This window comes from Loxodonta africana, chromosome 3 (genome assembly GCF_030014295.1).
Source record: "Loxodonta africana isolate mLoxAfr1 chromosome 3, mLoxAfr1.hap2, whole genome shotgun sequence".
Classification (NCBI taxonomy): Eukaryota; Metazoa; Chordata; class Mammalia; order Proboscidea; family Elephantidae; genus Loxodonta; species Loxodonta africana.
The window spans coordinates 194,056,712-194,127,877 of record NC_087344.1 but is presented as its reverse complement, the minus strand read 5'-3'; the positions used below and the strand labels follow the sequence as shown (position 1 = coordinate 194,127,877).

At 45.5% G+C, this 71,166-nt stretch overlaps 2 protein-coding genes and 1 non-coding gene across 4 annotated transcripts; all 3 read right to left on the bottom strand.

Annotated features, from left to right (window-relative positions):
- Positions 1-6,456: 6,456 nt before the first annotated feature.
- On the bottom strand, positions 6,457-6,529 carry TRNAR-CCU (transfer RNA arginine (anticodon CCU)). The gene has a single exon. It is a non-coding gene; the product is annotated as a tRNA-Arg (tRNA).
- Positions 6,530-25,357: 18,828 nt separating this feature from the next.
- Positions 25,358-30,052, bottom strand: ACKR1 (atypical chemokine receptor 1 (Duffy blood group)). Its single transcript, XM_064282781.1, has 2 exons — positions 26,883-30,052; positions 25,358-26,378 (listed from the first exon to the last, which is right to left on the bottom strand). Exons 1-2 carry the CDS (start codon positions 26,901-26,903, stop codon positions 25,404-25,406), a joined length of 996 nt encoding a protein of 331 aa, XP_064138851.1. The 5' UTR covers positions 26,904-30,052; the 3' UTR covers positions 25,358-25,403.
- Positions 30,053-30,081: 29 nt separating this feature from the next.
- On the bottom strand, positions 30,082-61,562 carry CADM3 (cell adhesion molecule 3). Of its 2 annotated transcripts, XM_064282780.1 has the most exons (10): positions 61,349-61,562; positions 42,877-42,978; positions 40,535-40,675; positions 39,875-40,027; positions 39,055-39,192; positions 38,551-38,721; positions 34,828-34,918; positions 34,223-34,392; positions 31,431-31,556; positions 30,082-30,372 (listed from the first exon to the last, which is right to left on the bottom strand). In XM_064282780.1, the coding sequence occupies exons 1-10, from the start codon at positions 61,428-61,430 to the stop codon at positions 30,254-30,256; spliced, it is 1,293 nt and encodes a 430-aa protein (XP_064138850.1). In that variant the 5' UTR covers positions 61,431-61,562; the 3' UTR covers positions 30,082-30,253. The 2 variants fall into 2 exon arrangements, with proteins under 2 accessions (XP_064138850.1, XP_064138849.1); XM_064282779.1 differs by lacking the exon at positions 42,877-42,978 and having other exon boundaries at positions 30,085-30,372; positions 61,349-61,561.
- Between the last annotated feature and the right edge of the window lie 9,604 nt (positions 61,563-71,166).

Here is a 71,166-nt window from a genome sequence, read left to right as displayed (position 1 = left end):
TTGCCTTCGAGTAGGCTCCGACTCATAGTTCACAGTGACCTCAGAGTTAATCCTGGCCCCCCAAAAGATAAGGCTTCCCTTTTGTCCAAACTCAGAAGCTCCTTGAGAATATACAATGTAATATGTATAAATCCTGAAGCCCTATGCTACCCAGTCATGTCTCCAAGTTGTATTTAAAGACACTATGAAACAGAAAACAATTAAAGTAAGTCTGATCTTTATTTGACTCACAAAGAACGTTTAAGGAGATCCCATTCAGAACCCACATTCCTGACACAGATCAAGTACTTCCATAAGCGGCAGCTTTAGTTATGTTTTTATTACTTTTCGTTCATTATTGTTTTATTTCACAACCCCCTCCCCAAGTTCCCATCTTTATAGGGGCTCTTTCCAGGCATCCCAAATTCCTTTTGTAAAAGCTCCTGTTGAAGCACACATCTTATCTCAATCACACAGAAAGCAATTATCAGCCAGGCACAGAACTTAAATTAGTTTATCAGATTGGCTTCAGTCACTTAACAGAGACCAAAGTAACGGAACCTCAGAACTCAGTAAATAGGGGTTTCCTGGCCCCCAAAGTGAAGAACACTCAAAGAAGCATTGGTAGGAGGCTCAAATTCCCGAGTCTAACAGGAAAAAATCCCTCTAATGACCGTAACGGGAAATCAACAATCCACCCATAGTGGACCAAGTTTCTTCTTATACACTTGGAAAAGCAGTCAGTTTTAAATGTAGTGAGTGCAAAATAAGATAAATTATTAGACTTTCTAAGCCATCAGTCAAGTGATATAATACAAATAGATCCATGAGGCTCCACTTTAAGCTATCTTCTACAGGAAGTATTACAAATGGTGTGTGTCTTAAACATTAACGTAGAGAAGAAGCAGTTCAGTTGTTAAGAAACATGCCTTGAAAGTGAAAGTGGAATTCATCAGTCAACAGAAACTTCATAACATTTGCTTTGGAGAACATCCTCCTCATTTAATTCTAAACTTTATAATCACCAAATCACCAAATAGTCTTGTTATCTACTTTGCCAACTGTGTAGCCTTAGTCAAGTCACTTAAACTTCCAGGGCATATCTTTAGCTGTAAAATAAAAAGTCTGTACTTTATAATTACTAATTGTCATTCAAGTGCTAAGAGTTTGGGTAAATTATATCACTTATAATTTTATCTCCTGAGCAGAGTAGCCCACCAAGAAGCTAGTGGTAAGATGATTGGTCCCAATACTTCATGTAATTTTCACCTTTTCTGGCTTAACTGTTACTTACTGCCTCTTTTTTAAGTTTGCACTGACTGGTATACTTCATTAGAATAATATCATCATTCACACTGAATAGCACATTACAATTTACAAAGTGCTGTCATGCTAGAAGGAGCCCTGGTGGCACGATGGTTAAGCACTAGGCTGTCACCAGAAGGTTGGCAGTTCGAACCCACCAGCCACTCCTTGGGAGAAATATGTGTCTGCTGCCGTCGGATTTACAGCTTGGAAACCTTATGAGACAGTTCTACTTTGCCCTACAGTGTCACTATGAGTTGGAATTAACTGGACAGCAGTGTGGTTTTTGTTGTTTGGCTGTGCTAGAAGAGGCGACAGAGTACAATGATTAGAACAGTGTGGTTCTGGAGCCCAACTGCCTGGATTTGATACCTTCTCCACTACTTCTTAGTCATATGACCTTGGGCAAGTTCCTGGTTGCCTGTCATTAACTACAAAAAGGGGATATAAGAGTACCTACTCCAGAGGTTTAGAGTGAAGATTAAGTGAATTAATATATTAAAGTGCTTTGGACAGTTGCATAGCCCCTAGCCTACACCCGGTGACCACTAGATACAACAGTAATTACTATCTTCGTCTGCACTGATCTTCACAAGGCTGAAAAAGAATTTCCGATGACCCTTCAGATGAAAAAACTGGAGGATAAGACAAGTTGGGCTGATTATCAAAGGTCACCCAGTTCAGAAGTGTCGAGTGCTGAGGGTAAACCCCAGGTATTCTAATTTCAAGTCTAGAGATCTTTCTACACACTGTGCTTGCCTTGTAAAGTCAGGGCCTGGAGTTTGACCATGGACTTGTTTGATAAGCATCACTCCAGCAGAGCTCTGCCCCAGATGGGAGCACATTTCTGACCCCAGTCAGTCTTCTCCAAGTCCTCCCCTGCAAACACGGCACATAACAAAAAACCCAGTGCCATCGAGTCGATTCTGACTCATAGCGACCCTATAGCTACATAATTTTCTGGTGAGGCGCAAACCAGCACCAGCATAGCACCTCCCAAATACAGCTGCCCTTAGTTTCCATTCTCTGGAAGTAATTACTCTTTTCTGTTAACAATCACTGCACTTTATCTGTACCTCTCCCATACCAGGAAACCCTGGTGGCGTAGTGGGTAAGTGCTATGGCTGCTAACCAAGAGGCTGGCAGTTCGAATCCGCCAGACGCTCTTTGGAAGCTCTACTGGGCAGTTCTACTCTGTCCTACAGGGTCACTATGAGTTGGAATTGACTCGACGGCAGTGGGTTTGGTTGGGTTTCTCTCATAACATCATTCACTTCTCAGCACATATTATTATAGCTTCCTGCACACCTATCTTCTCTGCTCTGCTACACTGTTCGCTCCTTCAGTAACCGGATGTTGTCTCGTTCATTTTTATTCTGTACTCTATGAGTATTTGTTGACTGAATGGATGGATGAATGAATGTATACTTGAAGTATTTGGGATCAGAATCAAGCCCCTGCAGAGAAACACAATTTAATCCAACTCAAGCAAATTTTGAGCAGCTAAAACTTACCTGGTGCTTTGCCAGATATTACAGGAAATCCAAAAAACATATTATGGTCTCTTAAAAATTTTGAACACATAAAGCTTGTATCTGTGAAGAAATTATACCCAAGGGGGAGAAAGAATATGATGTAAGAGAGAAATGGCAGTCCTTAATTTGGAGGAATTAGAATGTTGCTCCAAAAGTTCATTTTAAGTTAGTTGTTTGAAATTTGAAGCACATTTACCTATAGACATATAAGTAAATTATGATCTTTTTCCAATATTGGTCCGTAAAAGACCATAGTGTTTTGCCAGACAAGTCATAGATGGAAAGGACTTTAGAAGGTATCTGGTCAACCCCTCCCATTTTGTAGAAGATACAGAAAATTCAACATTCCCAAGATCGCACAGTGAGTGAGCTGAGACTAGACTCCAAACCTCTTGACTTCCTATTAAATGCTCATGGTAGTAACATTCACTACTTGTGATGGAGAAAGTAATCCTAACAACAGTAAATTGTGTTTATATAAATATTTGTTAAACATCATTATGGGGCAGACATTGTGCAAATGCTACAAACCCAGGTGTTGTCCTTGACTGCTCTGTCTCCTTCCTTTGCCTCCCCTCCCGTCATGTTCTGCTGATTTTACTACCTTAGATATTCTCCCAGATTCATTCTCTTCTCCCCATCCCTACTGTCATTTTCCTACTTCAGGTCACCCTCATCTCCCACCTGGCTGATCACAGCAGCTTCCTAATTTGCTTCCTCAGACCATTTTGTCTCTACAACCTCTAAAGGGATTGATCTAAAATATAAACAAAAACAAAACCTAATCACCTGGTTTCTCTGTGTTTCAATGAGTCCACCTTACCTACTGGATCAAATTCATGTCCCTAACTTGTTCTACAAAAAAACTAACAGGTTTAAAAAAAAAAAAGAAACAGTTGCTGTTGAGTTGATTCCGACTCAAATCCCACTAACATTTTGATTAGTAGTCCAGGACTTGACCGTTTGTACCAACAGGGACTCCTTTATCTAAAAAGCCTTCCATGATCTGACTCTTCCCCACCTCTCCTGCCTTGCCTCCCACTTAGGCTATGGCAGTGCATAGCTGTTTGCCATTCTCTACTCAGACCATGATGTCTTTCCTCCCTGTGCTGCTCAGATTCTCCCCGCTGCCTTGAGTTCCACCTCTCCTCTCCTCTCACCTGACTAGTTTCTATTTATCCTTTGACAGCAAACCAAAAGAATAAACCCATTGCCCTCAAATCGACTCTGACTCATAGCAACCCTATAGAGCCTGGTAGATCGGCCCCAGGGTTTCCAAGGAGCAGCTGGTGAATTCAAACTGCCAACCTTTTGGTTAGCAGCCATAGCTCTTAACCACAAAGGTATACATTTCCTTCCATCCCCATCCCCTGAATGTAGTTTCTTGATCCCCCCTTACCCACTGAATGTTGATAGAAGAAAATTCAAAGCCGGGGTTTTATAAAGCTTTTGGAGTGTCCGGGGATATTTCTTAGGTGAGCCACACCAGAGAATCCATCACGCTGGTGGGCCCATTGCATTGACTGGAGAATTGTTGATGAGGTCTCTGACGTGGAGATCAGATTCCATTCAGTGACTCTAAGTTCCCAAAGAACAATAATGGTCAGAGTTCCAGATGTGGACTGGTCGATTGCCCTTCTGGGAGAACTGTCCTCAGCAGGCCTGCTAGGATAATCCTCTAGTGCAGGCACTACTTCTGGTCGCTCTCCTGCTGCCTTCTGCCTGTTGTCTTTACAACCAACCCTGTCTTTACCAAGTGTCCTGCCTGGCTGTGTCAGTGGCTCCATCAGGGACTTGGGACTCTGACTTTTTTTTTTTTTTCTCTCCTGGGCTTTCCTCAGGTCTTCCCACTTATTCTCTCAGGCTCTCCCCATCGGGGGCTGATTCCACCCTCCATTCATAATAGGATGTTCTGTTGGGACCCAGGCATTTGTTCAAAGGCCTATTTACAGCTTATCTTCAGGGATGGCTACAGCTACCTGGGAATTTCCCCTTTCCCTTTCCTTAAAACCCAAAGAGTGATCATTTTCCCAACAAGGGTAAGAAAGAGCTCATTTTGTGCCTCAGTAGTATCTCTCTAATAAAAAAGAAACCAGATGACATTTATTTACAACAGCGTGTTTGCTAAGCTTTAAGACTTAGTTCAGCATCACTGCTGACTGGAAGCCTCTCTGACAAGCAAGATTTCTCCATTCCCTCCAGCTGGGCTGGGTGCCTCTCCTTGGTGCCCTATCATAGGCAGATCATCATCTCCATCACTGTACTCACCATACTGTGCTGCAATGAACTATTTATATTCCTATATTCTATGAGTTTTCTTAAGGTGGGGGCTGGATCTTCATCGCCTTTGTGTTCTTTATCTCAACAGCAGTGTCTGACACATAGATGCTCAATAAAAGTTTGTTGTTGTTTTACTGAAGTTCACTGACTTCCTTTGATGTCTGTAATAAACCAGAGGGTTGACCCCTGCCCTCAAAGAACTTATATCTAATTTAACCTACATGACTGCTACTGCTAATAGTGACCCATTTCTGATGTGAAAGTTAGTTGAGACACCATGCAGATAGAGGGCACAGGAAATGTAGTTAGCAAACCAACAACCAACAGCTCAGATCAGCTAAGTGGCCAGCCAGAACTGTGATGATTCAGCATCAGTCAGAGGCCTATGCTAAGAAGCCCACCAGGATCCCAAGAATTTTACGTTCTTCCCAGTGGTCCAGATAATGGGTATATTTTGTGGAAGTGAAGCAGGTAGTCTGACTCACAAAGCACAGGGTCAGATACAAAAGGGGTCTTTAACAGATACTTTTTTCAAAGTACCTTCATGTCAAGGAATAGTTCCAAAATCTAGAAACAGTTGATTAAAAAAAAATCTAGCAGAGTCTTAGGCATCTGAGAAGGGTGTTTAGAGCAAGGAGCCTTCTGAGAACTTTCATTCTTACAGAGGAGATGAGATGGACCTATGTACAATTGGCACATAGATATCTCACTCATCTCTTTTCTCTGAATTGTAAAAATTGGCAGAGAGGCAAGATCTAGTGGTGATGAGGGACTTCACCTAGCGGGACATCTGCTGGAAGTCTCATGCAGAACATCTGATGAATTCTTGCCTTGCTGACAACCTCATCTCTCAGTAGGTAGTAAAAGCAAAGAGGAGAAACTCCTACTCAGGATTTCATTATTATCAGTAAGGAAGACCCAGATAGTAATCTGTATGGGATAGGAAACTGGGAAGAAAAGGACTATGGCATTTTCAAAACCATAATAATACACAATAGGGTGACACCTTCTTATAATCAAATGTAAGACCATCTCAAATTCTTTTTAGAAACAGTCAGTGTAAACCAAAAACCCAAACCAAATCCGTTGCCATCGAGTCAGTTCTGACTCACAGCGACCCTATAGGACAGAGTAGAACTGCCCCGTAAGGTTTCCAAGGAGCACCTGGTGGATTCAAACTGCCAACCTTTTGCTTAGCAGATATAGCTCTTAACCACTATGCCACCAGAATTTCCTTTTGAGTAGAACTGCTGCCTAGGGTTTCCAAGGAGCAGCTGGTGGATTCAAACTGCCAATCTTTTGGTTGGCAGATGAGGTCTTAACCACTACGCCACCAGGGCTTTCATTAAAATGCAAGTACCCCAGATGGGACTCGAACCCACAATCCCTGGCTTAGGAGGCCAATGCCTTATCCATTAGGCCACTGGGGCTTCTTTAGGCCACTGGAATCCAGAGTAGGAATCCATTAATTTATTCTGATCAGTGTACCTCAGACACTCGGACAGCTGGTCTCTACAAATTCAGAGCAGAGGATTATGATCTTGTGACCCCTGATGCAAAATAACTGATCTCCACTCTCTAATGGGATAAGCACTTCTAAGAAATGAAATTCAAATAAAATAATCATGAGTCATCCTGATAAAAAAAAAGGAGAAGGCAGCTAACAAACCCCATGAGGCTGTGTAAAGAGCTCTTTGATGATCTTAGATTGTATAAACACTTGCTCGAAAGATACAAGGAGGAGAGCAAAACTCAGAACAAATTCAAAAGTTCACATGGCCCTGAAAGGACAATAATAATAATATTAATGTTATGTGAGAGAAGTACCTCCCAGACCTGTTTTGGGTCTGGGAGGTACTTTTCTCATATATTTTTACATATACTTACATTATGAAATAGGTGCAATATTTATCTTCTTTTTACAGGTAAAGGATCTTAAAAACAAAGTGATTAAGGTACTGGCCCAGGGTCAAACCATCAATAAATAGCAGAGTTGGGATTTGAATCTAAGAAAGCTGGCTCCAGAGTGAACACTCTTAACCTCAGTGCTGTACTTCTACATATGTCACTAGCCTTCTCAGGACATTATGAGGCTGGTTAAAGGGCAGAATGCATAGGTCTTTGACAAAATAACCGTCTCAAATGGCTTTTAAAGGAATATTCCATGTAAGAGAAAAAAAAAAGAAATAATGGGTTTAATGGAGATGATAAAATGTAACAGATGTCAAAGGAAATGAAGTCCTATCAAAATCTTATTTTGTTGTCATTTTCTCCAAAGAGAAGGTTTTTAGGTTGGGAAAGGTAGATTAACGTTACTGTAGTTGTGAAGTCAAAATAGATAAGGGAAAAGCTTCTAGTTGCTCTAAAATATTAGCTTTCCTGGGATTTGGGAGATGTTAGCCAGCCAGAAAGGAGACAAGACCCCCACCTGTGCTGTGATTGTAGCATCAAAGTAGAGTGCTTAGGTCAGGAGATATGGTAGCCACAAAGCCCGAGACTCTATAGACCATCTAGTCCAGCTCTTCATTTCACTCTATTCCATATAATTGACTTGCATCCAGTTCTGGGCACAGTATTTTATGAAGAACGTTGATGAACCACTCCAGATCCAGAGAAGTAAGAACTGAGGGTATTGTACGAAGATCTTATGATGGAAATGGGGCTATCCTATAACTATAGAACCAACATTTGCATAGCACATCATCAGCTACAAGACACTTATTTTTACACACACATTACCTTCCTTGATCCTTTCAACTTTCTTCAGTGGTAGGTGCTCTTAGCCTAGTTAACAGAAGTTTAGAGGACTAACTCACATGTTAGCAGAAGTGGAATTTATTTTAAACCAAAGGCCCTTCCCACTATACCAGGCCCCTCATAGTTGCTGTCTTCAAAAATCTGAAAGGAGGTTGTGCTGAGGAGGAATTCAGTTGGTTCTGTTATCTCTATCTAGCATCTAAGGAGAAGGAAATTTCCCAGCACCTTGGCCCTAGAAGTATTCAAGAGAAGCCAGAGACCTAATCCTGCAAAGAGGCCATTTATGCAACAGAAGCTGAGACTCAGAGAAATTCTGTGATTTATCCCAAGTCACACAGCTGATAATTGAAATTGAGTCCCTTATTTCAGTGCCTTTGCTTCCTCTAATACAACATGTCAAAGTGTTTTTTTATAAACTGAGTTCCTAGATGGCAGGACCTATACATTTTCAATTTCTGAATTCCACGATAGTAGTTTGCACAGTACCTCTACTACATTCAACACAGTTAGCAAGTATTTACCGAATTCCTACTATGTGTGAGATACTGAGGTCTGGGCTTACTGAGGCACACAAAAGGTATTTGTTGATTAGCTGATCAGCATATTCATATAGGAGAAAGTTGAATCTAGGAATTTGATAACACAATACTCTCATTTATATGCTACCTGAGTATTCAAACTCACCAGAACCATCAGCCAGGAGTCTTTTCTCTGACTTAGTGATCCAAAGAAGAGAAGTGCTGGTGTCCTGTTGCTCCTGAGATCCTCCTCAGTGCTGGGGAGCACAGCTAGGACAGTGTCCCTCCTTTGTTCCCTGTGTTCTCCAGACACCCAGCCATTCTGCTGACTGTCTGGCAGCCTGAAAGACCAAATAGGCTCCCCTCTGGGTCTTTTTGAGCCTCTGTACCATTAAAAGGCTGTTGGGAACAGCCCACTGTGAGGCAAATAGTACGAAATGCTGGTTCTATGAAAAAAAGTAAGATGACCTGGGGAAGTATAGTCATAAGGAAAAGATTCTAAAGAGACTGAGAGCCTGGCATTTGATTTCAGAGCTTATATTCATATAGTGCTCGTCATCTGCTCACTGGCCAGGGTGCCAGAGGGGATTTTTGTATTGCACTGCCACCTTAACAGTGAAAAGGGTATAACTTGCTGAGAACTTCCAATCAGTGTAGCTGTTATCTCAGCATGGACACAGCAGATGTGACTGAGCAGCTGCCCCCAGAGTGTTTCAAGGATTAGGGGCTAGAGGTGTCCTTGCTGCTTCCTCTTGCTGCCAGATCACAGGGCAGGGTGTTCCTGTACCTCCTGTAAGCGCTGCCCTTCCTCATCACTCACCAGCACTCCTCCATCCAGTGTCCAGCTCAAGGACTCTGGGTGGGTGAGAAGGAAAGTGAGAAGAGCAGAAATCTATCCATGACAACCTGAAGTTGACAATAATCACATTTAACTCGAAAATTGCTTGAGAATGAGCTACATATCTTTGCGGTGGCTAAGCAAGACATATGCAAATGTATATAAATGTGCGTGACCCTCTTAACTATTTTCTCCATCTGATGTGGCCCCTAGAGGTGTGTGAGGCCAGAAGGAAGCTCTAAGTGATAGATGCCATAGTTCTTGCTTTGGGCTGAGGGGACTGACTGCTGGAGAAACGAGTCCTGTGTTCTGGTTATATTTCTCCTATAGCTGGAGATTTGGGAGGAGGTTAGAACATCTGGGTACATTTATAGTTAAAAAAATATTGTCGTTTAGTAGATTCCTACTCATAGAGACCCAATGTATTACAGAGCAGAACTGCTCCCTAGGGTTTTCTTGGCTGTAACCTTTACAGAAAGGTTTGTTTTTTGTTTTTAACCTCTACAGAAGCAGATCACCAGGTCTTTCTTCCACAGTGCTGCTAGGGAGGTGGGTTCAAACTGCAAACTATTTGCACCACCCAGAGACTTAGATTCGTGGTTAATAAATACATGCAGTTTTGATTCAGTTTGGTGTGGTCTGAAGAAGGCAGGCTGAGGACTTTCTGATCCTTGTCCCCTTCCTCATCCCCCAGCCCCTCCAGTCCCAGTCTGGGCCAGATAGTAAGACAACATTACCATGATGTGATAGTGAGAAAACACTACTGTGCTGCCCTGAGCATCACAATGAAGTAGGAATCTGTCACGACTCTGAGTCTCAGCTTCATCATCTGTAAAACAAGAAGGCTGAACTTGATTCTCTTTGAGGTCCCTCCCAGAAGATCAGATCTGAATATCTGGATCTATGATGAAAAATATAGCAACAGGGTTGTGCTGCTGTGACTCACCTTCTGCTGGGCATAAGAGAGGGGAAGGAGCAGGGCTTTGAGGTCACTCTTGAACAGAGACCTGGGTTCAAATCTTAGATTTTCTGATTCCTAACAGTTTATTCTTGGACAAGTTGTGTAAGTTCTCTGAGCCCTATTTTCCACTTCTGTCAAAAGAGTACATTAAAGCCTCCCAAGTTTTTTGTGCTTAACTTCTATCCTCAAGACTTTCATTAATACACACACACACACACAAAAAAAAAAACAAAAAAACATTTAAAACACATACTATGTGTCCAGCACTAGGCTAGGTTCTAAAAATTGGCGGATAACCAAGCCACAGTCTCTGCCCTTAAGAAGACTGCTTCAGTCAAGGCAACACACATGGACAGAGGTTTAGTAACAAAGGCTGTTAAGTATTATGCCCAAGATGCTGAGGAGCACAGGGCAGGAGGACAAACATACCAACCTAGGCGACAGGGATGCTGAGAATGGTTGCAGATCAGGGCACATCTGAACTGAGTCTTGAGAGGCCAAGCTGGCATTGTCCAGACAAAGGGGAGGTGCTGACAGGTTTCCAGGCTGAAGGAGCAGCTTGTGCAAAGGGACAGAGGCCTGAGAGAAGGCCTCTTCTCTCTGTCTATCTGGGAGGCCCATCAGAAGGCTGGAAACGCTGGTTGCCTTCTTCCACCTACCCCAGAAGAGCCGGTTCTGTGCAATCCAACTGACATTCAACAGAGCTGCTCCTGGGCACAGTGGTGAGGCAGGTGAAGTCTGGTTTTGCTTCCCCATCTCTGCTCCTCCTTCTGTGTGGCTCCTTGCTATTTCTCAGCTGCCCAAGTTTCTCAAGCTGCCCTTGACCCTCTTTGTGACAACATTTCTGACAAATTAGCTTGTCGGTGATGACAGATCGATAGATAGATACACACATACATACATATACATAGCTACCTTTGAGTTGACTCTGACTCCTGGCTACCTTATGTACAACAGAATGAAATTTGCCTGGTTCTGTGTCATCCTCAAGATCACCAGTGTCTTCTAGTCCATCCTTATGGTTATTGTGCCAGTCCATCTCACCAAGGGTCTCTTTCACCCTTGCTGGCCCAGCTTGTACATTGTGTTCACTGTTTAGTTAATTTCCCCTCCTAGAGGAATTTTTACGTTAAGAGAATGAAGCACACAGGGAGGGGGCAACGTTTACCAATGAGAGAGAAGTCTTATATAGCAGTGTTCCAGGGGTCTGTGTAGTATGTGTGTAGTGGGGACTGGGCTATAAGGCTGTCCCACCGTCTCCCAATCAGATCACACAGTAGAGGTTGACTCCTGCTCTCCTAAACAGGCCAGTGTGAAGACAGCCAGCTGGAGTTAGGCAAATGTCTGTGTACCCAACGACAAGGCTTGGCCACTGGGAATGGGATGGCACAGCCACTGCCTGAAGAACAAGGTGCACAGAGACAGAGTCTAGAAGCAGAATGTTGGTGTATGTCTGTGTACATGTGTGTGTGTATGCATGTCTTAGTCATCTAGTGCTAAAAAAAAAAAAAACTGTAACAGAAATACCACAAATGAACGGCTTTCACAAACAGAAGTTTATTCTTTCACAGTCTAGTAGTCTAATAGGCTATAATACCGAATTCCGGGACCCAGCTCCAGGGGAAGGCTTTCTCTCTCTGTCAGCTGTGGGGGAAGGTCATTATCATGTATTTTCCCTGGTCTAGGAGCTTCTCAAAGCAAGGACCTCGGGTTCAAAGACACACTCTGCTTCAGGCACTACTTTCTTGGTGGTATGAGGCTCCCTTCGGGCCCGATAGGTGCTGGTGGCTTTGGTGACTCTGGATAGCATTGGACCAATCACACATCCCTCATGTGCACTTCTGCCCTATCAACTTTCGATAGTAGTTGCCATACCTACCATGGTGAACACCGGTGATGGGAAATCAGGGTTCATTCCAGAAAGGGAGCATAAGAAACAGCTACCACATCCAAGGAAGGCAGCAGGCATGCAAATTACCCCACTCCCGGTATCAAATATCTTAGGCTGGGTTCTCTAGAGAAAGCAAAACCAATAAAGGGTATAAATATATAGAGATTTATATCAAGGAAATGGCTTCACACAGTTGTAGAGACTGGAATGTTCCAATTTCTCACTCTGGATCCTACAACTGGCCCCTGTTCTTCTGACTTCTGGTTCTTGGGACTTGAGCTAGCAGCTTACCTGCCACCTTGCCTGTCCATCTTGGAACTTGTTGATCTTCACAGCCTGTGAGCAAGAGCCCTGCTGTCTGATCTGCTCATCTTGGGTTCACCAGCCCCTGCAGCTACATGAATCAGAAGAAGGCTCTATCCTGACCACGGACTTGGGATGTTCCAGCCTCTACAACAGTGTGAGCCATTTCCTTGATATAAATCTCTCTGTATATTATTATATTTATACACTTTACTGGTTTTGCTTCTTTAGCGAACCCAGCCTAAGTCAGTGCACCTGTGCATATAAGCATGCATGTTCATAATATGAGACCCTGTGTGAGGTGTGACCCTACGTGGGCCTCTACTACCTCTGCTTTTCCCTCCTGTCACTGGTGGCCAGCTCCTCAACACCCCCTCAAAATCAGCAAGATCTGCTCCTGCTCTCATCTCACATCCAATTGACTGATCGTCTCCTTTTCAAGAGATCTCTTCTACCCAGAGTAGAAGAGTGAAGGGTAGAAAAGTTGTATTCCCCATTGTGGCACAGCCTTTAGACTCGTGCCATTTGAGGGGGAGATTTGAGCAAGGTCTACATTTCTAGGGCAGAGGGAACCTGGGAAGGAATGGAGATGGGGCTTTTTGTCATTTCGTTTAGAGCATAGTAAGTGTTTGTGCAGGGCTTGCCGCCAATACACAGTGATTCCTAAATTTTGAAGTAGAGTCTGGAGGGCAGGGATACTGAAGAAGAGGAGGTTCAGGGAGCCAGAGCCTTCCATCTGCTGGAGGTGGTGTGGCAGAGGAAGGGGAACCCTTGATGAAGACAGAGCCCATGTTTGAACGTCCAACAAAGTGTACCCAAAAACCCAAAACTAAACCCACTGTTGTCAAGTTGATTCCTACTCACAGTGACTCCATAGAGTTTCCAAGGCTGTAAATCTCTACAGAAGCTGACTGCCACATCTTACTGTTGTGGAGCTGCTGGTGGTTTCGAATCGCCAACCTTTCAGTTAGTAGTCAATTGCTTTAACCACTACACCACCAGGGCTCCTTACAAAGTATACAGTGCTTCTCAAAATTCATTGTGCACGTAAATCACCTGAGAGTCTTTACAGAGTGCACGTTCTGCCTCAGCAGGTCTGGGTGGGGACCAAGAGTCTGCATTTCTAACAAGCTCCCAGGTGTTATTGATGGTGATACATAGCCCACACTTTGAGTAGCAAGGCTATAGAGGATGTGGCATTAGTCTACTTCTAAAGAATTAGGGGAACCTCAGTGACAGCTTTGCAGACGTTCTCCCCACTACTCCACCCTCCCACAATAAGAAGCCTCCAACAGGCTCCATATTCCAGGGAGCAAAAATCATAGGAGAGAATGTGTGAGAAGAGCTGGAATCTGGTCGTTTTTGGATTTATGGAGCAAGTTTGGTTTGCTAAATGGTATTGCAGAGGTACCACTGCTTTTTGGCTATTCAAGAGCACTTCCTGCTCTGCTTTGCATAATACTGCAATGCAGCAAATGCCAGCCAGGATACCAGCCAAATGCCCACCTACAGTCCCCATCACCATCACTGACTTCAATCCCACCATACCGGCCCCTCTTGCGTGTGTGTATGTTATTGTGGTAAATACGTGTGTAGCCAAACATTGGCTATTTCAGCATTCTTGAGATGTACAATTTGGAAATGGTGGTGTAGTAGTTAAGTGCTATGGCTGCTGACTAAAAGGTCCACAGTTCTACCCTATGGGGCAGTTCTACTCTGTCCTATAGGGTTGCCATGAGTCAAAATCAACTTGACAGCAATGGGTTTGGGTTTTTTAGGGATACATACGATTTAGCGGCATTCATTCATTCATCATGTTGTGCAACCATTGTCACCATCCTTTTCCAACATTTTCCGTCACCTTGAACAGAGGCTCCGTGACTCCTTTAAAGGAACACTTCATGAGAGCTTCCTATTAGACACTATCTCTTGGCAGATTGTGTTAGCCAGGTGGTCACAGGGACTAAGTGGAGACACAGTGAGAGAGGTGGAGGGGTGACTCCCTGCAGTCCATCAGTCCATCCCTGTGCACTGCTGCCTTTGTAAGAACTAAGGTTCAGGTGGAATGGCCCCAGAGGAAAATGGACATTTCCCCAATGCCTGTGTTCAAATGCTTCTTTAGTACTAATTGCAGAATATTTTCCCACAGCTGTAACTACTTTTATAGCTTCCACATCTGTCAACTCATTTAATCCTTACATCAGGTCTGTGAGCTCACCAGGGCAGGTGTCATTACCTACTTTTTCTCAAGTAAGAAAATAAAAGCTCAGAAATCTGTTAAGTGCACAGAACCAAGTCTGTGCCAAGAATGCCAGGAATCATGTCTCCGAACTCACCCTAATGCTCAATTCCACCACCCAACTCTGATATGTGTTGTAGTTTCCCAGGGAATGGAAATGGCCTTGGGATTCCTAACTGATGGCCTGGTATCCTGGGAAGTTGTATGCCCTGCTTTGTAAAGGTTGTATCTCCCTCAATCCTCTTCTTCTTCTAATTTTAGACCATCCAAACCATGGCGATGAAAGGCTGGGAGGATTTGGCATGCAGTTCTTGAGTTCTGCCACCTCGATTTCTTAATGTTAATTCTAGAGAAGATCTTTCTATATTATGCATTTGCCCGCCCCCTCCCCCACCCCCCCCACCCCCACCCCCACCCCCACCCTACCCCGCCACCCCCAATAAGACCCTTTCATCCTTTGAGTTGTTATCAGCAAACAAGTTTCTGTCCAAACCTGTCTGGAAAACAAGTGAGAACCAAAGTGACAGCTTCTGACCACTAGAGGGACCCCAGGCACCAGCTACAGTTTTTCTACAGCAACTTGTGCCTGAAATGACACCCATTGGTTGGAAAAAATCAGGTCAGGTGCATACCTGGCTAGGAATCCCTTTATTGTCCTACAAGCCCGTCTGTTGCCGTCAAGTCAATTCCAACTCATAGCGACCCTATAGGACTGAGTAGAACAGCCCATAGTGTTTCCAGGGAGCATCTGGTGGGTTCGAACTGCTGACTTGTTGGTTAGCAGCCGTAGCTCTTAACCAGTATGCCATCAGGGCTTCCTATTTGTCTACACACCAGGTCCTAAAGAGACTAAAGCATCCCAGTTCTGTTCCAGAGAAACCTAATTCTGGGATCCAAGCAAAGAGATTGAAATCATCACAAGTAGGAGCCAGACACCAGAGTCAAGAGCACACATTTAGTCTTGGGCTTTCAATTGAGATATTATCGTAGGGCTTTCAGAGTCTCCTAGTTGCAAATATTCTGACTCAGAGTATCTTGCATTGGATCGAAGACTATTAAAAATCGCTTCCCTGGTGATTCTGATGCACTGCCCATTTGGGGAAAGTCACTGGACTGGTGTGGGGTCTCTCCCAATAAAGAAATCCTTCTACCACATTTTCATAATTAATTTGTTATTGCCCAACCTCAGCTTGAATCCTTTCTGGAACTGTGGGCTCATTTGTCATTCCCTCTTATTCTCTTTTATGGCACCTGTTCTTTTCTCTCATAACAGTGTTGCTAATTATATGCTTATCTGTGTGTTGTAGGTGTACAATGTGTGCCTTTCATTTTAGTCCCTAAACTCCTAAAAGGCAAGACCCACCCACAATTGATATGTTCACCAATGTAAAACAAGAATACGGAGCAGTGTAACCTGTCATCATTGAGTGGATTCCAACTTATAGCAACTCTATAGGATAGAGTAGAACTGCCCAACAGGGTTTCCAAGGCTATAAATCTTTATGGAAGCAGACTGCCACATCTTTCTCCTGTGGAACAGCTGGTGGGTTCAAACCTCTGACCTTTTGGTTAACAGCTGAGTGCTTAACCACCGTGCCACTAGGGCTCCTTCCAGAGCAGAGAACATAAAAACCAGTTGCCAGGCTGCTTATGTACAACCAAACACCTTATGGGATTTGGTTCCTTAGTTTGGAGGTTTGGGGTTATGGTTTCATCCCAGTTGTTGTTGTTAGGTGCCGTTGAGTTGGTTCCGACTCACAGCGACCCTATGCACAACAGAATAAAACACTGCCTGGTCCTGTGCCATCCTTTCAGTTGTTGCTATGCTTGTGCCCATTGTTGCAGCCACTGTGTTAATCCACCTCGTTGAGGGTCTTCCTCCTTTTCGTTGACCATGTACTTTACTAAGCCTGATGTCCTTCTCCAGGGACTGATCTCTCCTGACAAAATGTCTAAAGTATGTAAGATGCAGTCTTGCCATCCTTGCCTCTAAGGAGCATTCTGGTCGTACTTCCTCCAAGACAGATTTGTTCGTTCTTTTGGCAGTCTCCGGTATATTCAATATTCTTCACCAACCCACAATTCAAAGGTGTCGATTCTTCTTCTGTCTTCCTTATTCATTGTCCAGCTCTCGCATGCATATGATGCTATTGAAAATACCATGGCTTGGGTCAGTGTGCGCCTTAGACTTCAACGTGACATCTTTGCTTTTTAACACTTTAAAGAGGCCCTTTGCAGCAGATTTGCCCATTGCAATGCGTCTTTTGGCTTCTTGATTGCTGCTTCCATGGGTGTTAATTGTGGATCCAAGTAAAATGAAATCCTTGACAAATTCAGTCTTTTCTCCATTTGTCATGATGTTTATTGACCCAGTTGTGAGGATTTTTGTTTTCTTTATTTTGAAACACAATCCATACTGAAGGCTGTGGTCTTTGATCTTCATTAGTAAGTGCTTCAAGCTCTCTTCACTTTCACCAGGTAAGGCTGTGTCATCTGCATATTGCAGGTTGTTAATGAATCTTCCTCCAATCCTGATGCCCCTTTCTTCTTCATACAGTCCAACTTAATTTGCCTAATACCCTGTTTAGTGCTTCTTTTCTACCCACTAGTTCATTGTGTGGAGCCCTGGTGGTACAGTGGTTAAGAGTTCAGCCGCTAACCAAAAGGTCAGCAGTTTGAATTCACCAGCAGCTTCTTAGAAACCCTATACTCTGTCCTATTGGGTTGTTATGAGTCAGAATCCACTTGATGGCAATGGGTTTGGTTTTTGTGGTTTTTATTTCATTGTGTAGTCTTAAAAACTTAAAAGCCATCCAAGGTACAACAATTCATCTATATTCATCTGGAGCAACAGAGGAAGAAGGAGAGTCAGGAATAGGAGGAGGAAACTGAATGCATGTCTAATTGCCTCCATGAACAACTGCCTCCTCTGCCATGAGTCCAGAAGAGCTGGATGGTGCTCAGCTACCATTACTGAAGGTTTTGATCCAAGATTCTATAGAAGAATCCTGATCAAATTGGGAAAAATGCAGGACAGAATTTCAAATTCTCATGGAATCCAGATTTTCTGGAGCTGTGGAGGCTGGATGAACTGGAAATTTTAAATAAAAAATATTCCATATATATATATACATTATATATATATCCCCTTGTATATGTATGTATGCACATATATATAGCTCAGAGTATATGTATGCACATATATTTATATAAATATGTTCATATATTTTAATTTAAAAGACTTCCACAGCCCATCCACGTTGCACAGCTTCAATTTCTGAACATTCAGCCAAACTCAGTCTCCTCGTTATTTCTTCCCGTCTAGTGTTCCTAGATCTGAAGCTACACAAATGTTCAATGCTTCTTTCACAGGACAGCTCTTCAGTTATTTAAAGACAGCTGGTTGTTTTCTACGGATCTCTGGTGGCTCAATGGTTAACTGTTTGGCTGCTAACCAAAAGGTCAGTGGTTTGAACCCACTAGCTGCTCTGTGGGAGAAGGCCTGGTGATCAGCTCCCATAAATAATACAATCTAGGAAGCACTATAGAGCAGCTCTACTCTGTCACATACAGTTGCTACGAGTCAGAATCAACTCGACGGCACACAACAACATGTTTTCTAAGGAGCTTTCGTGGCACAAATGATTAAGTGCTCAGCCACTAACTGAAAGGTTGGCAGTTAGAACCCACCCAGTGGGGCTATAGGAGAAAGAGCTTGCGATCCGCTTCAGTAAAGGTTACAGCTTAGAAAACCCTACGGAGCAATTCTACTCTGTCACATGGGGTCACTATAGGTCAAAAACAGACTCGAGGGCACCTAACAAGAACATGTTTTCTACAGTTTTTCAGTGCAGCTTCCTGCCCACCACGCAGCTCCTTCAGTCCCTCCTCTTACAAGTGGCACGGCTTCTGGCTTGCCATGATTTTGGCCAGTGCTCTAATTTGTTAGTGGCCTTTTCAACATATGGTAGCCAGAGCTGAGCCCTGTTATCCGAGTATGGCCTGTCCAGGGCAGGGGGAAGTGTGGTGCCCTCCCTTATCCTGTACACTGCGTCCTTTAATGCAGCTTGAGTCCGCATTAGCTTTTTGGCAGCCATACACACTATTGAATCATCTTTAGCCTGTGGCCAAGTGAAACCTCTAAGTCTTTTTTTTGTACAAGAACTTCTGTTGAGCCAGGTCTCTTCCATCCTGTTTTATGAAATTGATTTTTGGAAGTGCAGGTTTTGCACTCATCTCTATGAAATTTTCTTTAATTTCGGCAATTTTTACTATTCCAGCGATCTTCCTCCCCTTGCTCCTTACACACTTCCCCAAGCTTTCCACAGATCTCTGTCTACCAAGCACGAGTGTAAAATAGGCAGCCCTGTTCAGGGGCTTGATGGAGAGAAGACGCGTGGTCATACTTTTGGAAGCTTCTAGGCCGATAGGAGAGTCTGCTTCTCCCTCACCTCTTTCTCAGGTCACAGACAAAAAAGAGCCAGCTAATTTGTAAAAAGCTCTCTACTCCAGTCCTCCACACCCATTACCTCTCCTCTGAATGAAATTGGCGTTCAGCGTGCTGGCTTCCCGGATCCACTACACCCACCTTGGAAGAGCATAGAAGGACAAATTCCTTTCACTCTGGTGTCTTCCCTGTGCATCTGCACATAAAGAACCTTCCTGACATGACAGGGAGGCAGAACCATTCACTTACTAGGGGCTTTGTCATTTGTTCAGGGTCTTTGGCTGTGAGCTAGAGGCCTGAACTGAAAAGTCTAAGTGGCTGAGGGCTTTGTGCATTTTTTTTGTGTGGCTTGGGATGCAAAATTATTCAGAATTGTTGAGAAAAGGTTTGAGACATCCCAAGGACCAAATAAAGAAAGGAGACAGGAGGGACACACTGATATCTACAACTGTGTCTGATTTCTCTGTCTGCCAGTACTTCTCACAGTGTCTTGAACTTAGTAGGTGATCAATAAACACCTTAAATGAGATAAATTGTACATTCCAAAGTGTCTTAAAAGGAGCCCTGGTGGTGCAGTGGTTAAGCGCTCAGCTGCTAACAAAAAGGCTGGGGGTTCAAACCCACCAGCAGCTCTGTGGGATAAAGATGTGGCAATATGCTTCCATAAAGATTTACAGCCTTGGAAACCCTATAGGGCTATTCTACTCTGTCCCATTGGGTCGCTATGACTTGGAATTGACTTAATGGTAACAAGTAGGTACCTTAAAAATGTCTCTGAATGTTATAAATGGTTACTTTGTTTGGCTGCTAACTGAAAGGTTGAAGGTTCAAGTCCCTCCAGAGGTGCCTTGGAAAAAAGATCTGAAGATCTATTTCTGAAAAAAAATCTCCCAACAACCCTATACAGTACAGCTCTACTCTGACCTCCATGGGGTTGCCATGAATCTGGGTTGCCAGGAGTTGGGGTTCATTGGACAGCAACTGGTTTAAGTGCCTTAAAGAGTTAACTGGTTCAAATACCCAGAAATGCAAAGAGATAAATTGCCACAGGGGGGCAGAAGAAGCCAGAAGGTGAAAGAAAAAATCAGAACTTAGAAATCAGGAAGGGGTGAGGGGGGAGGAAGCTTTAACTGGGCCTAAAGAGGAGGAGGAAGGGTAACTGGAAATAAATAACCGGGACACAGGGATGACTCTTAGATGTCTGAGTGTGATGAAATCTGAGGAGGTGGCTGGACTCCAGATTTGATTCTGAGCCAACGGAAGCCTTTGGCTCCTAGAACTCCGGAGTAGGGGGAGGGTGGGAGGGGTCCCCTGTGACTCATTTTTCCTCAAGTAAAGATGAAAAAATGACAGCCCTTCCCAGCTTTCCCCTGCTGTCCAAAGTCTAGCAGTACCCTGAAGGGGGGCAAAAAAACTTTTCCCTCTAACTCAGGAACTGTGGCAAAGTCCCCCAGCTCCAGTCAGCTTTAAGTTGACACAGAAAATAGGTTCACAGGCCAAAATCTTGTGCTAACTAATAGTCATCCAGTCTCCTCAGCCCGCGAGTGGTTGAATTGCATGGGAGGGCCTAGGGAGAGGACAAAGCCCAGAGGTAAGTGATCTGACGGTTTCACTGCAGTAATTATTTGCTTACTTACTCCTCTTCCCCAGTGGAAGGTGAACCCTGCAGAGTAGGGAGCCACGCTTTATTCATAAGGAATTAATTAATTAACTTGTGTATTTAACGAACATTTACTGAGCTCTGACTATGTGCCAGTCACAAAAAGAAACATTTCTTGCATTCTTGGAGTTTATTTTCTGGCAATGGAAAGAGGCAGTGGACAAACAATATGCTAGCAAGCAAGGCAATTTGAGTGTGTGATAAATGCTACCATGGAGACATCACAGGAAAATTGGCAGAGAATAAATGGGTGCATAGGGTGGCTAGGGTGCTGCATCCCATTGGCTAGTCATCGGGCAGGTAATATTTGCATTGACACCCAAAAGATGAAAGGGCACCAAACCAAAAACCAAACCAAACCCAGAGCCGTCGAGCCGATTGCAACTTATAGCAACTTTTATAGGACAGAGTAGAACTGTCCCATAGAGTTTCCAAGGAGCGCCTAGCAGATTAAAACTGCTGACACTTTGGTTAGCAGCCGTAGCACTTAACCACTATGCCACCAGGGTTTCCGACAGGGCACCAGTCACATCAATAATACAGGAAAGAGCCTTCCAGTTAGAGGGGATGACAAGTGCAGAGGCCCTGGAGTGGAAAAGAGACTTGCTCATTCGAGGAACAGAAAAGTTGCCACTGAGGCTACAGCTTAGTGGGCATGGGAGAGACATAGGAAGTCCAATCAGGCAATTAAGTCCAGTTAGGCAGTGTGAATGCATTTGGATTTAACTCTAAGTTCAACTGGGAGGAACTAAATGCCAAATTTGTGGTGTAATATTATATTGTCCTAAAGACACACTCCATAACTTTCATCAGATTTCCAAGAGGCCAATGAGCCTCGCTCCCCCCCCCCCCCAAAAAACTTAATAATACCTGTTTTAGAGGGAGAAGACAAATGCCATTCCCTTTAGAAAGACACGGTTTGGAGCTACATACGTAGTATTCTTCCAGGACACGGAGAACTACCCAAGAAAAAAGTACGAACAATTCTTCTTGGTGGGCAAAGGGTGGGACTTGTGATTTTATCTGGGAACTCTTGGGGGATAGGCAACTTTAAAGATCCCTGGGAAGTGCAAACTATTTGCACTCAACTACTAACCTAAAGGTTGGTGGTTCGAACCCACCCAGCATCTCTGCAGAAAAAGGGCCTGACGATCTGCTTCTTTAAAAATTATAGCCAAGAAAACCCTGTGGAGCAGTTCTGCTCTGTAGCACTTGAGGACACCATAAGTTGGAATCAGCTTGATGGCAGTGGGTTTGGTCTTGGTTTTAGGCAATTTTAAAGAGACTGAAGAGTCCCCAAATGTGGTAGGAACATGTAAGGGAAGGTGGAGAGAAGTGGGAAAGTTGGGTCTTTTATGCTAGAGAGCAGGTTTGCGAACAACCAGACAATGAATTAGAAGTATTTGCAAATTACAGGGACTTTGTCCTTTCATTTACACAACTGTGTCTAAAAAGTTTTGTAAATCCAACTGTGACATAAAGATACCGATATATCCCCCTAAAGCAATGTCCGCAAAGTCCTCGACACCAACTTTCCAGAGGCCTGTCACCTGGAGACTTCCTCTTCCCTTTACCAGATAGTTACAGAAAAGATGACAGCTAGCATGCATTTTTGCTGAGAAAAGTTTGCATTTTCTCAATCCTCCCATTCCCCTGCACCCTTCCTGCCCAAATCACCTAGAAGACGTTTAGAGACGATTTGGAGGGACTTGGACTTGTTAATTAACCTAAACAGTCACATTCGTCTGCAAGGTGCATTATTGTTAATTAAAACTGCGATTCTCCTTGTGCCCAGACGGCGGGCTGCGGTTGTCAGAACAATTAGATAGCATACGATGGTTTTCATGCAAATCCCTGGCAATTAGAGTTGGCAATGAGTTGGGTTTGAAATCCCAGTGAAGTTCTCAATCAGAATTCCTCTGAGGGTGGCTGCAGGAGGAAAGTGATGATGGGGTTGGGGAAAAGGGAGATGAGGGGCAGATAAAAGGGTGTAGGGGCCAGGTATTTGTTTTTTAAACCCTCCCGGAGTTTCAATCTGATATTCAAGGTTTCCTCCAGAAATAAGTCTCTCTCCTAAAAGATGCAATGCAAATTGACTTTCCCCAGGGCTTCCTGTGCTACCAAGTGCTTGCCTTACTGGTTCTCATCTTTCTGAGAGGCTTTTTTTCTTTAGCCAAGAGGTCCAGTAACTCATACACAGCTAAGTCCCTGCCAGCCCTCAGATTAAATTCTCAAGGGTTCTAAGGAAACAAGATTTGTATTCCCGAGAGATTGCAGAAAAGATGCCAGATTCAGGCCAGTTTTGGAGCGGTTAGTGGCATGTAGTGGATTCAATGGACAAGGGTGACGGTACCCCGAGAAAGCCTTGGAGAAATGGCTGAGATCAAGATTAGAAGAAAGGAAGATCTATCCAACTACAGTGCAGATAATGACAGGGAAAAGCAGACCCTTGAAGGGATAGGGCAAAGCCCGTGGGGGTGGGAATAAGGAGGAGATAACTGGGGTAAGACTGTTTCCAACTCACCCCTGCCTGACCTCTTATCAGCTGCTGACTTCTGCCCCCTCTTTTCCTTTGTGAAGGATGTGATAACTGTTGGGTTATTACCCAGGAGCCTGGGTTTTCTCTAACTCAACTGAGTGAGGAGGGATTTCTATCTGGAAGTGCAGGACAGGAAGTAGATAAAATGACCCCAGTAGTCTGAAATTAAGCCTGGCCTGTGGCAGGTTGATGCTGAAAGATTCAGAAAGGAGAAAACACTCTCTCCTCCCCCTCAACTAGGTCAGCCAGGATTTTGTAAGGGAGGAGGGCAACATCTGGTAGGATTGAGAAAGTCATCAGCGGCTGGAGGGGGAATTTTGAGAAGAGGCTGAAGAGGGAATAGAAGAAAAAGAAGACGTGGGGACCCATTCATGAACTGTGGTTGGAGGCTTTATCATAATTTTGGGTTGTAAATTGTTTCCTTTTTTCTCATTTTCCCCACTTTCCACTTCAGAATGTCTTCCTCATCTCCATCGGTCTCTAGCCCTGCCTTTCAATTTATGGTGCACCAATCAGCATCCAACCTGGTTGTTGCTAAGAAACAGGAGGTGGGGGATTTAGAGGTTTTGTCACAGCACCCACCCAGGAAAATTCTCTGAACCTTTCATACCCCTTTTCTGGGATACCCTAACTCATCTCTGCTCCTCTCCTGGACTCTCCTGTTTATCCCCAAGCCCAAAGAGTTGAGCAGGGGCATCTTAGGGGAGAAACCAGGTAAAGCACGTCTTTGACAAATGGAAAGATCGAATGTGGATTCAGATAGATAATGGGAAGCAGTCTCTCAAGTTTCCTCAGCCTTTAACTGGATTTGAGGGAGGAACGTGTGTGTGCGTGTGTGTGAGTGAGTGTGAGTGTGTGTGTGTATGGCATTGTGAGGAGAGGGTGCACTTTTTGGTGGTAGTAGAAGTTGTTCCCTGTATGAGGAGGGGCTTCCTCATTGCCCTTCCAGTCATCACTTAACCTCAGCTGTGTAGGGTTGAGAAAAACCTCCAAGGTCATGATTAAGCAGCCAGAGAATCAGGGGGTCTTGGGGAAAGGAATGCACAGGATGTAGGGGTGCAGCATGCAAAGTAGAAGGAAAGATTTGTGCATTCCCAATCTGCATTAGTTTATTTCAAGAGCTGAAGTTGAAGGAGAAAATGGGGTGATTCCAAGCAGAAGATGAATCAAAACAGCACCCTCCCCCCACTTTTCTCCACCTTTTTCAAATTTTTATATTTTCTTCCCTCTACACATCCTACACAGAAAAGACTAAGCAAATAGATCAGGGAAAAGAGAACTCGCTTGGGTAAGAAGTGAGTCATAAATGCTGATTCCTTATCCTGAGTACAGGGATGGGGTGCAGAATAAAGGGAGGGCAGGGGCTGGGAGAGGTCACAGCACAGACACGGGTATATGCAGTTCAAAAACTGACAGAGATGCAGGCACACACGAAGACCTACATTATTACATACGTGCATCTAACATGAATATAGGTTCTAACAGATCAAGATGTGCGCACACACACACACACACATACTCACACATGGAAATTAGGGCAATGGTGAGGAATAAGCCTTGGAGAGATGACTCCTCGGAAGTGGCTTTTAGAATTCTCTTGATACATTCCCTGGACTAAGTAAAATTTCCGGAATGATTCTCCTCAGCTTCCCTGCCACCACTTTGATCTCTACACAAGCCAACAGATGTCTGTCAGGGAAATAGAAGGCAGAGAGGAAGGCTGGGCAGGCCGTCCAGGGGAGGGGAAATTGTGCTCTGAACTTCATCTTCACTCTTCTTCTTGCTCCAGTTTCTATCCCTATTCCACTTGCTCCCTGTAGCTTCTCTTCTTTCTTTACCTGCTAAGCCATCTCTTCTAGTTTCTTAGGTTTAGTTGTTACCTTGATGCCCTAGTCCCTGTTCTATTCCCTCTTGAGATGGCAGTAACCTCACACCTCAAGAGAACATCTGTGCACCCTGAGGGTGTTAGTACCTCACTCACTTTCTCCCCAAGCCAGCCAGAGAAACAGACTCTGACAGGAAGTCTGGTGTGAAATGTCTCTCTTTCCCCCATTCTCCATCCTCTCTTCTTCATCCCCAGAAAAAAAGAGAAACCATCCACTTCATAAAAGCAACATACACTTTAATTCAGGTTGACAGGAGGAGTGAGAGCTAGGATTTGCTTCCAAGGGTGCCCACATGAGAAGACTGTCTTCCATGGAGGGGCAGGGAGAGAAAGGAAGTGTGGACAGTCCTGTGGCAGAAAAAGGCCAGGAGCAGGGGTGTAGCCACACAGTGCAAGGTGGCCAGGGCTTCTGCCAGTTGCAGCAGCAAGTCCAGGATCTGCTGGGCTAAACATGTTTGCAAGGGCAAGGTCCCGGACCTCACCAGGGTGTCAAATCCCAGAATCACCCCATGAGGCCACCAAAAACTGAACCATACCCACAGAATATCAACCCAGGGGCCTGGCCCCCTGCCGAATACCTTTTTCAGCCCCTTGGCTCCTACCAAACCCAGTGGTAACAAGAAGAAGATGGCAAAACAGACTGCAGAATGTATGCACTGCAAAGTCCCCAGCCCCCTGCTGTATGCCAGGGTGCAGAGTCCTTGGGAAGTGTCGCTGGCCAAAGTGATTGGCAGTGCCAACAGGGCAGCCGTGCCCCAAAGTCCCACAGTGAGCACCAGGGTGTGGCTTGAGACCTGGCTTGCATCCAGCTTGGGGCCCAGGCAGGCCCGGCATCCTATCAGCAGAGCCTGGGCAAAGGCTGATCCATACCAGACTGAGTGGCCCAGGCGGCACAAGGCAGTGCTGTGGGAGCTGCTGATCCCTGGTGCCAGAATGGGCACCACTACACTGAAGAGGGCACTGCCCACAGCCAACTGTACCAAGATAGGCCGACCACGGCAGAGCTCCCAGTGGAAAAGGGGTCTGAGAAATGCAAGGAGGGCAGTCCCACTAGCTAGGATCCCCAGGATGCTGGCCATGATGAAGAAGGGCAGTGAGGAGTCGTCGAGCAGGTTACAGGAGTGGCAGGGAGCAGCTGCTTGCAGGCTGGGGTCGTTGTAGTCCAATGAGTCATAAGTCATATTCCACTCATAGTTTTCAAAGGAAAACTTACTTGAGTTATCATCGACGGAGGAGGTAACCTGGAGAACATACCCAGAGGGGCAATCAGAGCATCCAGACACCCAGCTTACCCTCCGAAGGGTCTCCTGGGATCTGAGCGGAAGGTGGGAGTAGAGGACAGAGGGGAAGCTGGGGTTGGGAGAACATGGAGCTGGAGAAGTTTGCACAGTTGAGCTGGCAGAAGAGGGCAAAGCAGAGAGACTCAGGACCAGAAGAACAAAGAGATACAGAAAGGCCAGGGAAGGGGTTGTGAATAGGCCTGGAAAAGCAGGGGAAGATCAGAGAGGAAGGATAATGAGGGGATTGGGTGGGCATGGATGAAAGGGCAATGAAGACAATAATAGGTGACCTAAGAGACTGAGACAAGATGAAGAGAAGGAAAAAGATTCTTAAAAGTGGGAGAACAATGGGGGAAGGAATAAGAAACAAGAGAAAAGGGAAGAGGTATAAAGACCTGAGGGATAAACAGTCAGGGAATGGAGGGCAAGGAGGTAGGTGTTTGTTGGGCTGTCCCCTACACTCACCGGGTGCAGACAGTTCCCCATGGCACTGCTAGGCTCAGGGCAGGCAGAGAGAAGGGCTGGGACTGCACTGTCCGTGGCTGTGTTTCCAAGATAAGTGCCAAGGACTAATGAGGACCATCAGGTTCTGGGCAGGGCCAAGAGGTGGGTGGTGGGGGGGAGCATTCAGGAAGCCTTAACTCCACACCCACAGCCTTGCCTGCCTAAGCCTCATTCCTACATGGGGCACTGGCCCCGAGTTTCCTGTTTTCAGGTTGGAATCTACTGGTTGAAACCTGCACTCAGGAAAGGAAAAAGGTGGGGACTAGAAAGTGGGTATGTTCCCAAAGGTGGAGAGGGTAGAAAGAGCTGGAAGGGGATGCTGAAAAGCCACGGGGCTTTCCAGCAGGAAGGGATTTTTCAAGCACAAGGAAGGAAGAGGAGGTCAGGGGTGAAGAATGAGACAGGGGTAAGAGAGGTGCTGGGAAGTTGGAGTGAAAGGGCAGCTGATGACTCTCACTGCTCCTCCATGCCCTTGAAGTTGATACAAGGAAAGGCAGATGATTCAACAACTATGTGTTTTGGGACGGTATCAGTGGGCACTTGTGGTTGGATCCATATGATGCTGACAACCTGAGATGTATATGGGTGGGTGTAAGCTCTCTGTGTGTATCAGTTTGGGTATAAGAATGTATGTGTATGTGTGTGTGTTTGTGTGTGTGTGTGTGTGTGTGTTGTTCATTTGTCCAAGAAAGCATGGAATGTTTTAATCCCGATTCTGCCAAAGAGTTTCAGTCCCATGCCTGGAGCTAGGGTAGGGAGTGACAAGTGAGCCTGAGAGCAAAGAACCACAGATCCAGGTGCAAAAATTACCTGAGAGATGTGTTTCCCTTTTCTCCCAGGACATTAGCTCAAGTTTTAGGTTCAACCTGAGGGAGATTAGAGAGTGAGGTTGCGGAGAATCTGGTGAAGTTTTCCAGGAGTGGTTCCCACTTCCGTCTCAACCTTCTTCAACCTTGCCTGGCAGAGGACTGGGGGGGGGGTGGAGGCAGTCAGGTGCCCCATGCCCAGTCACTCTCTGGGAAGCAAGGGCCTAGTGAAAGGTAGGCGGGGTAGGGAGACTAGATATTCTCTCCCACAAGAGTTATATTTTTCCCACACAGAGATACCCTTGGGTGGGTGGCATGGCGAAGGACACGTCGCCCCTTGAGGTATCAGGTGCAGGGCACACCAGGGGAACAGCAGTCGTGAGAGCAGCAAAAAGGAGGCAGCCAAACGACACGGATAATCCAGATATATTGAGGGTGGCCCCTCTGAGATTAGCACAGGAGAGTTAGAAAGATTATAAAGATACACGATCCCCTCCCTGCTCCCTTCCCCCCACCCACCCACAGACAGACACACACAGCACAAAGGCCCCTCGCTCCCCCGCCCCCCGTACAAATATGGCTTCTGTGTAATATGGACAGAGTGGTTCAGCTTGAAGAGGAAAAGTTGTTTTCCCAAAAGCAGGTGCTGGGAGACAGGGAGCTCAACAGGCCTGGGTCCCAGGCTCCCTTGCTGCTGTTAGAGGAGGGGGCCCTGGCTCGGGTAAGGGGCTGCCTATGGCGCCCAGGGCCCTAACCAGTGGCTGGAAGATTCACAGCGGTATTACCTGAACTGAGGGGGTGGGCAGATCTGCTGGAGTGCAGCTGCCCCTGTTTTGCACGCCCATTTGTCAGAGCAAGGAGGACACGCTGGAGGATGGTGAGAGCAATGCCAAGGGGCATCCTGGGTCTGAGGGGGGCAGGCCGGCTGGGACAGGGAGGGGGAGCAACCTCATCTCCACGGCAACCAGCTCCAGGCCAGGAAGGGAAGACAGAAAATCAAAAGCAGGGGTGGGGATGGGAAGGAGACAGGGGGTTTCACTCCCAGCCCTCAACTCACTGGGTAGAGAGTATGGGAAATTTCAGGGTCAGTGCCAGGGAGAGGCCTGGGGGTGCATAGAAGAGGCTGTGGCACTGACTCCATGGTTCGGAGATGGGAAAATGAGGGAGGGGTTGAGTGCTCTGTGTTTGGGGGAGAGGTGGGATGGAAAATTGACCAGAAACACATCCTGGGACTCCTTTCTCCAAGACAAATGGGCAGTGGGAGTAGCATGGAATATACCAGGTTAGAGCAACATCCCAGGTGAGGTACCTGACTAGGAATTCTCCACGCCTGAAGCCCTCTTTCATCTGTCCCCACAGCCCCAGCCACCTGCCCAGGACCCAGACTCTTGTCCCTCCTCCTCAGTCTCTGTCGCAAACACACACACACACACGCACACACACACTTTCAGACACTCATAGAGTTCACATTATTTCCTTAGTTTGGGCCGGAAACAGCTCAGTGCAGTGAAGCTCCTTTTAGTATTCTTTGTTGTTATATCTGCCTGGCTTCTGAGGGAGGAAGAGCTAAGGGCTGGCTTAGGGGGTGCAGGGTGGCACAGATGGGGAGGAGGAGTTGCCGAGCAATGCCATGAGAAGAGTGGTTGCCGTGCAACAATCCAGGGCCTGGGAAAGAGTGAGGGGCCCTTGGCAGGGAAGCATATGCAGTCCGGGCCCCAGAGCAGCACCTCTCCACAGCTGATGTAGAAGGAACTGCAGCCACGCTCTGCTCTCCCCCAAGGGCAGTTCCTGGGAAGAGCGCCTGTCACCCATCCATTGTGGGGTGAGGGGCCAGCAGGTCAGTCTCTGCCATCCTTCCACTACCCCTTCTTGCAGGGGCCTGGATCCTCTCCGTGCCCAAGCTCTGGGTGCCTGCATGGCTACAGGTCACATCTCCATTCACCTTCCCCTGATGGTGAAGCAGAGTGTTGGGTGGCCCGTACCTCCGTGTTCATAGCTCACCGTTTGTGACTATCAAAAGAAATGCCACCTCTGGCTCCTGCTCACAACCCTCCGGCTCCCGGGGAAGTCTGGGGCAGCTGCACCCTTATAGAGGGTGGAGGGCTGGCAAAAGCCCCTCCCCCCCCCCCCACCAAACGAGCCTGTTCCTTTACCTTTCCTAACCCATCCACCTTCACTCTCCCCGTAACACTACAGTTTTTTTCCTTCCTCACCCCAGGGCCCCTGCCCCTCCAGCCTGGAGACAGATTTGATTTGGGATTGTTACAAAAATAATAATAACCCAAACGCAGAGAAGCCACGGAAAGGGCCGAGGGCAGCCCTCCCCTCCCCCCCGCCCTCCTCCCTCCCCATTCCAAACCTAGTACAAAACCGCACCCAAAGCAGACATTCTGTACAGGGGGTGGGTGGGCCGGGGAGCAAGCGGGAGGGGCGGCCCTGGGGTCGCTCTGTACAAGTCCGGGTTGGTGACGGCCCCAGCAGTCCCCATGGGGCCCCTGGGGGGGCACAGGAAGTAGGCGGGCACCCCTAGATGAAATATTCCTTCTTGTCATCCCCGCCCGATTGCCCGCCTTCTGCGTTGATGATGGCCGTGTCTGCATCCGGGGCATCGTCAGAGCCTTTCGCCTCGTGTGTCAGGTAGGTTCCTGGATAGAGATAGAGGCTGCTCTTTTCAGGAGCAGCTTCCAAACCTTTGAAGCCCACCCTACCCACTTTCCTGCCCTCCCACCACCCACACAGTGCTCAAGCATCCTGTCTATAGCTTAGTGCTTTCTTCCGCCCTACCTTGCCTAATTTGCATTTTGTTTCTCTTCCTTCATCTGACCACACCCTAATGAATTAATGAATCTTGCCCTGAACCAGAATCTCATCTAAAATACAGGCAAAAATGAAAAAACGGTGTGTGTGTGAGCGTATATGGGTGAGTGTGTATGTGTGTGACTGTGAGAATGTATGTATATGTGAGCGTGTGAGAAAGTGTGTTGTAAGTGTATGTCTGTGTGTGTTGTGTATGTGTGAGTGTGTGAGAGCATGTGTGTGTATGTGAGAAAATGGGTGAGTGTGTATGTGTGAGTGTGTATGAGTCTGTGAATGCACATAAGGTGTGAAAGGGAAACTGCTATGTCAAGCTTCATAAGCAATGCAACTGAGATCCAGCTAGCATTTGACCAGCCCATGCAATCAGGCTCCTGGCTGGAGTAATAACAGGGAAGTCTGAGAGAAAGGAATGTGGAGAGAGGGGATATGGCATACAGACAGGCAGGTAAAAAGAGAGGAAAGAAAAGAGATGGGTGTGGGGACAGGGGTGAGACCCAAGTGGAAGGAAAACAAGGCTAAATGGATAGAAACGAAGAAGGTGCTGGGAGGAATGGGATGGAGCTGCAGAGTTGCAGGGAGCTTTCAGCCTTACGGCGGGAGACCCTGGACTCAGAGCAGCATGGAGCAGCAGCTGACTTGAGTGGGATGGCTGATTTCACTTGGATGATCACCAAGTGACCAAGCTTTACTGCGGGGCTGTTGGTGCTCAGTTGTTATCAGGTTAGCAAGAGTGGGGTTGACTGCATTCTTGACTCTTTCTCAAACATTCCGAGGAGTTGACCGAATCTCCAAAGTCCCTGATTGCACCCTACTCCCTCCTGCCTGCCCCTGATTGACCTTCCTACCAGCTCCCGAGCCCCACTCATCATTCTCTCATGCCTCTGACCTTTGTGCCGGATCAAGTAGTGGCCGAGGAAGATGAGCAGGATGAGCAGCAGGAAGACAATGAAAGCCACGATCCCGCCAATGATGGCATGGTAGGTGCTGGAGGACGAGGGCACCGGACTGGGGTCTGCAGGGGGGGGATGCACACAGTCAGATCTGGGAGAACCCTTATAGCATTTCTGACCTGGCCATGGAGAGTCATACTCAGCAGAGAATGTAGACTAACATTAGGGAAATGGAGCGACACCATTCAGCAATTTCTTGCACAGTACCTGGAACACAGTAAATGTTGGAAAAAAATTGATATATTCATGAATAAATGAATAAATCTGCTCACACCAACTCTCTAAGTTGAGTTCTTAGCACTGAAGGTTGCCCTTGGTCAAAAACCATCACTTTCACGCCTGTCATCTCTTTTCCTTCTTTCCTTCCTTCCTTTTTTTCTTCTTATATTTCTGGATTACCAGAGCATTCCTTCTCTACACTGCATGCCTTCTTACTCACCTGTCTGCTTGCTATTCTGAGCTGGTTTCTCTAGGCGGCTTCTCAGGCTATTCACCCACTGCCCTGGGATCAGGTAGAGAAGCAAAGGGAAAAACCGATGGGGCCAAGAATTAAGCACTTTAACAGAGCTTACGAAAGAAGATACACTGTGCCCACCTGTATAAATCACAGTGTTCCTTCTTGATTGGGGAGTTCAGAGTTCCAACAAAAACCCAGTCCATTAACCTGTCCTAATAAGGTGGTCTGAGGCTCCATTTTCACTTCCATACCATCGAAAGGTTCGTGGGAAGGACAAAGACTGAACTGCTTCTTCCCAGGACTGGGCCATGTGTGGCAACGATAGCACTGCCAGCTAAAGTCAGAGTCCCAAATATCTGAGGACACAGTGCAAAGGCCCAGGACATAGTTCTGACGTGTCAAAAATTGTATTAGCCATAGATATAGTCCTTCCACACATATGAGAGCTACCGTTTTTCTGTAGACTCAGCTTGAGTCTTGATGCCTCATTGACTCCTTATATATTTTGTCTGTCCTACCTTATGTCTCCTCGGGCTTCACTGGGCCAGCTTTTTAGTTCTTTGCCTGTCTACTACGCCTTATTTGAAAAGAAAACATTTATGCTCTGGTTCTTTATGCTTTACTTGAGAGGAAAGGAGAGGATGAAGTTTGGGGCTTGATGACATGATGGGGTGGGTGTGATGGTATAACTTGGAAGGAGCAGGATGAGTTTATTCATGATCTCTGTCCCAGGGAGTATGTAAGACACACACACACACAAACAAAAAAACTAAACCCATTGCTGTCGAGTCGATTCTGACTCCTAGTGACCCTACAGGACAGAGTAGAACTGCCCCATAGAGTTTCCAAGGGGCGCCTGGTGTATCCAAACTGCCCACCTTTTGGTTAGCAGCTATAACACTTAACTGCTACACCACCAGGGTTTCCACTGTTCTTATTGAAAAATAATCGTAGATAATTATTCAAGAGCTTATAGAAATGGAAATTCCTTAGTAAGACACAGATTTCCTTGGCTAGAAAGACCTCTGGGGTCATCAATTACAGGTCCTTGTCTCTGAATGAACTACATTTAATTTCATTCCAGGTAGGTGGGAGTAAATATTACTTAGGATATTCCTGGAAGAAGATGCAGCAACCCACTCCACCACCAGGCGTCAGCACAGGAAGCAGATGAAGTCAAACAGGATGCACTGGGCTCTTTACCACAGGGCAGAGGAGGCCTCAGTAAGACGCCAGCCACAAGGGCATGAGAACTTTGAGGAGCTGTGGAAATTTCTCTCACTGCAAATTATTGCCAGAGTTGGTCTGAAGAGATTCAGGAGCAGAGACCAGACCCCAGTGCATTGTCCTGGCTCCTGGGGTCCTACAATAGCCTTGTTCCTTGTGCTAACGCAGCCCTACCTGCTGAGGTTGGCCCCTGGAGTTGGAATTACTCATCCAGATACCCTGTTCCCAAGAACCTCAGGCCTCTTACCCTGGAAGCCCTGGCTGATATCTCCCCTACTGCTTTAATAGGTGTTCCAGGCAAGGAAATCTCTGATGTACCTCTAACAATGTAGCTCCTTTACTCTGAGAAGAGGCTTCTAGGACTTTCTGGCAGGACCCCACTTCTAATGAGATCTAAAAAAAACCCTCTGCCAATGCTCCATAAAGGAGGGTCTGTGTTAACCTGTCACTTCTCCTGAAGTTGGATTTTGTGGTCACATTTTGGAAAGAATTTCAGAGAAGGTGCGTCATCTGGTCCCTCCAGAAGACACAGCATCTGTGAAAAGATTCTGACTATTTGTGAGCATAGTACAGCTTATCTCCATTTTCTGCCTGGACCCACTATAGTGTCTAAGGTCTGCAGAAAAGGAAATGACAGGAGTAGCATGCATCCCAAACCTCCTCGCAGGAGAAGCAACTCTGAGAACAGCTCACTGAATAGGAAAATGCATCTTTACCTGCACTTGAGAGGCTATGGGGCCTCTGAACACAGCATTATTATTCTTGCTGTCAGGTGAGTGCAGGGCTTGGAGGATAGTGCCACTTGGGCCACTGCTGTTGAACAAAGGCAGATGGGAGTCCACCCTCCTATTGATTTTTCCTCATTACACATTCCAGAGTGGACCGTGAGCCTAATTCCTCACTAGTGGGCTGCTTCTGATTTTCCCTTACTCCACTCTCAATCACAGTGAGGGATGCTATCAGGAGGTGGACAGAAGAGAGTGTAAGATGGACAGAGAAGGTGAGAAGGGCAGACCTGGAGGAGGAGAACTGGAGACGGCTCACCGTTAACATTGAGAGTGTAGTAGGCTTTGTGACTGCCCATGTTGCTGGTGGCTGTGCAGCCATAGGTGCCACTGTCACTCTTGTTGAGGAAGGGGAAGATCAGGGCTCTCTCCTGTGTCATCTTCAAGGGGGGCACGCTGCCTTCCTTCTCCCATAGGTACTGCTTGGGGCTGTTAAGGCAAAGAAATCGGACATGTTCAGGAGAGAGTAGGTCGGGAGCTAAAAGACGAAAACAAATAACTGGGAGCAAGAGAAATCAAGGAATTCTTGATGAGGAGTCAAGAAGTTATGGGGCACACAGACACTGAGCTGCTCAGAAGCAGGAGAGGGTGATCTCTTGGGGTACATTTTGGGAAATGTGGAGATTCCTAACTTGTATCTTGCTGTAACTTGGCTCCCATGGGAATCTCAGGGGCTAAGCCAGGGAAAGCCCCCTCCCCACTTCTGTAGCCTTTACAAGAGAAATAACGAGAGGATGAACATTGTTAGACAGGGTCAGGGAAAACGGGAGGCTTAGACAGTCCAGGGAAGACAGGAAAACTTAAGTGAAGATAACAATCTGAGGCTCTGAGGTGCATTAGAGGACAGGAAATGGATCTTCTTACACAGGATTGCCATGACCCTCACAGTGTAGCAATAGCTTCTGGCCCTCCCGAGGATGTGGAGGGTCTGGCCGAATCATTGCCGTTGGTGTGTCTGTGGAGAAGGAAATGGTGTCAACAAAAACTCCTCACATCATTTAGGAGGCCATCTGCCCTGACATGTATCCTGAAATCACCCAGTAATGCATATACCTTCTCAAATCCCTCAAGAGCCCAAGAGGCTATGAACAAAGACCCTCTTCTCCCCTCAACTGCTGGTGAGCAAAGGAACTTCTTATATTGCAACCTTGCAGTGTGATTGGATTCTGGGAGATCTTTCCTCGGTGGGTACCTGAGGGACATCTTTTTTTTTTTTTATTGCACTTTAAATGAAAGTTTACAAATCAAGTCAGTCTCTCCTACAAAAAATTTATACACACATTGCTATGTACTCCTAGTTGCTCTCCCCCTAAAAAAATTTTTTTTTTTTTTTAATGAGACAGCGCACTCCTCTTTACCACCCTGTATTCCCCATGTCCATTCAGCCAGCTCCTGTCCCCCTCTGCCTTCTCATCTCCCCTCTACACAGGAGCTGCCCACATAGTCTTATGTGTCTACTTGAGCCAAGAAGCTCACTCCTCACCAGTATCATTTCCTATCTTATAGTCCAGTCCAATTCCTGTCTGAAGAGTTGGCTTTGGGAATGGTTCCTGTCTTGGACTAACAGAAGGTCTGGAGACCATGACCTCTGGGGTCCTTCTAGTCTCAGTCAGACCATTAAGTCTGGTCTTTTTATGGGAATTTGAGGTCTGCATCCCACTGCTCTCCTGCTCCATTAGAGATTTTCTGTTGTACTCCCTGTCAGGGCAGTCATCGGTTGTAGCCAGGCACCATCTAGTTCTTCTGGTCTCAGGCTGATGTAGTCTCTGATTTATGTGGCCCTTTCTGTCTCTCGGGCTCACAATTACCTTATGTCTTTGGTGTTCTTCATTCTCCTTTGATCCAGGTGAGTTGAGACCAATTGATCCACCTTAGATGGCTGCTTGCTAGCGTTTAAGACCCCAGATGCCACTCACGAAAGTGGGATGCAGAATGTTTTCTCAATACATTTTATTATGCCAATAGGCCTAGATATCCCCTGAAACCATGGTACCCAGACTCCTTCCCGTGCTACTCTGGCCTTCGAAGCATTTGGTTTATTCAAGAAACTTCTTTGCTTTTGGTTTAGTCCAGTTGTGCTGACCTTGCCTCTACTGTGTGTTGTCTTTCCCCTGAAGGACATCATAACAAAGATCTGAGGAGAGGCAGAAATGGCTCATCTGTACCTAGCACATAATCACTTGCCATTGAGTCAATTCTGACTCACAGTGACCACGTGAGCTCCATAGGGTTTTCAACGGCTGATTTTTCAGAAGTAGATTCCCAGGGATTTCTTCTGAGGCACCTCTGGGTGGACTCCAAACTTCAGCCTTTTGGTTAGAAAAAAATGCACATTAACTGCTTGTACCACCCAGGACTCTGTCCACCAGGTAGATGGAACTTTCTTCTCATTTTTTGACAAAACAAATAAACCTGAACTTGATCACTTATCAAGCTCAGAACCATTCAGTCCTCTCTGTTCTGCAAGGGAGCTCAGAACTGGAAGGAACCCTTGAATATAAAATATCATTTTTAATGGTCAGTCCAAAAATGAAGTGAGCTTTGAAACAGCAAGATATGGGGGTCATATTTTGCCTGCAAAAAGGTACTGAGACACAATATAGATGCAGAGGAATAATGGCATCTGCCACTGACGCCAAAGGGCTGCTTAGGAGGCTATGTCCAGATGGCCGCTTAGAACAATACAACCAGATGCTGGTTTAGAACAACAGATAAAGAGGCCGAGCTTCCCCTAAGGATAGAGCCAACCTTAACAACGAGTTTAATGAACATGCTTCCTTCAAATCAAACAGGACAAAGAGAAATAGGCCAGGTGAGAGAATGGGTGTGCTGGGGCCCAGCAGCCATAGAAATCTCTAGCACAGTGCCTGAGTGCAGCATTTGTTGACTGACTTCTGATCACAGTTGGGCCAAAAGAGGTCTCTGGAGATTAACTGCCAGATGGTCTGGTACCTAACAGATGAGTCTTTGGGGCTCAGACATGAGAAGGCCTTCCCTATCTCTGGCCAGGGACCAGGGCTGATGGAAGAACCCAAGGCCAGGGGCTTCACACTCAGGACCAACAGTTAGAGAAATACCTCATTAACAATATAGAACATTGAAGTTTAAAAAGTTCTTGTATATCTATTGTTTCATTTATTCTCACAATAGCTCACTGTGAAGGGTCGCAAACAGATTAAATGTTTTGGCTAAAGTAAGACAGCTTGTAAGTGACAAATCAGTGGCTAGAATCCAGGTCCTGTGCCTCCAGATTGAGAGTCTACTAAATGGAACACGATACTATCTCAAACCTATCTCTTGTTAAAGTTTGACGGGTGGGTTTAGCAACTGATTTAAATAGCATTAAAATTAGGAAAAGTCATCAGGCCTGGATCTCATAGAAAAAAGAGATTCAGGGCTTTAGTTACTTTAGAAAAACACCCAGCCTTTGGCTATGTTAGGACAAGAAATGCATGATTTTACGACTCTATATCTTCTGCTTTCATTTTGTGTTCATTGTTCCTTGGATTCCTCTACCCAGTCAAGGTCTTTTCTGAAAAAAAAAAAAAAAAAAAAATCCATATTTCCTCAGATGAGGGCAAATGTTTCCTGTTCATACTCAAGGCAGACTCCAAAGAGGGACAAGGGTCCTTGGAAGGCTGGGAATAGTGATCGTGATATGGCCATTTCGGGTCAGAATTCGAGAACAATTACGGAGCTGGAGAAGATAGGAGAGTACGCAGTTGGGAGTAGGTCTGGGAATAATGATGCTAGAGAGACTGTGTTTTCCTATCATTCATATTTTCCGGAACCATAGAATGCTAGACCAGGAAGGAGCCTTAATGATCCTCGTGTTTATCTCTTTCATTTAGCAAATAAGGAATCAAGCCAGTGGGGTAAATTAAGTTTCTTAATTTCACACAGCTAGTAAGTGGTGGAGCACAGGCTAGAAGCTATGTCTTTTGACTCATTTGCCACATTCACCACTGTAATTTGCAACCCAGCTGCATAACAGTGGCAGTCCAGGGGATGATAATCTTGGCCCATGAGCCAACTTCTGCAGGGCAAATCCTGCTGGCTGCATGCTTTTGTAAAGGAAGTTTTATTGGAACACATCCATGTTCATTTGTTTACATATTGTCTATGGCTGCTTTTGCACAATAACAGCAGAAGTAAGTAGCTGACACAGAGACCATATGCCCCTGGAAATCTGAAATATTTGCCATTGGGCCCTTTACGAAAAAGGTTACCAATCCCTTGTGGTGAACCTGGTGGTTCAAGTGGTTTGTGATTGGCTGGTAACTGAAAGGTTGGCAGTTCATAACTCAGCCAGAGGCTCTGCAGAAGGAAAGGCCTGGTGATCTACTTCCATAAAGATTACAGTCAAGAAAACCCTGTGGAGCAGTTCTACTCTGTCACACATGGTGTCACCATGAGTCAGGGGCTGACTCGACAGCCACTAACAAGTGGTGCCTAGGCCTGCCACCTCTTGACTCCTTTTTTTTTTCAACCTACTGCTTATTGCTTCATGCACAGTCACTTGCACTTTCCTTATTTCCACTTCCCATCTTAGACCTGATCCTTTTCAATGCCCAGCCCATGACATACATAAAACTTCGATGCGTTGGGAGGCGGATCTCTCAGCTCCCTGTAGCGATTCATGGTTCACAGAGCATACGATGTTCACCCCGTCATCCTCCCGGGTAACCTGGAAGGTCACTGAGCTGCTCACAGTGAAGGTTTTACCATTGGGATCTTCCTGTGCTCGAGTTGGTTCTCCTAGAGTGCAGAAACAGACACATAGACTCATACACATAGACACAGAGTGAGCCCTAACATACATATATAGTGTGGGCCCTGCTGTAGACATACAGATGGTGAGTCTCAACTTAGACAAACTTAGAAAGTTGTGAAATGGATATGTATACACAGAGAGAATGTAGGCCCTAACACATATACATATACAGATATGAGTGCTCACAAAATATCTGTCATTCCCCTTTTCTCCTTGAACACCATGACTTGTGAGCACATACTGAGGCATATACTTTTGCTCTCTCCTCCCCCTTACCCCTCACCTCTTGCTGTCATCCCAAGGCAGGAGGTACTCACCGTGGAGCTCTTGGTCACCCTTCCTCCAGCTGAGCTTGGCTGCAGGTTTGCTTCCAGAAGACCGACAGTTTAGAGTAGTTTGATCGTTTTCCCGTAACGGTGACTTGTAGCCAGAGATTATGGGCTTCTGTGGGATTCCTGTCATGGATAGGGGATGGCCAGGATAGGAAGAAGAGGCACATGAGGTCACACCTTAGCTCTTCCTGCTGAGATGGCCTCTCTGGCAGTCAGGATACTTGGGTCCTATTTTGGTTTTGGATGGGTAGGAGAAAACTAGAGAAATCACCTTTGTCTTTGTAGCTCCACCCTGAAGGCAGGAGGGAAGACCTGGGGGAGGTATGGTAGTAGGGAGATACCATACCTGAGACATGTGACAATGCTCAACATCACACAGCACAACTGGGTGGTCACAGAAATCATGTGAGACTCAGGAAAGAAAAGAATGAAATGGAAATATAGAGCGAAGGCGAGAGCACGTAAGCAAGTAGAAATTAGAATTTCACATGCATGCACACCTCATCTTTCCTTCATGACAGTCTTAAGAGGTAGGTAGGATAGACATAATTATCCCTCTTTTATAAGTTAGAAAATTCAGGCCCAAAGAGAATAAGAGACTTGGCCCAGATCAGAGAGTAAGTGGAGGAGAAAGAGTGAGAACCCAGCATATTTTGCATTTTATCCCATTGCAGGGGAAATACAGGCTGAACTTAGGCCAACATGTTTGAAGACTTGCCTGGCTCCAGCCTGCTTCAGGGGCCAGCCTAGAGAGGCTTGTTTGCAAGGAAGCATGCTGTGGAGACCCTGGGGTTTGGAGCCTCACCGAGCACAGTGACGAGGGACTTGGCGGTTCGCACCGGCATGGTGAAGATTGAGCAGGTGTACTCGCCCTCATCTGCCAGAGCCACATTGCTGATGCTGATGGTGAGCTCCTGGGGCGTAGAACGAACCAGCTGAATCCGGTTATCTCGGAGGGCTGGGGTAAAGTGGGAGAGTTAAAAGCCAGGCTTTTCTGAGCACCTTTCATGTTTACTGTCCCTTTCTAAGCCTGTTCCTTTCGGGGAAAAGGTATGGTGTGGTAGGTGGGGGGTGGGGGGTGAGAAAACTGCTCCTGAACTTGAGCTATCTTTAGGCTATTCAGTAACTTCTTTGGGCCACTGGGCACGGCAGCCTAAGAGACATTCAGAAAACTCAGCTGGCTTTTCTGAATGCAGGCTTTGTTGTGAGATACCTGGGTAAACACAGACCTCACCTTGGCATGTTAGGGCCCTTTTGGAGTGAAGTCACTCTAAGACCCTATATGACCATGCATGGCCTGAGTTGAATCTGTATTCTGGTTTTTCTAGAACCAGATGAGGAGCCCATGGCTTGCGTGTCACTGTGTTTCCAAGCCTCTGGACTACAAGGACAGTTCCCTCACACTCCACAGTTCCCTTCCGCAGCCCATGGTTCCCAAGGAGATAGATAACTCAAGAGACGCTACCTCTCTTCTCCCCAAAGTAGAGAGTCTGCTGGGCAGGGTTGGACCACTGCAGGGATGAGTCCTCATGATCTTTCACCTGGCACTGGAGTTCCACGGTGCCACCAGCCACCACTGTTTCATCAGATGTCCAGGGCTGACTGTCTACAGGAGTAGAGCAGGGTCAGTTTCCTAGGAACCCCTTGCAGCTCCACCCATTTCTCGGCCAGTATTCAACTCATCTAATTCATGCCCTCCAAGGCCCAGGTTTCTGTGTACTCTTAAGGCTTCATGGGAGAAGGAATAGAGGTGGTACGGAGTGGAAGGGGAAACAGACCTTATTTTCTTTTGCTTTGAATACACAAGAAAACAGATATTCCTTTGTCGAATGTTTGCTGAATGAACTGACAGGGTCACAAACACCAAGAGGAATAAAGTTACCCCAAATATGCACATAACCCTCCATGTGTATCTTTTCTGATATGATTCTACCATTAGCCTTTGGAAACACACATACACATCTGTCATTCTGTGCTTTCCCTTCCTGCCACCACCTGCATATAAGCGTATAAGAGCAAGTATAGGAGAAATGGTTGTGACTAATAATTCTGAGAGTCAAAATGGGGAAAAGGCCAAGTCCTTGCATTGTACATTTATTTAGACAACAGGTAGCAGATAAAACTGTAAAACAAATAAATAAATAAAACTGAAACATTCTGACACAGACTTCTCATCTTCTCCAACAATAAAATCCCTTCAATCACAAACTCCCTTCACATATTCCTTTTAGTATCAGTAGTACCCACCTCCCAACTTTGAAACAATCCCCATGATTCTTACGACACCGACCTTACCACTGCCCTGTCTGCTTATTCCTTTCTTGCTTGGTCACTGGAACTCCATTTCTAAGAAATATGTAATGAGCGCTCCTAGCAGAAAAGAGGCCCTGAAGAGCGAAGATACACAAACCCAAATCGGCATCTTGGAATTATTTTAAAGGGTAAAGGATTAAGATTTTTCCCTTCAATATGAAGAAAATATATTTCCCAATCTCTGTCTCTTTAGTCAAGTAAAACAAAGAAAAAACAAAAAAGGCAAAGGTCTAATAAGATATTTGATGAATCCCAAATGTGCCTTCTAGTGAGGCCTACTTGTGAACCCCTCAGACTCTGTAACACGGGCTTCCTCTACCAGATATTGTTTGTTGTTCTCCACCGTATGGACTTCTGATTCCTATTATTGATTCCCTAGACTTTAGAACTGACTTTAGGTGACCCAACAGCACTGACCTTCACAGAACTAATCCAAAATAAACAATACCTTCCAGCTCGATTCTGAAACATCCACAAATTTTGTTTTCTATGTAGCTAAGTTACTTAACCAGCACTGTTATTGAATAGGAAACCAAGAAACTTACTTTCTACATCTTCCACATTGAACACTTTGAAACAATCCCCATGATTCTTACGACACGGACCTTACCACTGCCCTGTCTGCTTATTCCTTTCTTGCTTGGTCACTGGAACTCCATTTCTAAGAAATATGTAATGAGCGCTCCTAGCAGAAAAAGGCCCTGAAGAGTGAAGATACATGTGCTCAAGCTGATACCAAGCATGAATGGTTCAGGGTGGTCGTTTCCAAATTAGAACACAAAGCCTGGTCACTGGTTTTAGTATTTCAAATAACAGAAATTAGAACTAAGGGGGATCTTAGGGCTGATGTAATCCAATTCTGTCATTTCACAGATGTAGACAATGAGGCAATGGAGGTGAAATGATTGCCTAAGACCATTCTACTAGTCAGGATTAGAACTCAGTTCTCCTGACTCTCAATGCAGGGCTCTTTTCACTGGAATCCTTCTCAAAGAGTCATCTAAAGTGAGAATTAAAACTATCATTTTGAGATTAGTATGCCAATGACTGAGCTGGCTGAGTCAATCTGAAAGTGCTATATTCCTCAGCTAGCTCAATGAAAGGTTTGGGAAGCCTTTCATTTCCTGTGAGCCATACTCCAATTTTTGACTCATAATTCCTTTGTCCCTGGTTCCTTTTGAAGAATTCTACCTTGATTGTGTGTTTCTAGAACCTCTTTATTCTGAGTAATATACTCCCCAGGAATCATTTTATTTTTGGAAAGAGATGTGGAGGGTACGGAGGTCTTTTGCATTGGAGTAAGGGAAGGAGGAGGAGGTTCAGGAGAAGCTGGTGGTATAGGACTAAGAAATCCAGTGTCAAATGGAAAGGAGAAAGAGTTGTGTGGTAATGAGAGGAGTGAGAACATCAGGTGGAGGCAACGTGAGTGGGAGATGATGTGAGAATGGGTGAGGGAACTGAGGGACATCGAGATGAGAAGGCCTGGATTCTCACCTTGACTGGCCAGCATGTCAGGGCTGCTCCAGACTGAGGAGCTGATGGCTTCGTCGAGTGGAGCCAGAGTTCCCAGCTCCAAATCCTGCTCCTGCCAGTAGCCTGGGGAGAGAATCTCCATCAAGGATGAGCCCTACATATATACTGGCACAGTTTGGGGGTCTGTGCTTTCATTGTTGGGGTGGAGGAGATGCTAGGTCCCTATGAAAAGCAGATTCACCGGGATACCTAAGACTAGGTGAGTTTCTTACAAAGGGCAGAAATTAACTGGTGTCCTGAAAACAGTAAGTGAACTCCTCCTCTGAAGGGGTGAGTTAAAGGAGGATGCTAAGTTTTGTCAGTGAATCATATCATGTGAAAGCCAAATGAGATCTTGGAGATCATTTGGTTCAATTCTCCCACTTCACAGATGAGGAAAACGAAGCCCATAAAGGTTAAAACTGACTGATGAAGATCACTACAGAAAAATGAAAGAGAATCAAAGATTTTTGCTCCTTACCCACGACTCTTTCTTCTACACCACATTATTGACTAAAATAATAACAGATTAAATAATTATAAATTATTTTCACATTTCAATAGACCTTTTTAATAAGTCTGTAAAATAAGTAGGCTGGCATTATCGTTCCTATTTTGCAGAGCGGAAACGGAATGAAGTGACTTGCCCAAGGTCATACATGTAGAAGAACAAGGACTGGAAATCAAAAATCTGAATCCAAACCCAAAGCTATATTTGTTTCAAGAGGAGACTACTGCTATTGAAGAAAGAGACCCTGGTGAGAGCTGAAAGTTGCACTGGGCCTTCTCAAATTGTTACCTTCCATTGGATACTCAAAATCCCTCTTAAATTTCCTACTCCACCTTCAATTCCGCTGCCCTCTAATCACAGACTCTGCCTTCTCCTCTAACACAACAAAACAAAACTTTTGTCCTCACTCCCAGGGCCTGAATCTCTGCTTTTCTTTCTGCTAGCTTGCCCCTAAACCCTTTGGTAAAGTACTGTAGAGTTAAGGGCCTGTTTCCCCAACTCAATCTGAAGAGGCTTAGGGACAAAGAAAGCAGCCAATCCAATCTTTTCAAGATCTCCCGCCGCAGCGCCCAGAAGTAGCCAATCACGAGCGCAAATTTTAGTGAGGTCACCGGCTGCTGAGCAGAGCCCAGGGGCTACAAATCTCCTGCCCCGGGTCCCTGAGAAACTTGGCCTGGCGTCCCAGCGCGCTGTGGAGCCAGCAGGGGAAGGGCGGGGGTCGGGATCGTACGGGGAAGGGGCGGGGGGTGCTGGAAAGAGAAGTGGGGTGTGGGTTTAGGACGGGGTAAAGAAAGAGATGAAGGGGAGAACTGCGGAATCAGAAGAAACGGGAAAGCGGGAAAGTGAGAAGATGAATAGAGAGAGAGAGAGTGTGTGTGTGAGAGAGAGAGAGAGAGAGAGACATCTGTCCAGTAGGAAAGCGGAGTGAGAGAATCCTAGAATTCCAAGAGGGAGCCTCAGATGTTCACTGGCTTCCACGGAGACGCCTCCCTCCTCCACAGAAATTCCTCACCAACTATCTTCTAGGAGATTTCCGAAATTACTTAGTTCTCAAACAGGAGAGGCCCTACTGCCCAAATGGGGAGGGAGAGAAAAACAGAAAAAAACAAAAACTGGAACAGGTAGAGGGAAGCAGGCAAGGAAAGGGACCAAGGAAAGTGCTGATGAGAAATGAAAAGAAAGATGAGAAGGGGTGAAGGAAAAGGGGTTGGGAGAGGACCAGGACTCCCAAATCCAGCAGAGAGTCTCTTCTGGTGTCAAAACCTTCTGTGAACAACGATGGAGTGGACCTGAGGTGGGTAAGTGTTTCATCTCATTTTCCGTGTGTGTGTGTGTGGTTGGGTGGGTGTGTGGGTGGTGTGTTGGCCACGCAGTGGTTAAAAGCTAGGCGTCTATCCAAAAGGTGAGCAGTTCAAATCCACCAGCTGCCTCTTGGAAACCCTATGAGGCAGTTCTACTCTGTCCTATAGGGTCGCTGTGAGTCGGAATCCACTCCACGGCAATGAGTTTGATTTCTTTTTTTTTTTTTTTTGGTTTCCTAACCTAAAGGTTGGAGGTTCCAACCCACCCTCTTGAGCAGCTTGGCTACTAACCTGGTGATCTACTACTGTAAGATTACAGCCGTTGAAGACCCTATGGAGTGCAGTTTTACTTTAACACTTATGGGATCACCATGAGTCAGAATCCACTTGAAGGCAACTGGTTTGGTTCTCTCTGTGTTTGTGGGTGTGCAACTTCGACCTGCAGTATGAAGCCAAACTGGATTGTTTGGGATAGGGGAGGAGTAGGAGAAGCCAGAGATGGGTCAATGTTCAACCCCATAGTACTAGTTCCCAGACCACAAAGTAAGCACTAAATAGGCCTTTGCTCAAATGAACAGAGAAAATATCATCTTGTACCTTGATATAGAACTTTCAGTTTACATAGTGGATTTTCAACCATGATTTCATTTAATCTCAAAACAACTTGGGAAAAGAGGCAGCCAGATATAATTGTTCTTTAGAGATGAGGCTCAAAAAGGTTCAATGACTTACCAAAAGGCATGACTCTAAAGAATCCTCCTCCTCTCGCTGATGGTACCCTCAAAACTTTTGTAACAGCTCCTGTTACATTCCATTTCAGCACATTGTATTGTAATTATTTATCCAGTTATCACTCATCTAAACTTTGAACCTGTTAAGAGCAGGGGCTTCACTTTATTCCTTTTGTATTCTTAGCAATTTGCTCTTGGTGGGCTAGTCAGTACATTTAATTGAGAATTCAATGTTCTGCTAATTCACTCATCCACACTTGGCACTGTGTTATGTATATTCTTAGTCGGGCAGGGCATGTATTCAATCCCAGCAGCATGGGTTTAGTCTTCAGTCTCCTGCTCCTTCTTTCATCTGTGTCTTTTTCTGCCTTCTCCTCAGATGCTTTTCTCCTTGCTCATGTTCCTTTCATCCCTCCCCTCCTCCTGCATTTGGTTGGCATTTTTCTTTGTCTGCACAGGATGAATTAAGTGACATGGTGATGTAAGTCATTCAGACCAAACTGAACTGTTCCGATGAGGAGACTAATAACCAAACAAACATTCCCCAATAAATGGCATACTTGGAATATGCTTGGTGTATTGCCTCGGCAAGTTTACGGGGAAGTCACTCTTGTTTGCAGTGTTTTAAGAAACTGATTAAGAAGTGGCTGTTTATTTTTTTCCCCAGGGGGGTGACATTTCTCCCTCTAATTCTGAAAAGTACTCATGATCTCATGTCTCCTCTTGGAAACTGCCTGTTAATATGCCCGAAAAGTTTCCTGACTGTTTTTGTAAAACTGGAAACCTGTAATGATAAATGCTGAATGGTCACTCCCTTGGGAGCAGATAAGTGATTACAATGCTATCAACAGAAACATGGATAAGTAGCGGAAATTATACCCTGTGTTCTGAAAGGCTTGTACCTTCTTTGGATTTAGATTGTGCCAGCCACTTAGGACCTCAGCATAAATTACCTAAATGGCTTCAGTCTGTAGCGGGATGTTTAGGAGTTCTCTGAAAGGGTGGCACAGACTTTGAAGTAGAAATAGTGAAAATTTGGCTCTGGGTCATTGGAAAGAGCTTCTGTCACATAGGTCAGATACTGAGACCACACAACCATTAGTGAGGGGTAGCCTAGACTGCTTATAGACAACGAATGAAGAGAGCAGTGGTCATATCCCTCATATTATCTCCCTGCTTAGTGACTCCCCATTGTCTGCAGATAATACCTGGATTTGTTAGCCTGGCTTTCAGGGTTCTCTACAGTCTGATGTCAGCCTATCTTTTCCCACTTTGTCTTTTCTCTACTTCATGCACCCTATGCCCCAAACATAAATTATTCAGAGTTCTCTTTATAAACCCTTCGGTTTCCGACATCCATTCCCTTTCCTGCAATCACTTTGTTTACAATGCCTTTCAACCATCTTCACACATTTAAACTTATCCACCTTTAAAGCCTACTTTATGTGGCACTTCTTCCAAGAAGCCTTCCCTGGTTGTCTCAGATGGAAGTAGCTTCTCTGAGTTACAACACTTTATCTACCTATAGGTAGGGCTGAGATCTGACTAATATTTATACGCAATACTATCCCTAATACAGCATATTGCACACAGAAGGTGCTTAATAAATAAATAATAAATGAATCAAAGATGCCGAGCATCTTCTAATGTGTGAACAAATCTCAAAATCTGCCAGTACAAAGCAAATAGTGAACTGAACAGGATAGGAAGAAATGGTCCAAGGAAGAGGGTAGAGCATCTAGGGGCTGAAGCTCTAGAAACCTATAAGAGAGAGGGAATCAATATTTATTGAGCACCTTCTATGAGTCAAGGTCCAAGTTGTTTTTGTTGTTGTTAGTTGCCATTAGTTGGCTCTGACTCATGGTGACCTTATGTATAACAGAACAAAACACTGTCTGGACCTGTGCCATCTTTGTGATCATTGGTATGTTTGAGTCCATGCTCTATATTCATTATTTCCAGAACAATCCTTTTGATAGGTATTTTCATGCTTATGTTACGGATGGGCTAACTCAGACCCAGAGAAGTAAAGTAACTCATCCATACATCTAGTAAGTGTTGGGATGGGACAGGATTCAAATGCAGGTCTCTCTGACCACAAAGCCCAGCCTTTTCCCACATTGTCACTACACTGCCTTCCTCTGCAGAAATGGCATTTTATGTGAGTGCAGCGAGGGCGGGACTGTAGGGGAAAAGATTTTTTCTTGCATTGCTGGACACTTTTGAGCTTCTTCTTGCTGACCAGGGGTGGCTTCTCTAAACAACATTCACAACACTCACCAGCAATCTGATAAAAGTAACTGCAGCAAGTTGGAAATAGGTGTTCATGATGGCGGTGGTGCTATGATTTGTACCCACTGAATTACCTCTTTTGTTGGATTTCTTAATGTGTCTTCATCTATATCGTTGGGGCTATTCCACGTACCCCTAAGAGCCTGACAATGAGGGACTCTTCAGTTAACCAAGTAAAAAACGTGTCTAGTCAAAACAAACAGAAACCCCTCACATTTTCCTAGAACTCTGGACCTAGCCTAAAAATGGGAAGATTGTCTTCTTGTTTGCCCTCTGTTGTTTTGGGGGTTTCTTAATTCTTGGTTTATGTACCCATGGGTTCTGTTATCTTTAGGATTCCCAGTATTTTATAGGACAAAGCAGCCCTTTCACCCACTGATTTCCTTCTGATTGATTGCTCAGATTAAAAGTAGCAGAGGTGGGAATTGGAGTCTCACTGACGTGCTTCTTTAAAGCATGCAATGACACCTGTGATTCAGTTTTTTATGCCTAGCACAGGACCTTGCACATAATAAGTGCTCAATAAATATTTATTGAATAAATAAACGAATGACTCCAATGAATAAAAATGTACTATGTCTCCAATTTAAGGGACTTTACTAGGGAAATGTGCCAGTATAACCCCTGATTCCTTGGTTTATACATCTGCCCCATCTTGTCTGTTTCGGGGACCTATGTATACATGGGCCTTAGGGCTGTCAACAGGGACACAGGTGCATATTTGGGAAGGTGGGACCAGGGGACAGAGCTCCCCCACATAACCGCTGTTAGCCTTGCCATTGTTCAGGTCCAGAGCTCCACTTCCCTGACTGTAGAGAAAACCATCTCCCTGAGTAGGAGTTGATGATGATGGTGATGGTGATGGTGATGATGATGATGATGACTCAGCATTTCTCTAACTCCAGAGTTAAAAATAACCTTCATCACAGCCTACTTGTTATTCCTCACGACTACCATGGCAGGTGGGTGGAGGAGTGTTATCTCCAAGGGAAAAACACACTGGGGGCTGTGGCCCGGAATACTGAAGGGACTCACTTTTAAAGTGGGTTACCCACACCAAGTGCTAGGTTCCCTAATTAAACGATGGCACCCTAATTCTTCCCTGATCCCAGCTACTTAGTGAATCTTTGTGCATCTCTGGATCACAGAAGTGAATGGCAGTGACAAAATCGGGATTGGAACGTGGCCACTGGAGCTTTTCTTTATGCTTAGAGCCAGGTATTTTCTGTCAGCCAAAGGCAGGTTGGAGGGGGTGAACCAATCTCATCTGAGTTATACTTTAGGAGATCATGCCAAGATTTTGGGGTGTCACTTTGACCTGAGAGACTTCAAAGCACGATACCCTGATCACAAAGGCCTCTCTTTACTCCGAACTCCCCACAAGTACCCTTGGCCAGCCAGGAGTTATGTTGACTCCACTGCATTCGCTGTGTGGTTTCCTAGTCCAAGACTTTGAGGGGCCGGATGTCGAAATATTCTCTTACTTCCTGTCCTCCATCCCCTTCTAACTCTGTGTGTCTTCCCCTAAGTTCCCACTTCCTTAATATTTGAGACATTACAGTGCAGTCAGATGAAAGCTGGGGCCATAGGAGGTGGGGGTTATTTAGTCATCTGGGACCTTCTGTCTTTTCAGGTTTATTTCCTTCTCTTTCCGTTGCTCCTCTGGGATAGGTCTCTGTCCCTTCACTGGCAGCAGGATCTCCTAAAGGATCTCCCTGCTTTAGCTCAGATGTGCTCCAGCTCACATTCACTTCAGAACTTCAGATCTCAGTCATGCTTCAGCTGCCTGCCACCCTGATCTAGGCTTTCTCGCCATCACGTTGCTCCCCCACCCTCACCCCAAACTTTTTCTGGCTGGGCTACTGAGACCTTGCTCCTTCTTGTTCCTCCTTTATTTTCTGTTGCTGTCTGGTTTTTCCTCCTGGAGTCTTGTTTATCTACTTCCCTCTGGCTCCCAGCAGCCTCCTGGGCCCCAAGTCACTACTCTCTCTCCGCTTTACTTGACTCTGCTCTCCTAGGAGGCATACAGGATATAAGTGAACATAGATGGTTGCGGGGGGGGGGGGTGCGGGGAGCAATCTTCACTGTGTGATGTTTCTAATATGCTGATTAACCCTTTTTCTTGGTAAAACTTGGCCAGGAGGTCCAGGATTTATGAGCCAGGGATTCTACACTATTACATAATCCAGGAGATTTCGGTTTAGAAGAGACCTGTACCCATCTTGGCCTGTAACTGGTTTCTTATTGCACATTTTCGTTCCATCATAAACAGGGTATTGAAAATTGGAGGCTTTTGTTTCCTGGACTTGGAATAGTGTGTGGCAAGGCTCTTTCCAGGCTGAGTGAGGAGGAGGAAATTTTTGGTGTAGTTGGCTAGCCTGCCTGTGGTTGGGGCAAAGGTGGGGATTAAAAAGAAAAGCTTATCTTGAGTTTAACCCCGTTCTCACTGAAAAAACAAAACAACACCAAAAACAACAAAACCCAGTTATTCCAAATGTCTGTCCATAACCAAGTATTCAGAAAAGAAATCTTAAACTCTAAGATATCGTGAATGAATATATTCCCTAAAGCTCTGCAATCAATTTGCATATCTGGTCATTTTCCACTGACCCTCGTGGCCGGGGTGGTTATTCCTAAGATCTTTTTCCTTCTACGAAATGGGATCAAACCAATGTCTTTTCTGACCCTCTACTGCCAAAGTACCATAATTTCTATCTTTCTCTTTTTAAATTACATATCATTCTGCCCTACATATTTATTCATTTCTATGATTGTCAGACACACAGATTTTTTAGATTTGACAAGGACCCTAAATAATTTTCCATTTTGAAAATGAGGAACCAAGGCTTAGGGAGATACAGGAATTTGAACAGGGTCACACCACTACCACTAACAGTATTTATAACCCCAGTCTCCTCTACTCAGTGTCATTTTATAGATGCCGTTGTAGCCCTAATTCAGAGATTACATTGCCATTTAGTGTGATTTCACTTCCGTTGACCTCCCTGATTATAGTAGTGAGGGACCCCAGGACCACAGATTTCAAGAAAAGTAAGTAAATCTACTAAGTGCCAGCAGGTTGGAGAAGGTGGGCAAGATGAGGAGGAAATCCCTGAAGGAAAAAATAAGGCCCCTGGGACTGTAGGAAACCAAAATATGAAGAATGGCATCTTCACAAACTTCATGGCTTTACTAGCAGATCCCAGTTCCCACGAAAGAGGAAGCCAAAGGGCAGAAGCCACTGCTGTGCTTCTAGAGGCTAAAAAGGGTGATTAAGAGGTTGGGTGTGTGTGTGTGTGTGTGTGTGTGTGTGTGTGTGTGTGTGTGTGCTCACATGCTTTGGTACCTGCTAGGTGGAGAGCTTTAGAGATGCTAACTAGATTGTGAAGTGGGAGACAGGGACTAGAAAAGAAAAGATTAAAAAAAAAAAAAAGCAGAGGGGCCTGTCCAATTCTCGAGCTAGCAGAGGAAGAACCTGGAGGCAGAAGTGGGCTTGTGGTAGGCTGGAGGGGAGGTGCTCAGAGACTTAAGATTCTGAGGAACAGAGACTGGGAAGTGGGTGGCAGAGAAGGAGGTGGGGACAGCTGTTGCTTTGATTTGCTATTGAGTCAGTGTTCTCGGTGCATTAACACCGGGAGGGAGCCCTGGGCTGGCCCCCAACAAAAACAAGCCCCTCTGTAGCCAATATGGAGTCCTAGTAGGGAGAACCGTGATTGGGAGACAGAAAGAAAGTGGAGCTGACCCCAGAAGAGTCCCTCCCTCCTCTTAGCTGCTTCCTTTTAGGATGGACTGTGTGCTCTCAACAGTCATTCAGTGTTCTGCACTAGAGGGTGAGATGAGGCAGAGCGACAGGATGGCTCAGTAAGAGCTTCTGGGAGAATGGGTTTTGTGCAGCGGTCGGACTCTCTTTGGCTCTGTCTCAGGTAGGATCCTAAGGCCAGGGATGAAATCACTCCAGCTGATGATAGTTCTAGGCCATTTAAAAAACAAACAAACAAAAAACCCAAACCAGTTGCTGTTATTTCTGACTCCTGGTGACCCCCATGTGTTGCAGAGTAGAACTGCACCCCACAGAATTTTAAATGGCTGTGACCTTTCAGAAGCAGATTGGCAGAACTTTCTTCCGAGACCCCTGTGGGTGGGTTCGAACCACCAGCCTTTCAGTTAGTAGTCAAGTCAAGCACTTAACGGTTTGTGCCACCCAGGGACTCCTGAGCCATTTTTGGCATAACCATTCACCCCATCTCCTTATCCTCTCTCTACCATGCACCCATACTTCAGAAATCAGGACTAGATAGGACTTGAAATCTGCAGCCAAATGCACTAGAGACAGGAAACCTTAGATTTTCCTAGAACTGAGCGGAGGCATTTTATCCCCGTTCCTTGAATTTATCTTACTACTTTCATACATATGTAATAGAACTGGGGCAGGGGGTGGGGGGACGTACTTGAAAAATGAAACATAACAGAGTCAATGTGGGGTAAAATGCAATCACAATGCAGTTGAGCTCATTGGAAGGGGATGGGAAAATAAGGAATGGGGATGGACAAGAAATCCCAGGAAAATCAGGGACGAGTAAAGGCTTGATTCCCTGATGATGAGGAATCTCAGATCAGGTTCCAGGGCCTTGCTCACATTCTCCAGCATCTGTCTATCCCGGTGCCTCAGTAACTGTGTGAGTCCATGGATGAATTCCCTTTCTCCCCAGGTTCTATCTTATTCTCCTTTGCTCTTTCTACCACACTTTAGATATTTCAGGCTGGTGGCTTGGTGTGGTGGGGCAACAATGCTGTGAAAAAGTTTAATTTGTTAGAAGTCAGGCAAGAAAGCATTCCTCTCTGCTGGTTCTGATGTTACTGACTCGTTTTCACTGCTTGCCTTCTCTGAGTGATCAGAGGCAGGGTGTGGATGACAGGTTCAGGGCAACGGTTAGGAGCATTACATGAAGACAAATGTGTTCCGCTGTACGCACCCACACTACTCTAGTTTCCCCTCTTCCCTACCACCCCCACCCCTCCCCAATCTTAACTGGGTTTTGTCTCTTCCTTTCATTCTTCGCACTTAAAAAAAAAAAAAAATCTGTATTTTTTTTTTTAAGTGGCACATTGTTCACGTTAGCCTTACTTCGTACCTTCCTAGGAATTTAACTCTTCCATGAGATATATTCTCCCAAGTCTGCAGCTTTCTCTGTCTCTGTCACACACACACACACACACACACACACACACACACACACACACACACACAAACCCAAACTCATTGCTGTTGAGTCAATTCTGACTGATAGCAACCCTATAGGACAGAGTGGATCTCGCAGTCCCCAAAATAATACTTTCCGGACCCAAAGATCTCCCCCTTTTTTCTGAAGCCTTCATTGAGCATCTCTTGTCTCATGCAGGTATATGCTTATTCTTGTTCCCTAAGAGACATGTATATTCAGACCCTCTGTCTCTTCTTCACTGTATATGCCCCTCAACACACATCTATGTACTGACAGAAGCACATAGATTTTCTTATGACCCAGATACCGAGCCCTTTTCACATGCCCTTACTTCCAGATAACCATATGGCTGAAACTCAGAGATTCTCCCCAAAGCAGAATTCAGGCTCTCTCTTCTGCTTAAACTCCCCAGGAGAGGGCCAGCATCCTCTCCTCCCCAGGGCTGAGGCTCAGTCAGTCCATCTGTCATTGACATTGGACTCCAGAGCTTGGAAACCAGAAAAGAGTTGGCATTAAGCAGCAGTTGAGGATAAATGAGAATATGTGAGGCCCAGGAGCTTAGGGATAGTGGTTTTTATATTTGTGTGAGATTACAGAATAGAGATTAGGGTAGGAGGCATATACTGTGTGTTTGGAAAGATTTCATCCTTAAGAAGTAGACTCCACCCAATAAGTGCAATTATCGCAATGTCATTTTTGCATTTGCTGGGTAAATGCAAAATGGGAAAACTGGTCCTTCATTTTATAGTAAGGAAAGAACTGGGCCCCAGGCTCTTCAAAAGCTGACCATTATGCTAAGTTACAAGTTACCTGTCATCAATGCACTTATTAGAGTCTTACTGGGTTTCCAAGAAGGAACAGAGGTATTTAAGTCAGAGTTCACCTTCAGGAGTTTTTTTTTTACCCTGTCTGAGGCTTTGGCCAGAATTCTAGAATCAGAATTGGAAGCAAAGAGCCAGACTATAGAAGAAGGAAAATAAACACATGAAGCAACAATTTGCAAATTCCCAAAGAAACCTGGAATTGGAAGTATTAGTACTACTACCCATCGTACCTTACCAATATCTGGTACTATATGAAGGAAAGGGAGAGACCGGGAATGATTGGCTTAGAGATGAATGGCTGAGACATCAGCCTCATTTATTCGCCACCCCCCCACCCCCCCCCCCGCCCGCCCAGAGCAAGATGGTGAGCCTGACCTTCCTGACCCCGAACTGGAAGTAAATGAGGCAAAGGTGCTTATAATTAGCAATCAATAGACAATTAGTGTAAGTCTAGCTGGGGGAAGGGAAAATAAATCCTTAGAGAAGATACCATTTTAGTTTTTACTTTATGTTATTTAGCTTTTTTTATTCTCCTGGAGACATTCAGGAGGAAGCTGGAGAGAGATGAGAGGGTTAAAGAATCCCAGAAGTAAGAGTTCACATAGAGGGATAATACACATATTGAAGAAACAAAACAAAAACACTGGCCTCTGCACATAAGTCCTTTCTGAATCATGTTTACTCTTGAGGAGAATAGGGGGTTCAGGGAGATGAGTGGATAGAGATACTCCAGCTGTTACTGTAACCCTAATGCCATCTTCCTGAAGGCTCACTCATAGAGATAAATCACATCCATTACCTGTCCTTGGGGAAAGAAGTTTATCCTTGTTTCCAATGGGGAAATTAAAGACGGGTTCTGGAAATTCATTCTAGAAGCCTGCCTCCCCAACTAGACTTCGCTGTAGGTCATTCATAAGTGTTAACTATGATATGAACTCTTACGCAGAAACTGGCATTTAAGGGAAGAGAAGCTTGTGCAGTTCTGAGGCGATGTGAGGAACAGGCTGTTTAGTCTCAGACTGGCAGGGGCTGAGCATTCTCTGCTCCTTGTTGTACTTGACGTCATTGCTTATTGGCAGATACCCCAAAAGAGTAGCAGAGTCCAGTTTAAAGATGTCTGTACTGAGATTTTGCCAAGGACCAGGACTTTGGGATAAGATGGTTATATTTAAGGCCATTTGGTTCTGCACACGATGCTTGTAAAGGTGGGGGACAAGAGTCAGAGTTCTGATATTTTCTTTCTATATCTTTCATATATTGGATTCTTCTACTATCTATTCTGATAACCCATTATGATGTATTGTCTTTACATTTATTCCTAAGGTTAAGGGAAAAGAGAAAATAAGCACCATGACAAGACAGTAGGTCATCAGGCTCAGAGTGGTGTGCACAGGTGGATGCTTATGATCTGAGTAGCACTCATTTTGCACTCCACATTTATTGTTTATATATGGTTGTCGTATGGAACAATACGGTCTCAACCTAAAACACGACTTTTCGTAGTTATGTTTTTAATCTGTGAGGCTGTATATAGCAAAGCACCCAGTTCTTCTGAGGCCATTCGAGGTCACTCTAGGCTTGTTTCTTGAGCATCTCTAACTGTTCTTTTTACCCTGAGAATTTCTCACTCTTCTGTCCCCTTCCTTCAGTTGACTAGATGACTATGGGGACTCTCCAGATCTGTATCACAGGGTTCTTTTCCCCCTCTCTCTGGTGGAGTGGTTTATGGATCATAACCAATATTACATGTGTGTGCGTGGTGGGGGGAAAGAGATTCCAACCCTGTTCTGAAGGTGGCATTGTGGAGAGTAAAGCAATTATAAAATGTTAAGAGCGAGCAGGACCACGGAGAGCGACAAGAAGGGCCTGGAGTGTCACCATCAGGGGCTAGCACCATGGAGAGCTCAAACAACAGGTAGTTTGTTTCACAAAGAACAGGGGAACTCAGATTCCGGCAGCCAGCTTTCACAGTGAAATGGAAAGAACAGACATCAGGGCTTCCTTGAAGATGATGATACAATCATTGCTTGCTCTGAAAGGCCTCCTGAACTTGGGTGAACATGTCAGAGATTTTGCTCAAAAGTGAGGACCAACCCAGACTGAGTTTGTCAGCAGGAGCCTCATGAATTTTGACAAATGCCTAGGTATCAGTGGTGGTGGAGGGGATTTTAATTTGCTAAAACTGAATATGAGTGGTATTAGGATTATCTTCTAATGAGGGAAACAGTCCAATGGGACCTTCTGTTGCCTCTCAGAGATACTAGAGAGATATTTAAAGCTAAAATATGTATTACTGTCAGGTACAGCAGAAGATATATCAGGGTCAGAGTACCCTAATGCACCCAAAATTGCTGATCATACGTGGAAACAAGGTATGGGATCACCTTTCTTAAGAAGGAATTCGTCCTCAGCGCTTAGAGGCCTCTGTGGTAGCTGGGAAATTTGGCTTTAAGCTGAGGAAAATTTTGGTAAAGTGAGAAATGGTTTTCTGTCAATACTTGCTGCTTCAGCAAAGAATAGGTAGTTTTACTGAGACCCTATTGTGCAAAAAAAACTCAGCAGTTTCTAGTATTCAGGACCCTTGAGAGCTTGGCTTCTCAGTGCTAGATAGAATGGATCACCTTGTGGTAACCAGATTGGATTGGGTTTTTACTTGGGTAGTTATAGGACCTCTGAGCATCAGCTGGTTCTAACCTTGTCCAGAACCATCATCACCGCTAATCCTAGAGGAGAGACAGGTCTTTTGCTCCAGGAGATTTGTTTTTCTCCATTTTACCCTAACATGGAATGTTTATTATCCTTAATTTGACTGGGTTTTTAGAGACCTGAATCTTTTTCTGATGGTTTGCTTCTCCAGACTCTTTCTCTGATGCTTCTCCCTATAACTTTCTTATAAGTATTCCCATGCAGTTTGCTGTTCTCAGAGTTTATGGGCAGTCCTCCAAGACATGACCCCATCCAGGGAACACACTGTTACAGTATATGGGCCTATCACCAATGATTCAACAGGAAATTTTAAATTCTAAGAGAAAAGATGAAAGGAAAAGATATAATTACCACAACTTTGTAATACCCTGGATTTTTCATTCACTAGTCAGTAAGGAGCTGGTCCAGTTCACAGCTTACTGGAAGGAGAGTCAGGAACTTAGATTACTATTCTTAGCTAAAATTCCATTATTGAGAATTAGATGGCAAAAAAGGGTTTGCTGAGCTATGTACAGTTCCATTGGAGTAGGAAACAACAAAGAATTTGACTACTCACACCCCAGGGGTTTTATTTCTCTGGTGACAACTGTGAAGACTTTTTTTCCTATCATGTGACTTAAGGAAAAACAGCTTTGATCCCATTCTACATATTATTGGAGCTGCAAGAAAGTAGTCTAAGCAAGGAGCACCAAAATAAAATCTGAGGATCTGCAGAAAAATGACACAACTATCCAGTCTGCTGTTTCGAAGTGACCAGAACACCAAAAAGATGCCATCTGTGTAATTTTATGGCTGCAGAAGTATGAGTCACTCTCTGACTGAATAGTGAATGTCTCCAAAAAGGCACTCTTGAAATTACATTTGGATCTCCTTTCTTCCACAATTGGAAGAGAAAGGAGAGAGAAAGAGAGAACAGACAGACAGACAGACACTGCCTAAAATGAGATAATTCATTTTACTGTCAGCCTAGGACAGGGAATTTCAAGCTCTGTTTAGCAGAACTTGAGGTTGTGCCCTAAGGATTATGAGGAGTGTGGAGATACCCAGAAGAAGGGGGGAAGATCTCTAGATCTTCTCTGTTCAATAAGATAAAATATCCGTTGGTCTGATTCATTTGATAAAGGAGTTTTACATATTAAAAAATAAATACAAAAGGAAGTTAGAAACCCAGTGCCCTAGAGGAAACGACTAGAACCAACAGTGCTGCCCAGCCCAGGGAGAGCTTAAGATAGAATCTTTGGCATTACTCCTAGCTAGGCAGTTGGCTTTCCATAGCTTGGACCCCACATCAGAAAGACCAGTTCTGCATAGAATTAACTAAGCTCTAATATACCCAGTGTCCTTCTGTTAGTCTCAACCTCTCTATGCTAGGGAATGCTTCTCTTCCCATGTCTGAGGGGAGGGCGTATCTTTCCCAGGGGTTACAGCTGCAACTAGGGACAGAAAGTGGGTAGAGTAGCTCTGCCAAGATGATCCGTGGGCAGAGGTAGAGTGAATGCCTGCTGGACTTCTCTGGCACATTGAGCAGGTTCTCCACACTGGGCACCTGGCCAGGGGGCTGCAGAATGGATGGCAGTGGACAAAAGGTCATCGGAAAGGGAAAGAGATTCATGTGTGGGGCAGTGCAGTGCAAGGTTACATTTCTGTGACCCTGGTCTAAAGAAAAGTGAAGCTGTCCACCAATTCGTGGCTACCTTAGGTCAACTTACAGAGTGCTGGCAATATTTGAGAGGGGACAATCCAAGGAAGGCTGGTCACAATGGTAAATGTTAGGGTGCTCACCAGAGAGATGATTACAGGGCACATGAATCTGTAGGTCTTGTATCCCCCCAAACCAGAACTGTCAACTTTTGCCCATACTAATGGAGAAATGTGAGAAGGAAGGGGCAAGTGGCAAACTCTGACAGTCTTAAATGTTCCAGAGCTTCTAGCCACAGGACTAATGGCCACGTTCAGATATCACTTGCTTGCCCTTCTCCATCCTCTCAATCCCTGTTCAGCCTTATGGAGCTTAAAAATTTATGCTGTACTCCAGGGAACTATACACTCCAGCAGCACCTGAAGTTTGTTTTCTTTACTCTAAATGGAAGTAGCCACCCGACCACAAATACCCTCATCCACTCAAGTATCAGCATATTAGGGTATCTTGTAAAGAGGAAAGTGAGGAAATGCAGATAACTATTACATTTTTTAATTCAGATTTAAGAATGTCCCAAGTTATTTTTGAGCCTTTGTCTGCTGGACTGTATTCCTTCAACTTTCACAGCAATTCTCTCCTAGTTTTGGTCAAACGTTATCAGTTAGGCAAGTACTGTTTAGACCCTCTGTCCAGGGGCCCCAGGCCAACCCAGGGTTCCTAGACCACCTTCTTCATGATCTTGGTCAGGATGGCCTTTAGGATCACTACCAATGAGCATTAAAACTATGCACCTACCTCCCACCATCAGAGCTGACCTTCTTAGATCCAGAAAGTAAGGTGTAGGGTTAGTTTAAGACAGAGATCTATGTAGCTGTATTTCTTGAGCACCAGTACATCCTGAGACAGCACAGGCCCACATATTCCCTAGCTGGACAGATAATGCTCTACCAGGAGAATGATGCTGGATTTGACTCTTCCTTAGGGAACAAACCTCCCTTCCCATCTCACACTCTTCCCCACCCTTTCTCTACAAGTCCCCCATTCAAAAATTACTGCCCTCCACTCTTTCCCTCAAGCCATTGCTTTGAAACATAGTTCTAAATATGGGAATAGAGCATTTCTCTCCCTTTCAGCCTTAAGCCTGAGTAAGGGTCAGGCCCCCAAGTTGAGAACCAAGAAAGAATAGTTCAGATGGTGAAGAAGTAGTTGGCTAGTATACACATTTACTCCATTCTGCAATGTTTACATCCTAGACTACAAGAGCTCACATCTTTCTGAGAGGACATCTCCTTCTTTTTAGGATCTAGCCTGGTACCATCAGTTCCCACTGCCAAGCAGGTGTATTTGGGTCCCACTCGCTTCTCTCTAACACAGCCAGCAGGATGGGAAGGCAAGGGCTGCACTTGAAAGTCAAGGCCTGGGAGGAGAGTCAATGTTGAGGCACACATACTAGCAGCCTCTCCTAGCCTTGTACTTGTCCTGCTTTCCCCAGGAGGCTCCCCACCACCTCAGTGAGTAGGGTCATTAGTGCAGCCCTCTGGGGAAGGGGGATTCCATGTAGGGGAGCAATAGGGCTGCTGTCTCTGTGGTGACTTGGGCAGGAGCTCCCTTTGGGGAGTTTTGATGGGCAGATGGTAGAGGGAGTCAGCCAGCCAGCTGTAGGAAGGGGATCCCCAGGGTCCCTGTACCAGGGGAAGCTTCTTTATAATGATGGAGACAGGACTGAGGGAGGAAGGTTAGGCTAGGTGGAGCGATTATTCCTCCAGTACCTTGGCTCTTCGCCTGTTTTCCTCAGAAAGTCTTTACGTCAAGCTCCCCAGTTTCAATCCCTCCCCTCTCCACCTCCACCCCACCCTGTGCCCATCCCTGATGGCCACTGGGTCCTTCGCCCAAGAGCCACTTTCCCTTTCTCCTCCCCTGCGGTTCCTTCTGTTTTTCGTTGGCATCTGGCCGGGCATAGCCACCACCCTCCCCCTCACTCTCCCCACATCCCTTTGCTCCGCAGAGGTCCAGTTCCCGCTCCCCCCTCCCCCACCCAGGCCCTCCTCTGCCAGGGGCGGAGGAGAGTGGAGGATGCATTCCTTTAGTCCCTACACAGCCTCCCCTCCCTCCTCCAGGGACCTGAGGCCCTGAGCTATGGATCTCTTCCTGGTCTCCCTACAAATTGCCCCCTGCCACCGTCAGCAGACTCCAAGAAGGCTGAGGTGCCCCCACAGCGCTGACCTACATAGCCCAACCCAGGGCGGGAGGGGCTGTTCCCCTGGTCCCTTCACCCCTGGCCCCGCCTCCTTTCTCCCCCGACTCTCCTCCTTTCCCCTTCTACCAGTACCAACCAAAGGAGGTTTGAGCTCCAGACTGGGGCAAGCTAGGTATGCTACCCCACCCCAAATTTGGGAGAATCAGTGCTTAGCCCAGGAAAGCTCTGACCATTACAGGCATCTTCTTCCCCAAATATTTTGATCCTTCTTTTTGCCCAGCCTTCCCTCCGCCCCCCACGTCACCCTCCTCCGCTCCTGTCTGGCTTTCTTTTACCAGCTTTTGCCACCGCTAGGGATATTGGCATCCCAGGGCCCCCTCCGCACTGTGTTGTTGTTTTGCTCCAAGGAGAAGCCCCCCTCTTCCTTGCCCACGCCCCCCTCACCAGCCTCACCCAGGTCCCCCCTCCCTGCCCACTCGGAACTCCGCCTCGGGCGGGGGGACAGAAGAGGGAGAACAAATGTTTGCATACAGCAGTTTGGGGCATTGCACGGGCTACCCAACCCCTACAGACAGACATACACAAACACCCGACACACGCCCTGACTGAAACAGCGACAAACCTCACTCCGCCCCCAACACACACTGACACAGACATACACACAGATACTGACACAGAAACGCAGAGCCAGACACCAACACAGACGCGCACACCCAGACAAACACACACACACGGACATCAACACACCGAGACCCCGGGCTGCTCATAATAGAAACCCCGAATGCAAACGCCGGGGTGCACACGCAGACACACACTCGACAGTGTACACAGGAGGGTGCACACGCCGGCACACCCCACGATCCACAGAGACACGGATGCTCAGAGACAGACACCAGGGTGTCAGCAGCGGCTTGCGACTTTAACCCCGCTTCCAAACAAAGCCAGCAGGCCCCCTCCGCCCCCGCTGAGATCCTGGCCCGGGCCCCAGGTCACTCCCCAGCTCCCCTGGCACCGCCCCCTCCCGCACTCACCGTCCTGGGAGAGGTTGGCCCCGCCGGGCGCCCAGCAGCAGGCGCAGAGCAGGAGCAGGGGCAGGGCGGAAGGGGCCCCCATCGCGCTTCCCGGCCGGCTCCCTGGCTGGGCGCTGGCGAGCCTGGGTCCCCCGGGGATGGGGTCGGGGAGGGGGCAGACGACGACGCTAACTGAAAGGGCGCCCCGGAGCCGCTTTGGAGCCCGGGGCCGAGGCGGGGACCGGGAGGGAGCCGGCGCTGCTGCAGTCGCCGGGATTAAATAGGGCGCTCGGAGCAAACCATTCGGTTGGAGGTGGAGGGGGAGTGACGGGGGGCTGGGCTGGTCGCGGGGGTGCCTGGCTGCCGCATTCCCCACTCCCCTCGCCGCTCACACCCCCTCCTCGCCTTCGTGGTACCTTCCACCATCTCCCCCGGGAGCTCCGCCAGCCCGGCAAGGGTGTGGAGCCGAGGGAGGGAGCTGGCTCAGCAGTGGGACCCGGGGTGCACCCCTCTTAGGCTTGGGGTGGAGGGAGAGGAGTCGGGCAGGGACCTGGGCCAGCTGGCGGGAGCGGCCACTGCAGGCCTGGGCAAGGGCGTGCCCACTAGCCAGAGATCCTCCAGCCCCACCCTGCATCCTTTGGTAACTGGGGATCCCCATAACCCCTAGGGTCCCCGTATCACCAGTATGCCCAGAGACATCTCCCCAGTGGGTAACTAGTTACCCTGACCTTTGCCCTGAACACTAACTAACATCCTTAGTTCCTGTAACCCAAAACCCTGTAGTATCTATTCAGCAACAGTCTGTGGCCCCAGGCAATCTCCCTTGAAAGGCACCTTTCAGCAAACCCCAGGCCTTGGGAACCAATATTTCCCTCAACCCCTTGTCAGAGAAATCACTCAGTCTCTAAAACATTGGGTTACTTCAGACTCCTGCCCGACCAAACAGCCTACAAAACTACTGGAACTCAGTAGTGTTTATCTTAACCCTCCTTATTCCTCCCCCATCACCAATTTTTTTGTTCTTTCTTAATCTTTCAGAGGATCTTATCCTTCCTTCTCAAGTTCGTAGTCAGTATGATTTTGGAGTGAATGGTCTGATCTACAAACCCTTGGCAAGCTGTCCTCTTAAGGGCCAGAGCATCTGTGACTAATGGACGTCTTGTCCCTGAGGGCAGATATAAGGTGGACTGGAGAGGCAGAGTGTTCATACATGCTCTTGGCTCAGGAGCCCAAAGTCCCTCGGGTTGGAGGTTATTTATGATTGAGTATCTCTGGAAGAGCCTTGGTGTATCTCAGAAGGGGATCCTTCTGAGTCAATCTGGCTGAAGCGTAGCTTCTGGGAATAAATTTCTAAATTCTAAAATCCTAGAATCAAAGAACTTTAGGTATATAAGGATCCTTAGAAAATATCTGGCCCAACCCCTTATTATACAGGTGCAACTGAGGCCCAAGGGGGTTAAGTAACCTACCCAAGGTTACACTGACAGTTGATAGTAGAAAACACAAATGCTAGCTGGGATATGGAACAAATCGACTTTTAAAGTGCCTTCCAGGATCGGCCCTAGATAAGGGACCTGGACCCATGTCTTCTAACTCCTTGACCGGTCCACTTTCTGTGCTGATGACTAGGCCTCATTGGGCTGATGCTTGATGTTTGGCTACTCTCTCTACTTCTCAGACAGAGTTTTTCAGCCCTCTGCGATGTAGTTAATATCTCTGTCACCTAGTAACTCAGGGACAAGGATGTGGAAAGTGCTTTATAAATCAGTAAAGCTCTATACAAATCTTAGTCACTGATGGAGATTGCAAGAGATAATATTCACTCCGAAGCTCCTTCAGGATGGTCAAGATGCTGCTCCGTGGTTTTTCTCCCATTGTTTATAGAGTTTATCTGTGGTTTCTGGGACAACAGTTCTGCCTGCCTCTTGAAAATTCCCTGAGTGGCTGGGTACTTATTAAGAATTTCTTACAGGACAATTTTTGAGCACCTTCTGCTGTCTGACTTGCCAGCTCTGACATATCTCAGTGGCTCCAAACCATTTTGTCTCCCTGGGGTTCTTCTTCTCAGAGGCTCTGGCATCTTGAGCTCACTGAGAGGTGAAGATGGAGGGAGTAGTTTAGTTGAGGGATATGGAGGTCCCTGACTGATATGTGGAGATCTGGATGTAAGAGAGAAAAGCAGCTGGAGTTTGGGGGCAGTTGGGAGGAGATAAAAGGAAGATTAGACTTTCTGGCAGAGAGAGGGGCCGGGAGGTTTAGTCATTCAGTGAGGAGAGAGAATTGGGTGTGCTTTAAAAAAGAGAATTGGGCTTCAGAAGGGAAGGACCAGTCTATCCTAGTTATAGGATCTTGATGGATAAAGAGTATTATCTTTGGAGGTAGAAGACAGCTTAGAGATAATCTAAGCTGGGCTTAATAGAGGACAGGTTAGTGTGGGGGGACTCAGCTGGGGCACGGTGGGATGGGTGGTAGGGAGGGCGAGATGTGGGATTAGGTCCCAGGTTCCTGTAACTAATCATCTTTTCCATCTGCTGCTCTGTAGTGATCCCCTTCTGCCTGTCCCCTCCTTAATTCTCTAATGACTCTGCTGGTCTGGCTCCACCCTCTACTGTAACTCCATGGGATGAAAACCGAGGGCGGGAGGGAAGGAGGAAAGCTGTTTTGAAGAGAGAGTATTAAGAGCTAGCAAGTGAGACTCTGGAATGCTTTTTTCCCACTGGCTCCTCTTCCTTTCTGCATCATCAGCATCAGTTTGGCAGCAGCTTAGACCCTGGGAATAGGAAGCAGTCATTGGCTTTTAGAATTATAGAAAAAAAGAGTATCAGAGTTGTAAGGGACCTCCGAGATTATCTAATTAATATTCCTTGTTGAACAGATGAGGAGAATGAAACTCAGAGAAGCTCAGTGACTTTTCATGCTCAAAAGGCTAGCTGTTGTTGTTGTTGTTAGGTGCCGCCGAGTCGATTCCAACTCGTAGCGACCCTATGCGCAACAGAACAAAACACTGCCCAGTCCTGAGCCATCCTTACAGTCGTTAAGCTTGAGTTCATTGTTGCAGCCACTGTATCAATCCACCTCATTGAGGGTCTTCCTCTTTTCCGCTGACCCTGTGCTTTGCCAAGCACGATGTCCTTCTCCAGGGACTGATCCCTTCTGACAACATGTCCAAAGTATGTAAGACACTGTCTCGCCATCCTTGCTTCTAAGGAGCATTCTGGTTGTACTTCTTCCAAGACAGATTTGTTTGTTCTTTTGGCAGTCCATGGTATATTCAATATTCTTCACCAACACCACAATTCAAAGGCGTTGATTCTTCTTCAGTCTTCCTTATTCATTGTCCAGCTTTCACATGCATATGATGTGATTGAAAATACCATGGCTTGGATCAGACACACCTTAGTCTTCAAGGTGACGTTTTTGCTCTTCAACACTTTAAAGAGGTCCTTTGCAGCAGATTTACCCAAATGCAATGTGTCTTTTGGAAACCCTGGTGGCATAGTGCTTAAGTGCTACAGCTGCTAACCAAGAGGTCTGCAGTTCAAATCCACCAGGTGCTCCTTGGAAACTCTATAGGGCAGTTCTACTCTGTCCTATAGGGTCGCTATGAGTCGGAATCGACTCGACAGCAGTTGGTTTGATTTGGTTTGGGTAAAGCGTCTTTTGACAAGGCTAGCTAGGAAAGGGGATACGAGGAATGCTGAAGGCCTATAGATTGCCTTTCCCTACTTTTCATATATCCCTGGGGGAAGGAAGGAGAGGCGAATAATTCCCAATACTCCTAAAGCAGTACCCAATTTAAGGACTTCCTCACTCCTGCATGTCTCCAAGTGAAAGAGCAATCTCTCCTACACTGATGTGGATGCCCCATCTGGAATAATGCCCCACTGATAGTCATTCTAATCCCTTGTTTACATGCACATCTACCATCCTACAGACACCCTATTCATTAGGAACAGAGATTTACATGAACTGGACTGCACGGATTATCTCCATAATAAAAATATGTAAAATAAAATATTCGCTTTGCATTGTGATCTCTATGGTTACCTTCCACTCTGAAGTGTTGACATACTGCATGTGTTTCCCAGAGACTGCACAAAGTCTACAGCAGATTGTGGGGTTACAGAACTGGTAGCTACAGGGAAAGCTGGTGGGAGCCGAGAAGGGGAGTGGGGAGAAGGCTGGTCTTGGCTTTGGATGCTGCTGTCCACTCAGCAACGGGCTGGGTAGCTGGGGGTGTGGAATGTGGTGTTGGCATCAGTGCTGGGCTAGACACAGCTGTGTGGGCCCTGGGCATTCCTTTCCCCACGCTGCTCCTGCTCCCAAGGGGAGGGGGGCACTCAGCCTGAGTGAGGGTGAATTTTATATATTCATCTTGGAAGGGGAAGGGACAGCACTTAAAGGAAAAGAACTCAGAAGGCTTGGCTCCATATCCATTCAGATTCTGTTTGTATTCTAACCCTTCTCCTCTGGATAACCTTACTTTATCAGTACATTTTACATAGGCTTCCACATTGTGTTCCTCTTCAATTTTCCACCCAACTAAACCAGTACTCCTCTTACTGCTTCTTACTTCTATTATCCTGTTTTAATTAATCCCATCCTTAATAATAACCTCTACACACATTTTAATTCTAACTTTAATTGAATTCTAATTTCAATCCTAACCCTAATCTATTACAGACTCTAATCTTAATACCAAACCCACTTTAATTTGCCAATTTTAACCAGCATCTTAATTCTAACCTGCTTTAAGCCAGCAACTGCAACAACTTGCACATAATAAAAATGATCACAGGTACCATTTATTGAGAATCCATTGGACGTCAGACCTTGTGCTATGTACTTTATGTATAATATCTCCTTTAAGTCCCTGAAAGTGCCCTGCTGTGGTTAGGATTATTAGCTCCCCTACAAATATCAGGAAATAAAAGTTTAATGAGATTACGTAGCATGCAAATAGTGGATCGAAATCCAGATCTGCTTGGCCTTAAAGCCTGTGTCCATTTCTCTTTCTGCCAACAAATACTTTTTGAAAGACCCTGTCCTAAAAGCCTAACTAATTCTGACTAGAATGGCTCCGAAAATACTGAATTTCTTGAAAATACTGAATTTCTTGAAAGTATATTATTATTGCAGTTTTTTTTTTTTTTAGTAAACAGTGGTACAAAATAGAAACCAAACCAAAAAGAGAGAGCTCAACTCTCCCTGCCCAGAAACACCATTCACACTTCAAAAAATATTAAAATAATGTATTTATAAAGTTAAAATATTCCAACTGTAGAAAGAAACTGAACAGAAAAGCTACTTTTCCAGGGCTGTTGTATTGCACAATTCTAAGGAGCATTGTCCTCTGTGGAGTTGCACAGTATAGCAGCCCTGCCTCCCCAAGCCTTATCAGCAAAGCAGAAAAAGCCAAGATAAATATCTACCAAATTAAATCACCCTATATATGCATTTTTTTATATATATGCATATGACATAGGCATGAGAACCACTAAACCAAAAAACCAAACTTGCTGCGGCTGAGTCGATTCCCACTCATAGCAACCCTACGGGACAGAGTAGAACTGCCCCATATGGTTTCCAAGGAGCAGCTGGTGAATTCCAACTGCTGACCTTTTGGTTAGCAGCCAAGCTCTTAACCACTGGACCACCAGGGCTCCATGAAAACCACTGGAGGATTTGAATTTACTACTAGTCTAATAGTGATAGCTATCGAGGGCCAGCTATGTGACAGATTCCATGCTAAATTCTTTGCATTTATTATACCACTTAATATTCAGAAGCCTTCTATGCAGTGTACATTACTCCTATTTTATGTATTTGGACAGTGAGGCCTGAAGAAGCAAAATGATTGACCCAAGAGCACAAAGAAGGTGAGTGATAGACCCATGTATCAAACACAGATTTGTCTTCCTCCAATACCTGAAATCTCAACCATTACACTCAGCCAGGGAAGGCTCCTGAAAGACAAGGACATTTCTAGTGTGGTTCTGAAGGAGAGAAGGGGAGTCACTTGATCTTAGAAAGGAGGATGACCTATGAGACTGTAGATGGACTCAGATCGATATGGCAAGAAGATACAAGGGGAATGGGAACAAGATAACTAGATCGCAGAGGAAAATAAGTAAAAGGTGGCAGAGTAATAGGGGAAAAGAACAAAGACAAGCAGAGCCTGGGTGAAAATTTTGTGGTAAATTCAAGCAAAATAAAATCATGTACTAAATACGCATGCCACTATTGCTTCAGCTAGAGGCTGATTGATGTATTATGGAAAGACAGTAGACACACATAATGATCTGCAAACAAAAACGCACATTTTCAGTTATGTGGCTATCTCTAGCCTTGCCAGGGAACTATCTCAGCATTTCTGCCCTTGTCTTCCATGCTCCAGCAATATCAAATGGCTTGTAAGTTCCCAAACACTCTGTGTGGTTTCATGTCTCAGTGTCTTTGCACGTACTGTTTCCTATACCTGGATTGCCCATCTCATCAAGCCTGATGAAACTTGTGCTTCTGTTTATCCATCCCAACGTTGATCAGGTGTTGCTGCCTCTTTGATGCCTTCTACCCAGAAATAATCACTCCTTCGTAGGTGCTACTGCTGTATTGATTATATATGTCCACTCTTATACTTTTCTCACCACGTCACAATGATCTGTATGCTTTTCCTCTTTAACCGTGAGCTCCTTGAGGGCAGGGATGATATTCCATTAATCTCGGTATGGCTGGTGCTTAGTGTAGAAACTGACTGACAATGGATGCTCAGTTTAGCTCTCTAGAAGTGAGGATGGTGAAACTTCGGCTCGCTTACTTTGGACATGTCATCAGAAAAGACCAATCACCAGAAAGGAGCATCATGTTTGGTAATTAGAGGGTCAGTGAGAACAGGGGAAACTCTCAATGAAATGGATTGGCACCCTAACCACAACAATGGACTCGAACATGCCAATGATCATGAAGATGGCACAAGACATGGCAATGTTTTGTTCTGTTACACATATGGTTGCCTTGAGTTGGAGTCAACTCGGTGTCAACTAACAAAAGCCAAAACAAAACCTGTTACCGTTGAGTCGATCTTGACTCATAGCAACCCAATAGGACAGAGTGAAACTGCCCCAGAGGGTTTCCAAGGAGCAGCTGGTAGATCTGACCTGCCAGTCTTTTGGTTAGCAGGCATAGCTCTTAATCACTGCACCACGAGGGCTCTGGTTATCCTGAAAATTAAGCTGAAATAAACAAATAGGATAGGTTTATAAACACATACACTTTATAAACCACTTTTTTTCCAGAAGCACATATATGCATGTAACTACATTGCATTGCCACAAAGATACAATGTGTCTGAAATAAAGTGACTGATTCTAATACGTGTACAGCCTACACGTACACACTTTCCTCCATTTCCTCAAGATACTTTTTTGGAATTCTTGGAATTGACTTTAGAATCTATTGCATTCTTTTGCATAGCTTCAGTTATGGAAAAATTTCATTCTTTGAGGTTGGCTTTTAAATTGAAAGTAGCCAAATGTCTTTGGGATTCAAGCCTTATGGATAAGTTGGTGGCTCATAGTGGGTCATAAAGAAACAAGGGACTTGGCTGTAAAGTAATAATAAATGTTTTCTAAGTTGACTTCTACGTTGCTTTTTAAGGCAATTTCCAAAGAGTAGTTCTAGAAAATTTCTAAGCAATGGCATTCTGGCCCGTTTGTTAAAACAGACAAAATCAAATAAGAGTTTCATCATTTTATAGTCACACCTGGTTAACATACATGCATGTACATAAGCACACAAAAAGCTGTGTGTGCAGAACAGAATTCACCAGTCTATCATTTTTTTTATATACTCATTCACTCATTCATTCATTCATGGTTTATTTAGTCTATGTGCCATGTTCTATGCTAGTTGAAATTGGATGTTTTGATCATGAACTCTAAAGTTTTATTTTCTTTCTGAACTACAAAATAATATGTCCTGTGGATGCTTTTAGTCCATCCCCAATTTGCACCCCATATCTGAGCTTCATTTTATCTGTGAGGACTAAGGCAAGGCTCAGGGATGGAGTATGATTCAAGGATGCCAAATACTTGATAATTAAAAGCAATCTTACAGTTTAATGGTTTGTTTTTATACATCATAAAAGGGAAATGAATATTAAATAATGCTACAACAAAATGTCACTATCTGATGCTAGGCACTTGAGAACACAGAGATGAATAAGACATGAAACCTATCTTCAAGGGGGACGTAGTCCAGTAGGGAGGATAGACAGGCAAACGCGTAATTACTATATCACGTGTTAAGTGCTACGGCAAGATTATATATAAGGCACAGTGGAAGCAGGGAAGAAACAGATTAAATTTGTGGAGAACCTTAAGGAATGACTACGGGTTGGCCAGGTGTAGAAGAGATGAAAAGTATTACAAAAGAGGGAACAGCATGTACAAAATCAGTAAAGCAGGAAACAGTATAGTCAGTCGTGGCCAGACGGTGAAGGGAATTTATGGTAATGACTGCTCTTTATTCTGCAAACAAGGAGTCACTGAAGGGCTTTAAGCAGAGAAATGTCAGTGCCAGATTTGCATTTTAAGAAGATAACTCTGGCAGTGGTGGATGGATGGGTTGGAGCATACACACCATTTGATGCAAAAGCCTGACCATTCTGGGGGAACATAAACCTTGTACCGTGACACTGAACAGGACCCACTGAATGTGGTCTTGTCTCAGATCCTATGGCTAATGTAGAGGTGACACCCAGAACATCATTGTAGGACCCACCCACTGATACACAGTGCAGACAACACTGTAGAGTGCAGACAGAGACAGAGGTGCACAGCAAGGCTGCATCTTCAGCATAAGTGACCAAATGGATAATGAAGTTGTGTAGAGGAAGGGGTTAGGGAGGGTGACCAACCATTCCTGTTTCTCTGGGACAGAGGAGTTTCCTGGGACTTTCAGCACTCTTATCAAGTTAAGTCTCAGACAAACTGGGACATTTGGTCACTCTCAGCAGTTCCTGGTAGAGCTGCCTGCACTCAGTAGCACCTGTTACCCAGGCCATCTCCCTAGCAACCAGCTGGGGGTCAGCTCCAGGGCAGAATGAAGGGGGAGGAGATCCCAGTGAGTTATTTTCTGTTTTAGAGGGAGATAGAAGTGGGAAGAGGAAGAGGGAGGAGGTGGTGATGTAGAATAGCTAGCCTATAGTAGAAAGGAAGAAGGGAGGAGAAGAAAGTCTAAGTAGGAGACACAGGGTGGAGATTGATTTTTGGTCCAGCATCCCACCTCCACTCTCTGAGATCCTGGGCTCTCTGTTGGTGGTAAGGAACATTGCAGGCTTAAAAGAGCAAGCATTGCAAAGAGTGAATGTATATATTTAGCTTTTAATTTGTGCATACATTTCATATATTCATGCATCTATTTATATATTCAGTGTTCATGGAGTGCCTACTATGTGCCCAGTACTTTGCATATGCTAGATCATTTAGTCTTTATGCATGGCTCTCTGACTCATAGATATTATTACCTTCATTTAACAGATGAGGGAAATGAGGATCCAGAAATTTGGTAACTTCCTCCAGGTCACATTTACTCCTGTCTCTAAAGATCCTGGTCATTCCAACAAACCGGTTTATCCATCTTTCCCTGAGTATGAGTTACCTGGGGGCACTTGTTAAAAACAATGCAGATGCCCAGGAGTTTCTGAGTCCATAGGTTAGCAATAAAGTGCTCCCAGGTGATTCGTAGGACCTGATGGTCCTGAGAAACAGCACCCCACTATTGGCCTCCCCACAAAGAGCTCATTGACTCCTAAGGAGAATGTAAATAGCTCATTGGAA

What these genes read in the sequence shown, in the direction of transcription:
- ACKR1 (XM_064282781.1), bottom strand. Translation starts at nt 26,903, where the DNA reads ATGGGGAACTGTCTGCACCCG. An exon ending in TGGGGAACTGTCTGCACCCG is followed by an intron (nt 26,379 to 26,882) that starts GTGAGTGTAGGG and finishes TATGTTCTCCAG; the next exon opens with GTTACCTCCTCCGTCGATGA.
- CADM3 (XM_064282780.1), bottom strand. Translation starts at nt 61,430, where the DNA reads ATGGGGGCCCCTTCCGCCCTGCCCCTGCTCCTGCTCTGCGCCTGCTGC. An exon ending in GGGTGACCAAGAGCTCCACG is followed by an intron (nt 38,722 to 39,054) that starts GTGAGTACCTCC and finishes TCTGCACTCTAG; the next exon opens with GAGAACCAACTCGAGCACAG. An exon ending in GAGGGTCATGGCAATCCTGT is followed by an intron (nt 34,393 to 34,827) that starts GTAAGAAGATCC and finishes TTGCCTTAACAG; the next exon opens with CCCCAAGCAGTACCTATGGG.